The 72,089-nt window shown below is 46.4% G+C and overlaps 1 protein-coding gene across 1 annotated transcript; it reads right to left on the reverse strand.

Moving 5' to 3' along the window:
* Positions 1-7,711: 7,711 nt before the first annotated feature.
* On the reverse strand, positions 7,712-43,556 carry LOXL1 (lysyl oxidase like 1). The gene is made up of 6 exons (XM_065412348.1): positions 42,353-43,556; positions 14,787-14,895; positions 11,677-11,814; positions 10,771-10,927; positions 8,717-8,812; positions 7,712-7,831 (listed from the first exon to the last, which is right to left on the reverse strand). The coding sequence occupies exons 1-6, from the start codon at positions 43,554-43,556 to the stop codon at positions 7,712-7,714; spliced, it is 1,824 nt and encodes a 607-aa protein (XP_065268420.1).
* Between the last annotated feature and the right edge of the window lie 28,533 nt (positions 43,557-72,089).

Raw genomic sequence — 72,089 nt, forward strand, 5'->3', positions numbered from 1 at the left:
GAGTAGAATTCCAATATGACCCACACCAGCCTTGTTTATGAGACAAATCATGCGACTTGGCTGTCCACGGTGGGCCCTGAAGGTTTCTTAGATGGCAGCTAAAGTAACAATAGGCCCCAAGCCTCACCCAGCACTTAGAATCATAGAACATCAGGGTTGGAAGGGACCTCAGGAGGTCATCTAGTCCAACCACCTGCTCAAAGCAGGACCAATTCCCAACTAAATCATCCCAGACAGGGCTTTGTCAAGCCGGGCCTTAAAAACCTCCAAAGAAGGAGACTCCACCATCTCCCTAGGTAACGCATTCCAGTGCTTCACCACCCTCCTAGTGAAAAAGTTTTTCCTAATATCCAACCTAGACCTCCCCGACTGCAACTTGAGACCATTGCTCCTTGTTCTGTCATCTGCCACCACTGAGAACAGCCGAGCTCCATCCTCTTTGGAACCCCCACTCAGGTAGTTGAAAGCCGCTATCAAATCCCCCCTCATTCTTCTCTTCTGGAGACTAAACAATCCCAGTTCCCTCAGCCTCTCCTCATAAGTCATGTGCTCCAGCCCCCTAATCATTTTTGTTGCCCTCCGCTGGACTCTTTCCAATTTTTCCACATCCTTCTTGTAGTGTGGGGCCCAAAACTGGACACAGTATTCCAGATGAGGCCTCACCAATGTTGAATAAAGGGGAACGATCACGTTCCTCAATCTGCTGGCAATGCCCCTACTTATACAGCCCAAAATGCCGTTGGCCTTCTTGGCAACAAGAGCACACTGTTGACTCATATCCAGCTTCTCGTCCACTGTGACCCCTAGGTCCTTTTCTGCAGAACTGCTACCCAGCCATTCGGTCCCTAGTTTGTAGCAGTGCATGGGATTCTTCCATCCTAAGTGCAGGACTCTGCACTTGTCCTTGTTGAACCTCATCAGGTTTTTTTTGGCCCAATCCTCTAATTTGTCTAGGTCCCTCTGTATCTGATCCCTACCCTCTAGTGTATCTACCACTCCTCCCAGTTTAGTGTCATCTGCAAACTTGCTGAGAGTGCAGTCCACACCATCCTCCAGATCATTAATAAAGATATTAAACAAAACCGGCCCCAGGACCGACCCTTGGGGCACTCCGCTTGAAACCGGCTGCCAACTAGACATGGAGACAATGGCAAAAAGCACTTGGTACCTTAATAATAATGTTAATTTCCTGTATCATAGTGATTGAAAAAGGATTTTATTTCATTGGTTGGCTCAAAAATATAGTTGCACTGTATCACCTGTAATAGCTTTAAACCTTTCACTGATCACATATGGGTTCATTGGGCTATTGTGGTGCAAGACCAGAAGCCTTAGTCCTGATCCACAAAGGCTGGGTCCAGATCCAAAGTTCAGAGGGGACAGGGTAGTGTTTGGCTCTGGGGCTTTGTTCTGAGGTCCACCCTCTCCTCCGTTATGGAGCCTGGGGAAATATAATACCATATGCAGCTGCAGCTGTCCCTGCAATAGTATTACTTAGGGTATATTTACACTGCAAAAGCTGTGCACAGCCTAGCAAATCTGACCTAGCTTGAATCCAGCTAGCGCAGGTAACAACAACCAAAAAGACAGTGCAGCGTGGGCTAGTAAGCTGAGTACATACTCAGGGCTTGTACTACCTGCCCTGTGCTGTTTTCATTGCTATTGTTAGCCATTCTAGCTGGATTCATGCTAACCCCAGTAGACTAGCCCTGCACAGCTTTTGTGGTATAGACATACCCAGAGGGTACTTAACACGGTACCTCTTAGCGTAGTCACACTGAATTTACTTTGCATCAGCTTCGTGGAGAGTAAAATTCACTCCTTGTCAGAGAGCCAGCACAAGGGTCTATTCACCACTTAGGTCTTACTTAAGCTCTCCTTGCTGGTTTTCGCCACAAGGGAGAATGTTTCCATTTGTGCCCTTCACTTGGCTAGTCAGTTTGACCCTCTGTTGTTAGTCAATTTCATTTCCAGTTTTCATTCCCTTAATCCCTGTGACACTGCACCCGATATTCTTCACAGTGATATTATGATATGATTATGGCATAATAATGATGCATTTTGTACAAGAGGGATCATGTGAGGTGTCATTGGAAAAGTTATGATTTGCTGAATATAATTATCCTATTTGTATGCATGTATCATTTTGTATCTGAAGTTTTGAAATACAGATCCCTAGTCAATATTCATATGGGCTTACTCTGGAAAACACCCACAGCCAGCCTTTCAGGTACAACAATGAGGAAGTCAGACGGGGCTGATGACCAATCAGCAAAGAAAATGGACTAATGGCATTCAGGGCTGTATAAGTAGGAGCATTGCCAGCAGATCGAGGGATGTGATAATTCCCCTCTATTCGGCATTGGTGAGGCCTCATCTGGAGTAGTGTCCAGTTTTGGGCCCTGCATTACAAGAAGGATGTGGAAAAACTGGAAAGAGTCCAGTGGAGGGCCACAAAAATGATTAGGGGTTGGAGCAGATGACTGATGAGGAGAGGCTGAGGGAACTGGGATTATTTAGTCTGCAGAAGAGAAGAATAAGGGGGGATTTGATAGCTGCTTTCAACTACCTGAAAGGGGGTTCCAAAGAGGATGGATCTAGACTGTTCTCAGTGGTACCAGATGACAGAACAAGGAGTAATGGTCTCAAGTTGCAGTGTGGGAGGTTTAGGTTGCATATAAGGAAAAACTTTTTTACTAGGAGGGTGGTGAAGCACCGGAATGGGTTACCTAGGGAGGTGGTGGAATCTCCTTCCTTAGAGGTTTTTAAGGTCAGGCTTTACAAAGCCCTGTCTGGGTTGATTTAGTTGGGGATTGGTCCTGCTTTGAGCAGGGGGTTGGACTAGATGACCTCATGAGGTCCCTTCCAACTCTGATATTCTATGATTCTATGACTGTGGAATAGTTTAACCTTCCTGTGGGCGTTTTGACTAGCCTGTAAGCAATGGCTGCTATAACACTGCAAGATCATGTGACCAGACCACATGTCTCTGGACTCCAGATGTCAGTATTTTCCCCACAGATTGGGCTGGGAACCAAGTTTTAAAACAAAGGGTTCCTGCCCTATGCTAATGCTATATAAGGCAGGGGAGTGACATCATCTGTTGTTCTTCACTCCCCACATGAGAAGACTCCTGGAAACACCTGAGGAACAAAGACTGAACTGGGAGGAAGTGCTAGACCCAGGCTAAAGGGATTTCTAGCCTGTGTATGAAGTCCTGAGAAACCCAAGCTGTAAAGCTAATGCCGTAAGTGCCTTAAGAATCTACAAGTCTGCCTGTACCATCAGTTAGAGTGAGAATCTGCTATTCTTATCCAATCTGTCTAGTATAATAAACTTAGGTTGCATTTTTGTTTATTTGCTAGGTAATCCACCTTGATCTGTTTGCTATCCCTTATAATCACTTAAAATCTATCTTTTGTAGTTAATAAATTTATGTTTTAATCTAAACCAGTGAGTTTGGAATGAAGTGTGTGGGAACCTTAGCTCAGATAGGCTGTTGCATATTCCTCTCCACATTGAGGGAGGAAGTGGCGAAATCTATGAGCTTACGCTGTAGTTCCCTGTACAGTGCAAGACAGTATAATTTTGGGTTTATGCTCCAGAGGGGCGTGCACGCCTGAGGAGTTGAGAGTTACTTTGGCTTTAGTCAGAGACCCTGCATGTAACTGCAGCTGGGTGTGTTCCTACCTCTGTATATGCTGGTGGAAATGTAAGACCAGGAGCGTGTCTGTAGCTTGTCACAGCAGTACAGTTTGAGAAGGAGCCCAGGCTGATGGGTCAGAGGGCTCACTGGCACCCCAGTTCCAGGTGGCACCCCATGGGGAACCTGTCACAATCCCCCTGCCCTGTTGGTGTTTGGATTTACAACACTGCAGGGAAAAGTTTAACAGTAATTTTAAAAAAAATTATAAAACAACCTGATGTGATTATTATTTTTCTTTTAAATCATAAACTAAAATATTTCCAGTCATATTAGGTATTTTTTAATCCCTTCTGGCTTTTTAAACAAAATATAAATACTCAGTTTACAACATCCCTTTAAACTGAATAAAAATTAAAACTCCACACCAGATTCTGATCTCAGGTTCACCAATGTAAATCAAGAGTAACCCCTCTGACTGTGACGTCAGTACTAAGTGGCGTTACATTGCTTTACTTAAGTTGTCAATTCTTTGGATGGGGACCGGCTTGTTGTTCTGTATCTGAACAGCACTTAGCACAATGGAGCCTGGGTCCATGACTCGGACTGCTAGGCACTATGGCAATACAAATAATAAAATAACTTTGTATTAACATTACAGTTACTGAGAGCAGATTTTAGCCCTAGAGATTTGGCTAAATGTTGGGTGTCCTAAAGCAGAACAATTTGGGCTTGATTTCAGAAGCCCTGAATACCCACTATTCCAGCTGAAGGCAATGGGAACTGCAGGTGCTCAGTACCTCTGACAATCAGACCCAAGAAGTCTTAGACTGAGCACTCAAGAACATAGACAAAACCAGAGGTCGCATTTGAAACTTTTCACCTTAGTTCCTATTTGGGGTGCATTGGTGTCAGATTATAAATAATAAAATACACCCAGATCACAGCTGTATTCTTACTGTGAGGCTGGGGACTAGGATTTGTAATGTCACTAGCAAGCCTGCACAAAAATACAGCCCCATATTGTACAGCTGGGCACAGTTTAGACTATAGAGCTATCTACCAATATAGCATGTAATCTACAGATACTGGTAGTGCCTGGTACAGTAATAACCTTTGTTTTATTTAACCTAAATCATCAGCAAACTCCACTTGGAAACAGAGAAAAGCCCCAAGATTGAAGAAAAGTTAAGTATAAAAATATTTAAAATAATCACTCTCATTTCCCTCATGTTCTTAAAATTGAGAAATACTTTTTTTGTCTCCAGGGGCTGCTGGAATGGAGAAACGTCTTATGCCCCACTGTATCATGCACCCCAGAAGCGGACATCTCAAGCACCATCTTGAAAGCGTTGAATTTGGGTTGGGAGGTGGGGTCAGGTGTCATGCGTCCCTCCCTGTGTGGATCACGACCTACAAGGGGAAAATAAGAGCACTCAGCAAGTGGTTGGAAAATGCTCATTTCCCCCGCCCACCAAAAAATAAAGTCCTGTGTGGCCCTTCCCCTGCCCCTTTTTTTGGCAAAGATGTGTTTAGTAAAAATTTTCAATTTTTGAAAACCAAAAACTAAACTGAAAAACTAATATGTCTACTGGAAATGTGCAAAATGGTCAAAAAGCTAATTTCCACTGAAAAAAAATTTCAATGGAAAAATTTGACTAAATTTATTGTGGCTTGTTATGTGAAGGGAGGGGTAACCCAGCTAAGGTTCAGCTGTCAACTAGCACAGCCATCATGGCCCAGATCCTGAAAGGGAGTTAGGTACCAGAGAGCTACAGAACAATCTGGAAATCCCAGACCCCATAAAATACAGCCTGGTCTTCCCTGGGATCTTGAGGACTTGTGGATGAAGCCCTGGCCCCACTGAAATCAAAGGCTAAGCTCCCACTGATGTTAATGGGGCCAGGATTTCAGCCTGTGAGTTTAATTGAAATCCACAACTCGTAGAATGCCGGCAAGGCATCCTGTCCCACTGCGGCATGGAGCACTGGCGGGGGAAGCAGCTCACAGGACCCCTAGCAGTGCCTGGCAGGAATCCCTCCACCTTCTAAGGCTGTGTGATGTCTGTAGCCTGCACTCCTCCCTGCCAGTGCCTTGGCTGGCCATGGGAGTTGTTTTTTTTCCATTCAGGACCAAGCGTGAGCCAATTGCAAAGTATGTTTTTTATGAGAAAAAGGTAAAGAAAAGTAACTTAATTTCCCCCCCCCCCTCTTGGTTACTGTGTCCAAACCAACTGCTGTCACTTGACAGTCCTGGGAGAGCTTCACTGCAGCAGTCCTGTTTGTGCTGGTTTCCCTAGCTGTGTGCTTATGGTGTTCACAGAGACACCACAGTGCTTCCCAAACACGCACAGAGAGGGCTGCGATGGGACCTGTGTAGGGGCAACCCTGGGCTGAGGAGGGGCAAGGTGGGGGATGGTGGGGCTGGGGACAGCACGCAACGTGTTTCTGTGCTCCTGGCTTGTGAAGCAGGCTGTTTGGGAGCTGCCAGCACTGGTGGAAGTTAGAGCAGCCCTGAGGTTGCTCTAACTTGTCCCAGGGTCAAACTGACCTTCTCCAGTGGAAAGGTAGCATAATTCCCCTACGTGCACCAAGTGCTGCTTTGACTCACTTGGGTAACTAGCACCTTTGGCTCAGGCTCTACGTGTGCTTCACAGACAATCCCTTAATCATCATGCCCCCTGTGCAAAGATTCACCACACCTTACAGGTTGAGACGTAAGGAGGTTAAAGGCCTGATTTCTAGAGGTGGCGAAGTCAATGAGAGCGGCTAGTGCTCAGCACCTCTGAAAACCAAGCCGTAAGTGACTCTCCCATAGTCACCCAGTGGATCAGTGGCAGAGGTGGGACGAGGACCCAGAGCTCCGGGTCCCTAGTCATGTGTTTGAACTACCCTAGGCTGTGCAAAGCAGCAGAGTGTGGGGAACAAGCCTGCACAGGCCTGGCATGGGGGAGCAGGTGGTAGGAGTGGAGGAAATGACCTAAGAGGCACGTGGTGTTTCTTGCTTAAGAATTAATGATGGAGACAACATCTCATGGGAATGGTGTTGATGAGACCACAGCCTAACATTGAGCAAGGGAGCAAAGCAAGGTGTTTTTAGTTCTGTGGCAGAGGGCTGCTTGGGGAGCAGATCATTCTGAAGGTGGCAGCTGGATACAGAACTACTCCATTTCAGGTGGCAACTGTTGCTCCACTAGACCAGGGGGTCTCAAACTGTGGGTTGGGACCCCATTTTAATGGAGTCACCCAGACAGGTGTTGGCCCTGGGCCCCACCACGTCTGAAACCCAAGCCGAATCCCCACCCCCCAGGGCTAAGGTTACATGCCCCCCGCCCAGGGTAGAAGTTGTTGGGTTTCAGCTTTGCCTCTACCCCCCATCCAGGGCAACAGGGCTCAGTCTTTTGTCCCCTCTCCTGGGGCCGTGTAGTAATTTTTGTTGTCAGAAGAGGGTCATGATGCAATGAAGTTTGAGAATTGCTGCACTAGACCCTCATGTCTAGTTCTGGAAAGACCCGTCTCTCCCCCTCCCCCCCATTCAAGTACTATTTCTGCATTTCCCACGCTCCTCCCCAATAGCAACTTCCTGGCAGCTCCATCCTCACATTTCCCTTTTCATCTTTAAGTCCACACCATCAAGAAGTGATGGAGGCAGAAGAAGAAAGAGGTGAGATGCCTGGACACCGCAGCAAAGGGCAGGGCCGCCCAGAGGATTCAGGGGGTCTGGGGCAAAGCGGGGGACCTTGTATTCACCAGGCGGCACTCTGAGTCTGCGGTGGCGGCATTTCGGCAGCGGGGGGCCCTTCAGTCGCTCTGCGTCTTCGGCAGCACTGAAGGGCCCCCCGCCGCCAAAATGTCACTGAAGACCTGGAGCAACTGAAGGGCCCCCCGCTGCTGAAATGCCGCTGAAGACCTGGACCGCCGCCGGGTGAGGAAAGGATTCTCGGCCAGGGCTTGCGGGGCCTGGGGCAAATGGCCCCACTTGCCCCCACCTCTGGGCGGCCCTGGCAATGGGCACCATGGAAGAACCCAGGGAGACAGACAAGGAGTGGGAAGAGTTTCACAAGTGCTCTTACTGGGCAATTTTGCAGTTTGTAGTGGCAACGTAGCGTCCAGTATAGTGAATATTGCACCTCACAACATTGTTAGTGAAGTCTGACTCCAGCACCATGTACTTGGGGTTCACTTGAACCTGAGAAAACAAGACAAAGACCACATCAGGAAACAGTTCCTCTGATAGTGGAGGTGGAGAGAGAGAGAGAGCGAGAGAGCGCGCGAGCTTGTAAGTTAGTCAGGGCAAGGACTAGCTACTACTCTGTGGCTATACAGCACCTAGTGCAACGGGGCCCAGTTCTTGGCAGGTCCCTAGGCTCTACTGTAATGTACATTATCATGTGTAGCTAGAATTTTTTGCAATGAAAAATGCACATTTATGGGGTGTGGGGGGGTAATTCTTTTTAGGGAAATAAACTGTCATGGGCAGTTTTGCTTTTATACTGTCACATTTTTTAGTTTTAGGATTTCTTCTAAAGGTAAAACGCCTCCACTTTCTTCCAAGAAAACAGCTTGTCATCCTGACGCAACCATCTTGCTTCTCTGTAGCAAATGGTAAAAAAAAAAAAAAAAAAAAAAAGTGTAAACAAAGTCAAATTCAGCCCTGGTGTAATTGGGCTTAGCTTCCCTTGAACTGAATGGCATTGTGCCTGCTTGTAGCAGGGCTTAATTTGGTCCTAAAAATGTGTTTGAGTAGGAGTACACAATGGCTCTCTTTCCATCTGTTCTCAGGGGTGACCAGCTATTGTTTCATTTTCATACCCCCCCCCACTGTTGCAAGCTATGCATTGGCAATTAGCAGTGACTAGCCCTCCATGCAGTTGCTTCTGTCCTCAGAAGAATGTCTGATCAGCCATGTTATTCACATGCTGTGTGGATGGATGTTCACAACCAAGGGGACCGGCAATGGGGCCGTGGACACACGCAAACCAAAATCCAGTACCATGGATTTCATGAGTAACTGCCTAGCTCTATTCATGGCAATGGCCCATACAGAGAAGTCCTACATTACAGGGAAACCAACCTTTAGGATGTAATTTCCAGGCTGAACGTCTGTTATGTCAATCCATTGGCAATCGATGTCAGCATTGTAGGTGTCATAGCAACCGGGACTCAAGCCCTGACAGAAGGAAAGAGCAGTGCTCATGCTTCATAAGGCCCAGACAGAACCATCAGTTCATCTAGTCTGACCTGCATAATACAGGGTTTGGACTTTGCTTTTTATCTTCAGCATTTCTCATTTTTCCTTTTCTGTTGTTCCCTCTCTTTCTTTATATAGAAATATGTTCAGGAATTACCCACACTGCTCAATTCTGTGCAGGTGGCCTGTCTAGTCTGCAACTTCTGCTAATGCAAAACACGTTTTCCTCCCAGGAGCAGTGTTGCAGAGTCCATTCCATGTGAGCAAAGGAATCCAGTTCAGGTTCTTCTCTTTCCCAAGGGCTGCATGCAGAGTCCATTCCGGGTGGACACAAGAATCCAGTTCAGGTGTTTTGAATGCAAAGGGACTGAGCAGTCTGAGGACTCTGTCCATTAAATGTGACGCCTGTGATGGCTATATGAAAATACTGGAGTGGATTCCTGTGCCCATCTGGAATAACTATTTTACACCAATTTTTCCTGAAATGAGGTATCTGTGTTTTGCTCACCCCAGCACTCAGAGCATCCTCTGTTGGCTAGTGGCTCACCTGCCTCATGCCCCTTCTGGACCCCAGTGCCCTTTACCTCAGGGTTCTGCCCCAGCAGTACCCCCACACTCTGGGTCTCCCCTCCCAGGGGAACCCCCAACCCTCTACACCCACCTTGCCTCAGTGGCTACTGCTAGTCATCATCTAGCCCCCACTCACTGGGACAAACTGCTGTCTGTCATGGCCACTCACCATTAGCAAGAAGGTTGGACCAGATGCCTCTGCCTAACCCCGGGCTGCACTTCCCAGCCCCAGTACCTGCATAGGCCCTTAACAAGGCCTCAGCCTGGGGAGTTGCCAGGCTGGAGCTCCCCCAACACTGCTCTGTTTCAGGTACCCTATTCCCAGGCAACTAGGTCTTTCTCCCTCCAAGACTCCTCCCTGAGCCCTTATAACAGGGCCAGGTGTGGCCTGATTGGGGTGAGGCCCCAGCTGTGGCTGCTTCCCCAATCAGCCTAGCCTTCTTCCACCAGAGCGGGGTAACTGCCCAGCTACACCTATATAGGTGAGCATCAGAAAGATTCAAGTGTAGAGTGCACATTAGTCCTATATACATATGAAAGCACTACTGAGTGCTCAGCCAAAGATACTGCTGCCTTGGGTGCCTCTCCTTCCCCAGCACTGGGCAAGCCCAGGAAACAGAGGTGCCAGAACGGGGGGCCTTACCAGTCCACTTTTCACCAGGGTGGACTCTGCCCCCTTCTCCTCCTCTCCGGCCTCCCCAACCCCCCAGCCAGGCCAGTGTGGAGGGACCCCACCCGGGGAGCCTGGGCAGCAGCTGTGGGGGAGACTGGGTCCCTCCACCTGCCAGGGGTGTGAGGCGGTTGAGGGCACCCCTGGCCCATGTTCCCCGCCCAGGGCAGATGGAGGGACCCAGGCTCCCCACAGCTGCCCGCCTGGCTCATATCATAGCTGGGCTATGGCTCTGAGGCCCCCTTCCTCCCTGGGGCTGGAGCCAGGTCTGGGAGAGCTGCGCTGGCAGCTATGAGGAGCCTGGGTCCCTCTATGTACCCTGGGCGGGGAGCCCAGGACACAGACAGGGGGCTGCTTTCGCTCCCCAGCCCCACTCTGGCTTGGCGGGGGTGGGATCACCCCCCCCCCTTTGGGAAAGTGCCAGGAAATCAATAGGACATGCCCACCTGAGCCTGCTTGATATTCCAGAGGGAGGTGTAACACCTGCACTGGTATGATGCCATGAGGGAGATTCCTGACCAGGTTTGGACACTCACTAATCCCTTCCCCAGCTCCCAGAGGTGACTGTCCCTGCCCACTCACACAGCTGGGTGTCCTAGTTGACTGGGGCCAGTAGGGGAAGAAAGCCCTGCACTAAATCGCAGTCAGAAGGTGGAGTGGCCCTGGATCTATTGGATACATCTCCCCCTCCTCTCACCTGGGTATGTGAAGTGCAGGCATAGCGCTTCAGGTTCCCAAAGTCGCAGGTGGTATCCTCCAGACAGAAGCTAGCCTTGTGGCCCTCGGCCACCTTCCTCCCCGTGGGCACATCCAGCAGGTCGTAGTGGCTGAACTCGTCCATGCTGTGGTAGTGCCTGGGGAAAACCCAGGGCAGAGGCATGTACCACAGAGCTATTCACAGATGCATGCTGGGTGGGTGCAGGGGCATCAGAGCAGCCCAGGAGTGGGTGGGGGCAGGGAAAGTGGCAGGATCCCAGATCCTCCCCATCCCACATTGGGAAAATGCTATGGCTCTGAGTGATGGAGTGTGCGGCTTCTTGAAAGCCACCCATAACGCATCAATCACAGCATTAGAAGCCCGACCTTCTCTTTGCCCATGGTGCTCAGTTCAGGGGTCTGTGATGATGTGGCCTGACCCTTTGGGACCAGCACGGGACACTCACCCTGAGCAGCATGGGGCTTATGGATACACGAAGGGGAGCTGGCAGGGAAATGGTTTTGGGGTTGGGGGGTGGGATAAATAAATTTTGCAGAGAAAGGAAGAAAGAAAAGAGGAGCAGAGGAAAAAAGAAAGAAGAAAAGGGTTGGAGTGAGGGAACAAGAAAATGGAGAGAGGAAGGCAAGGTGGGTGCAGGAATGGAGGAGGCCAGTTCATTGATCTATAGCCAGGGGTGGCTCTCACCCTCAGCATATTGACGTAGGCCCCAATTCAGCAAAACGCTGAAGCATGTGCTCAAGCTACTTTACTGAACCAGAGCCTGGGTGGCTCCCCATGGCTGGATACCAGCCTCTGCCCACCAACGGAAGGTCCCAGTGGCAAGGCCCTGTCACCCAGAGATGGACTAGTAAGGTGCTGAAGAGTGCCAAGTTCTCCTCAACTTACTGGTGGCAGCTGTGCCACTCCCAGTTGTGGCGGGGGCGGTTGGGCAGGAAGTCTGCTGTGCCCTGGTTCTTCACCCGCTGCGGGAACCTCAGCAGCACCCGGATGTCATAGTCGGTGGCCTCGGGGGTGTAGGCGGTGCTGAAGGGGTTAAAAGGAAGGAAATGGGGGAGATGGGTGAAAGTCACTTCAACCTGAAAGCAGCTGGGGACAGCTGAGCACTGGACGGGCTGAGGGATTGGGCTGGGTGAGCTTCTACTTGGAGCGGAGGGAATTTTTTTCAGTGAATAGATTTTTTTGCTGAAAAATGCATTTTTTTTTTGGCTCAGAAACTGTTCCTGAATTTGGGTTAAAGCTGATGTATCCCTTTTGGATTTGATTTTAAGTCAAAACTTTTCGTTTCAGCTTTTCAGTTTGAAGCAGCATTTTCTTTTCCAATGTGGCTAGTTAAAAAAAACAAATGGGTGGTGGTGGTGAAAACACATGAAGATGGCTGAATCAGAACAAAAAACTTGAAAGCAGATTAATTTCAAAATGAATGCAACATTCCAAAATTAGATTTTCCAAGTTTTCAATTTAATGAACTGTTTTGAAAAAACATGGTTTTCGTTCGAATTGAACCGGCCTTTTCTTCAGCCAAACCGAAAAATCCATTATTTGCTCAATTCAGCTTGTTATAACCTGCCCCTGGGGGTGGGAGGTGGGGGTGAAATGCTTAGTCCTATTTCCAGGCAATTTGGGCTTATTCTAACATTTATTCAGTTGATGAGAACTTTTCTATTGATTTCAATAGCTGTTGCGGCAGACCAGATTTTCAAAGGAGCTCAGGGTCAGATTCCCAGATGCTCATCATCCAAGTTCAGCATTAGATTTTGCCAATGGACTCCACTCCCAGTAGTAGGGTGACCATATTTCCCAAAGGGAAAATGGGACACCACACGGGGCTGGCCTGAGGCGCCCCCCTCCCTCCCCGCTCCCCGCCGCCTCCGCGTGGGGCTGGGGCGGGCATTGCTGCTTGCTTGAGCCCTGCTTCCCGCCCGACCAGGGCTGGCACTACTGCTTCCCCCCCCCCGATAGGTTCCTATGCACCCCACTTTTCTGACAAAACTGGGCATTTGTCCTGTTTGCTCTTGCCAACTGATCAAGTCAGCAAGAGCAAATGGGACAAATGCCCACTTTTGCCAAAAAAGTCGGGATGGCCGGGACAGGGCTTAAAAAAGGGACGGTCCCAGCCAAATAAGGGCCAAATTTTCACCAGGGCTCATCCCTCAATGACGCTGATGGGCAGATTGTCAAAAGAGCTCAGCGCACAATGTGCACCCAGTGCTCTGGGTTCTGGTGAAAATCTGGCCCCTTATTTTGGTGTCTAGAGCGCTGAGTTCTTCTGAGCATTCTGGCTGTAGCAACTGGCTCTTTGAAGCTTTGCTCAGCAGTATGGGAGCTAGAGCAGATTTGAAAAATAACAGCAAATAAATCTGTATTAAGATTCTCCTTAGTGGAAAAACGATATTTTTTTTTAAAAAAAGGACAGAGCCTCCCCACCTTGCAACTTGCAAAGTTTCCCCCCCCCAAACACTCTCACATTTCCCCCTTTTATTACCATCATGGCATACCCTGTTAAAGAAGATCAGAAGCTGCTCCACATTGGCCAGGAGATCTCACTTCTTCTACCAGGAAAAGGCTCTGCTACCCCATTGGAGGAAAAGGTTTATACAGAGTGTGACAAGGCTGAGGCATCAATTGCTAAATTGTTGGGTTTAAGTGGTGCTAAATTTGCTGTCCCCCATTGTAGAGTCCAGCTGAGAACAGCTGCCCAGCTCCGAGTGGGCTCCTCACACAAAGTTCATTTTGAGCACAAGAACTGATTGCAATTCTATGTGTGCTCTCAACTTTACAGTGCGGAGAAGCTGAGATGAGTCATTGCAAGGGGAACAAAAATACATCAAGTAAAATAACTCAGTCCCTCATTAAGATCACTACGAGCCACATCTGCTAATACTGTGCATTCCAAGGCACATCTGCTTAATTAAGGCCAGATTCTGATACTCTTACTTCTGTCAAACAACACCTTACTACACTGTTGTTAATGGCACTATGTGCAGAGTAATATACTACCCAATGTGTGCAGCAATATCAGAATCTGGTCCTTACCAAGCAAAGGCAATGTTTCATTATATTTAGCACAGCACTGCCTTAAGCAGCTACAGAATTGCCAAGTAAATTCCAGAGACTATTATTGCTGTTGGCATCTATCTATCTATCTATCTATCTATCTATCTATCTATCTATCTATCTATCTATCTATCTATCTATCTATCTAATTTAATAGAACATAATCACCAATATATTCAGTGTATGAACTAGAAAGAACAGTTACACTAATCTTCAAATTCCACTGTATCCACAGTGAATGAGGGTAGATTTTCATAAGCACAAATTATTTTTTCTAATTAAAAAAAAGTTTTCATTGAAATATTTTGACCCTTCTCGGAAATCTGGACATGTGCCGAAAAGGGCTGTACAATAGTAAAACAACAATCCTCAGATTCATTCTCTCCTAGACTTCCTGTTTAGTGCCTTTGCTGGCCACATGTTTGCACACCTCTGAATTCACAGCTGGCACCGGAAGCGGAAATGTTATTGCAATATCTCTATCCTGTTCAACCAGAACCAAGCAGTTCTTGGGACTACCCACATGATCTATGGGCCCCAAAAGCTTTCCAAATTCAACCAGATTTTTGGCTGGCCCATCATTAATACCAAGGTAGCGACAACAGTATTACGAACTCCAAACATTCAAAAATCATGAGTTGGTCATTCAAAAATCACGAGATCATTCAAAATCATTCAAAAATCATTGTCTTAAAAAATCATGAGATTGAAAAAAATTGGATTCTTTTTCTTTGTCTTCAGGTTTCTGGGCCTTTAAGTTTCATGTTTTTAAGCTTTTCTCTGCAACCACGAGGGTTAGAAACTTCTTTTATAAAGGAAAGTTCAGATTCTCCCCTAATCTCCTGACTCCAGGAGCTGGGGATTCAGGGAGAACCCCAAATAGCACAAAACTCATGATATAATCACAAGAGTTGGCAACATGGGATCACCCATCTCCTTACCTGGCGAGGCACTTTTCCTCAGCAGCACAGCGGAGAGAATAGAGGTGAGCTCTCTGGATGTAGGTGGAGGCCTGGACATAGTTTGGATCAGGTACTAAGTCAGGGAGGCCTGTAAAAGATGGAGACGCAGCCTGAGAAAAACCTGAAAATACACCAGCCACTTAAAGACTAACGGGAGCTGCTCGCTGTGTGCATCTGACACAGCAGTATTCTCAGACTTGGAGGCAGCTGCTCCTAACCTTGTTGGGAAGGCTTGCCTTGGTGATTGCCATGTTTTTTTAATTTCAGCTAAAGATGGAAAATCCTCCTTGCTTCCCCCCTCCAACTCCCGTTTCATTGGCAAATCAAACTCTTACATTTCCAAAGGCTGGCTGCTCCATCCAGCCTCCTGGAACTGATTAAATGAAAGATTCCATTGGCTGGGTTACCCATCAGATTTGCAATGGATTGTGGCTTCTTTTTCCTTCCAAACCAGCAGCGATAGCAATTACCTTAGTACCAACCTGGCTGGGGATACAGCACCTGAAATGAGTTCTTCCTATTTAATGATTTATTTTTAAGTGAATTTAGTGGGCATGAAAGGTGTTAGATTAACAGCCTTGGTAACATGCCAGGGAATCCACAGACAAGTGATAGCACAGAAATCAGTAAAGGAAGCTTTTGATCTCTTCACTCCTTTTGGCAAGACCACACCACCTCTCCGGGTGATTTACTAGGAATCTGAAAAGGAAAAGAGCAGGGCCGGCGCAACCCATTAGGCGACCTAGGCGGTCGCCTAGGGCACTAACATTTGGGGGGCGGCGACCGCGGCGGCCGGATCTTCGGCCGTGCTGGTCGTCGGTGGTATTTTGGGGGCGGGACCTTCCGCCGCCTCTGTCGGGGGCGGCATTTTGGGGGCAGGACCTTCCGCCGCCTAGGGCGGCAAAAAAGCTGGCGGCGCTCCTGGAAAAGAGGCTGCCAAGATGCTGTGCATTCTAGTTCTGGGTGCTGTGATGGTTACAAATGGTACTGACAGGGCTTTTCCAGGGAACTAATGCCCTCTGCATTAGACAAATCTGATTGCTTAAATTCTCTCTCTCTCTCGATGTTCCACTGAACTCAGAATGTGTCATACTCAGAAAGGGGAGGGCATAATCTTGGCCCCAGTGAAGTCAATGGGAGTTTTGTGTTTGGCCTCAATGGGGTCAAGATTTCACCCCGAATGTTCATCCTTTCCTCTGAATTCATTGACTGGTGCTTGGTCCTGTTTTAATGTTGTTCCACTTCAGCATTGCTTGCATGTTAAATACATGTGGTATTTTCATTTTTATAAAAAATCCAAGTTACTTCCAGATATCTCCATTTCTGTGCTACTGCAGTATTTCCAGTGTGCGATGGTGCAGGGAGGGAAGGAGATCTACTGCTTTTTCATGTTTATTTTGTGTGTCAAAATGAAAAGCACAGCATTTTGAGGGAGGATGGGGATATGCGATGGTTAGAGCTGGGGAACTGAGTGTCTAGGCTATTACCTTCTATTCCCAGCTCTACTACTGTGTGCTGTTAGCCAGATCTCTTAGCCTGTCTGTGCCAAGTTTCCCCATCTCTAAATGGGAGAAACAGAATGGCTCTGTCTCTTTGGAATGTTGTGAGGCTTAAATACCGAGTGGTTGTAAAGTACTTTGAGATCCTTTGATGAAATGTGCTATCAAAGGCAAACATTTTTATTATTCACTTATGTGGAAATGTTTGATAGATAGATAGATAGATAGATAGATAGATAGATAGATAGATAGATAGATAGATAGATAGATAGATAGATAGATAGAGTTCACTAAGGGCCCAATCCAACTCATGGTAAAGTCAATGGAAAAAAACTATCATTGGGGATTGGATTGAATTATTATTCAGTGGGTTAGATTGAGCCCTAAACTCCCGAAGTCCTGTCCCAGCAAGCACAGGGATCCACAGAAAGGTGTGTGTGTGAGGGGGGGAAGGATTCTCTGGGGACAGACAGTCTCCCCTTCGGTTATTCCCAAGGCCTGGTCAGGAATGTGGCAGGGATATCACCAGGACATTACAAACACAAGTTTCAGGAATTCTGACCAGGCAAAGGATCTGGGGATGGGCTTGTGGTGAAATACACTTGGACTATATACAAAAGTTGGCGGCAGAATGCTAACGTAACTTAAATTGATCAAACCTAATAGTATAGACATAGTCTGTGAAACCAACAAGCTGGATACTGGGACTTAGTGAGAGGAGAATGATCATTACAACACTACAAAAGGGCTAGTCCAGGCTGTTGCTGCCTTGCTGGAGTATGGGGCACCGTAACTCTGGTTGAGATATAACAGGAGAGAGATTAATATTTGGCAAAAGTATAGAAGGTGGCAAATAGGGAGCTAATCTAGTTATGAGAAGAGGTGAAGGGCCAAGATTTACTTTCCTTCGCACTGAAAGGGATGTATGATGCAGATGTTTCCACAGCTAAACAGGAAAGGGAACCCCAGCCAGGGTTCAGTGCCATAGGCGCTGACTCCGTGGGTGCTGCAGGGCTGGAGCACCCACGAAAAAAAATTAGTGGATGCTTAGCACCCACCGGCAGCTAGCTCCTCCCCCTTCCCCTCCCACCCAGTGCCTCCCACCTGCCGGCAGCCCTGCTGATCAACTCCTCCCCCTCCCTCCCAGTGCCTCCTGCCTGCTGAAGATCAGCTGTTCCATGGCATGCAGGAGGTGGTGGGCAGAGGGGGAGGAGCAGTGATGGGAAGAGGCAGGGCAGCGGTCGGGCAGGGGTGGGGGGAAGGGGTGGAGTGGAGGTGGGACTTGGGGTGGAGTGGGGGTTGAGCACCTCCAGGGAAAGGAAGAAGCCGGAGCCTGTGGGTGGTGCCATCAAAAGGTCAATTGCAGAAATCAGAGCTGCAAAGTCTGTAGGTGGCCAGCCGATGCAGGCTTCTCCTGCATTTTTAAGTACATCAGAAGCAGGAAGCCAGCTAAACAACCAGTGGGGCCACTGGACGATTGAGATGCTAATGGAGCATTCAAGGACGATAAGGTCATTGCGGAGAAACTAAATGAATTCTTTGCATTGGTCTTCACGGCTGAGAATGTGAGGGAGATTCCCAAACCTGAGCCATTCTTTTTAGGTGACAAATCTGAGGAACTGTTCCATATTGAGGTGTCATTAGAGGAGATTTTGGAACAAATTGATAAATTAAACAGTAATAAGTCACCAGGACCAGATGACATTCACCCAAGAGTTCTGAAGGAACTCATATGTGAAATTGCAGAACTTCTAACTGTGGTATGCAACCTTTAAATCATTTAAATCACCTTCTGTACCAAATGACTGGAGGATAGATAATGTGACACCAATTTTTTTAAAGGGCTCCAGAGGTGATCCCGGCAATTACAGCCTGACATCAGTACCGGGCAAACTGTTTGAAACTATAGTAAAGAACAGAATTGTCAGTCACATAGATGAACATAATTTTTGGGGAAAAGTCAACATGGTTTTTGTAAAGGGAATTCACGCCTCATCAATCTACTAGAATTCTTTGAGGGGCTCAACAAGCATGTGGACAAGGGGGATCCAGTGGATATAGTGTACTTAGATTTTCAGAAAGTCTTTGACAAGGTCCCTCACCAAAGGCTCTTAAGCAAAGTAAGCTGTCATGTCACTCAGGCCAGGGCTTTATAAAGCCGCGCACAAGCGACCAGGGAGCTTTGCGACCAGGGGCTGCTAACAGGGAGTTTCGCAAGGGAGTTTAGAAGGGGAGTGGGAAGGGAGTGGGAGTCCCTCGCCAGCCGTAACCCCATCCCCGTGCCCCCCCCCTAAAACCTATAAACCAAACCACATTCCAAAACTTCCTTCTGTAAACCACCCTTTCACTAACTAGGATACAATGCAGGCAGAAGCCCAGCAGCAGAGTGGGGGCTATCCAGTTTATTGCACCGACTGTTGCATGTATGATTACCTGCCCTGTGGGCGGGTGGCGTATGTGTGCAGTCGGTGCAAGGAGCTCCTGGCCCTCAGAGACCATGTACGGACTTTGGAGGCCAGGGTGGCGGAACTGGAGGAGCTGAGAGAGGCAGAGAGGTATGTTGATGAGGCTTTCCGGGACACTGTAGAATTGTCCCACCTCCGCTTAGACAGCACCTTTGCTGTTAAGGAGGAAGAAGGGCCCAGGGAAGTAGAGCAGTCAATGGGAGCAGAGGGAAACTTTCCCGTAGTTGGGACCCTCCTTCCAGATGGTTCTGGGGTTGCCTCTCGCACTGAGGTTGCCTCTCCGGGGGAGGGAACTCCAGTTTCTAGGAAAAGGCAGGTGTTAGTAATGGGAGATTCGATTATTAGAAATGTAGATAGCTGGGTCTGTGATGACCGGGAGAACCGTATGGTGACTTGCCTGCCTGTTGCGAAGGTTGCGGATCTCTCGAGGCATCTAGATAGACTTATGTGTAGTGCTGGGGAGGAGCCGGTGGTCGTGGTACATGTAGGTACCAATGACATAGGGAAGGGTAGGAGAGATGTCCTGGAAGCCAAATTTAGGCTGCTAGGGAAGAGACTGAAATCCAGGACCTCTATGGTGGCATTTTCAGAAATGCTCCCAGTTCCACGCGCAGGGCCAGGTAGGCAGGCAGAGCTTCAGAGTCTCAATGCGTGGATGAGACGATGGTGTAGAGAGGAGGGGTTCACGTTCATTAGGAACTGGGGAAACTTCTGGGATGGGAGGAGCCTATACAGGAGAGATGGGCTCCACCTAAACCAAAGTGGAACCAGACTGCTGGCACTAAACATTAAAAAGGTTGTAGAGCAGTTTTTAAACTAGGAGATGGGGGAAAGCCGACTGCTGCAGAGGAGCGTGTGGATCGGACACAGACTTCCCTTAGGCGAGAGTCTGATGATAGAGAATCTCCAGGTTATAGTCAGGAGCAGAGGACTGAAAAGTATAATGTAAGGGCCGGATCAGATGATAAACAGCCACATAAAAAAGAATCTGGCACATCAGAAAAAGACAGGCTAATAAACAGGGACAAGTTTTTAAAGTGCTTGTACACAAATGCCAGAAGTCTAAATAATAAGATGGGTGAACTAGAGTGCCTTGTGATAAAGGAGGATATAGATATAATAGGCATCACAGAAACCTGGTGGACTGAGAGCAATCAATGGGACACAATCATTCCGGGGTACAAAATATATCGGAAGGACAGAACAGGCCGTGCAGGGGGAGGAGTGGCACTATATGTTAAAGAAAGTGTAGATTCAAATGAAGTAAAAATCTTAAGCGAATCCACAGGTTCCATAGAGTCTCTATGGATAGAAATTTCATGCTCTAGTAAAAATATAACATTAGGGATCTATTATCGACCACCTGACCAGGACAGTAATAGTGATGATGAAATGCTAAGGGAAATTAGAGAGGCTATCAAAATTAAGAACCCAATAATAGTGGGGGATTTCAATTATCCCCATATTGACTGGGAACATTTCACTTCAGGACGAAATGCAGAGATAAAATTTCTCGATACTTTAAATGACTGCTTCATGGAGCAGCTGGTACGGGAACCCACAAGGGGAGAGGTGACTCTAGATTTAATCCTGAGTGGAGCGCAGGAGCTGGTCCAAGAGGTAACTATAGCGGGACCGCTTGGAAATAGTGACCATAATACAATAGCATTCAACATCCCTGTGGTGGGAAGAACACCTCAACTGCCCAACACTGTGGCCTTTAATTTCAAAAGGGGGAACTATACAAAAATGAGGGGGTTAGTTAGACAAAAGTTAAAAGGTTCAGTGACTAAAGTGAAATCCCTGCAAGTTGCGTGGGCCCTTTTTAAAGACACCATAATAGAGGCTCAACTTCAATGTATACCCCAAATTAAGAAAAACAGTAAAAGAACTAAAAAAGAGCCACCGTGGCTTAACAACCATGTAAAAGAAGCAGTGAGAGATAAAAAGACTTCCTTTAAAAAGTGGAAGTCAAATCCTAGTGAGGCAAATAGAAAGGAGCACAAACACTGCCAACTTAAGTGCAAGAGTGTAATAAGAAAAGCCAAAGAGGAGTTTGAAGAACGGCTAGCCAAAAACTCCAAAGGTAATAACAAAATGTTTTTTAAGTACATCAGAAGCAGGAAGCCTGCTAAACAACCAGTGGGGCCCCTTGACGATGAAAATACAAAAGGAGCGCTTAAAGATGATAAAGTCATTGCGGAGAAACTAAATGGATTCTTTGCTTCAGTCTTCACGGCTGAGGATGTTAGGGAGATTCCCAAACCTGAGCTGGCTTTTGTAGGTGACAAATCTGAGGAACTGTCACAGATTGAAGTAACACTAGAGGAGGTTTTGGAATTAATTGATAAACTCAACATTAACAAGTCACCGGGACCAGATGGCATTCACCCAAGAGTTCTGAAAGAACTCAAATGTGAAGTTGCGGAACTATTAACTAAGGTTTGTAACCTGTCCTTTAAATCGGCTTCGGTACCCAATGACTGGAAGTTAGCTAATGTAACGCCAATATTTAAAAAGGGCTCTAGGGGTGATCCCGGCAATTACAGACCGGTAAGTCTAACGTCGGTACCGGGCAAATTAGTTGAAACAATAGTAAAGAACAAAATTGTCAGACACATAGAAAAACATAAACTCTTGAGCAATAGTCAACATGGTTTCTGTAAAGGGAAATCGTGTCTTACTAATCTATTAGAGTTCTTTGAAGGGGTCAACAAACATGTGGACAAGGGGGATCCGGTGGACATAGTGTACTTAGATTTCCAGAAAGCCTTTGACAAGGTCCCTCACCAAAGGCTCTTACGTAAATTAAGCTGTCATGGGATAAAAGGGAAGGTCCTTTCATGGATTGAGAACTGGTTAAAGGACAGGGAACAAAGGGTAGGAATTAATGGTAAATTCTCAGAATGGAGAGGGGTAACTAGTGGTGTTCCCCAAGGGTCAGTCCTAGGACCTATCCTATTCAATTTATTCATAAATGATCTGGAGAAAGGGGTAAACAGTGAGGTGGCAAAGTTTGCAGATGATACTAAACTACTCAAGATAGTTAAGACCAAAGCAGATTGTGAAGAACTTCAAAAAGATCTCACAAAACTAAGTGATTGGGCAACAAAATGGCAAATGAAATTTAATGTGGATAAATGTAAAGTAATGCACATTGGAAAAAATAACCCCAACTATACATACAACATGATGGGGGCTAATTTAGCTACAACGAGTCAGGAAAAAGATCTTGGCGTCATCGTGGATAGTTCTCTAAAGATGTCCACGCAGTGTGCAGAGGCGGTCAAAAAAGCAAACAGGATGTTAGGAATCATTAAAAAGGGGATAGAGAATAAGACTGAGAATATATTATTGCCCTTATATAAATCCATGGTTCGCCCACATCTCGAATACTGTGTACAGATGTGGTCTCCTCACCTCAAAAAAGATATTCTAGCACTAGAAAAGGTTCAGAAAAGAGCAACTAAAATGATTAAGGGTTTAGAGAGGGTCCCATATGAGGAAAGATTAAAGAGGCTAGGACTCTTCAGTTTGGAAAAGAGAAGACTAAGGGGGGACATGATAGAGGTATATAAAATCATGAGTGATGTTGAGAAAGTGGATAAGGAAAAGTTATTTACTTATTCCCATAATACAAGAACTAGGGGTCACCAAAAGAAATTAATAGGCAGCAGGTTTAAAACAAATAAAAGGAAGTTCTTCTTCACGCAGCGCACAGTCAACTTGTGGAACTCCTTACCTGAGGAGGTTGTGAAGGCTAGGACTATAACAATGTTTAAAAGGGGACTGGATAAATTCATGGTGGCTAAGTCCATAAATGGCTATTAGCCAGGATGGGTAAGAATGGTGTCCCTAGCCTCTGTTCGTCAGAGGATGGAGATGGATGGCAGGAGAGAGATCACTTGATCATTGCCTGTTAGGTTCACTCCCTCTGGGGCACCTGGCATTGGCCACTGTCGGTAGACAGATACTGGGCTAGATGGACCTTTGGTCTGACCCAGTACGGCCTTTCTTATGTTCTTATGTTCTTATGAGATAAGAGGGAAGGTCCTCTCATGTATCAGTAACTGGTTAAAAGATAGGAAACAAAGGATAGGAATAAATAGTCAGTTTTCAGAATGGAGAGAGGTAAATAGTAGTGTCTGCCAGGGGTCTGTACTGGGACTAGTACTATTCAACATATTCATAAATGATCTGGAAAAAGGGGTAAACATTGAAGTGGCAAAATTTGCAGATGATACAAAACTACTTAAGTTACGTCCAAAGCAGACTGCAAAGAGTTACAAAAGGATCTCACAAAACTAGGTGACTGGGCAACAAAATGACAGATGAAATTCAATGTTGATAAGTGCAAAGTATTTCACACTGGAAAACATAATCCCAACTATACATATAAAATGATGGGGTCTAAATTAGCTGTTACCATTCAAGAAAGAGATCTTGGAGTCATTGTGGATAGTTCTCTGAAAACCTCCGCTCAACATGCAGTGGCAGACAAAAAAGCTAACAGAATGTTGGGAATCATTAAGAAAAGGATAGATAATAAGACAGAAAGTATCATATTGCCTCTATATAAATCCATGATGTGCCCACATTTTGAACACTGCATGCAGATGTGGTCGTTCCATCTCAAAAAGGATATATTGGAATTGGAAAAGGTTCAGAAAAAGGCAACAAAAATGATTGGGGTATGGAACAGCTTCCATGTGAGGAGAGATTAATAAGACTGGGACTTTTCAGCTTGGAAAAGAGACGACTAAGGGGGAATATGACAGAGGTCTATCAAATCATGACTGGTATGGAGAAAGTAAATAAGGAAGTGTTATTTACTTCTTCTCATAACACAAGAACTAGGGGTCACCAAATGAAATTAATAGGCAGCAGGTTTAAAACAAATAAAAGGAAGTATTTCTTCACACAATGCACAGTCAACCTGTGGAACTCTTTGCCAGAGGATGTTGTGAAGGCCAAGGCTATAACAGGGTTCAAAAAAGAACTAGATAAATTCATGGAGGACAGGTCCATCAATGACTAATAGCCAGGATGGGCAGGGATGGTATCCCTAGCCTGTTTGCCAGAAGCTGGGAATGGGCGACAAGGAATGGATCACTTGATGATTACCTACTCTATTCATTCCCTCTGGGGAACCTGGCATTGGCCACTGTCGGAAGACAGGATACTGAGCTAGATGGACCTTTGGTCTGACATGGTATGGCTGTTCTTATGTTCCTCTAACATAGTCTCCAGTGCGTTGTGCAGCCCCCTTTGTACAGTCCAAGGGCTGGGGCTCCCGTTCCTTCCCTTGGGACATTACATCCCAGCCAAAGAGTCTAAAGCAAGGGGATGCAGCTGAAGGGGAGAAAGGCTCCTTTGGGAGAATTGCTTTTACAGAGGGGGCAATTATCCCAGGGAATGGACTTCAACCAGGAGCACAACCAGGGAAAAGGCTCAGAAGATAGTGGGAGAGACATCGAGAGCAGGGCCAAGTTCAGACCATGGGGCGCCCTAGACAAACCCCACATGGTGCCCCTGTGGCCCTATCCCTGAGTCATGACCCTCCTCCCACTCCTTTGGGAGGCTGCAGGGATCAGAATTAAGATGAAAGGGGCAATCCACAACTCTTGAAACTATGGTTTTGGGCTGCCTGTAGACTCAGGCAGGCATCGGTTACACCCAGTTCACCTTGTCAAGCTTTCTTCGCGTCTATGAGGGCCAAACACAATGTTTGTGTTAGCTGAGGCTCTGCTCTCAGGTTGTGACTCCAGGAGCCAGGGCGCTAGGCACGGGCGATAGTGCCCTGAGCCAGGCATCAAAACACGTTGCACATTGCACACACCTGGCAGCTAGTGAGGCAAGTGTTCAGAGCAGGAATGGGATGCCTGGGCTGCTTTCCATCCTGGATTGTTGTTATTTTGTCTCCTGGCCCTTCATGCTCCTCCAGCACATTCCCATCAGACTCTCCTGTTTCCAGGCTCCAAAGCAAGGCAAAGTAAGTACTCAGCGCCAGCCTTCCCGACGTTGCCAAGGGATGTCTTCCCATCTCGCTTTAGAAGAGTAGATTAGCTCGCAGTGGCTTAGCATCAGCTTATCCTCGTTCTTGTGCCGTATCCCCAGACCAGCCTCACGCCCCAGGAAGGAGGCCCATGCTGGAAGATGAAGCCTCATAGCAGAAGCAGAGGGAGGCAAGATGTTGGCAATGGCCGGGAGAGGGCTGGGTTAGGAGATAGGGCTGGGCGGAGGCCAAGTCATTACAGAGCTCAGCTGGAAGTAGAGCCTCAGTCTTCAGAGTCCCTGAAGGGCAGTGGCAAGAAAATGACGTGATCCCATTACTATGAATGGGGGAGTGAGTTTGGCCTGATGGTTGGACCTGGGGGGAGCTGGGACCCTTCCATTTGCACCTCTGCCCTCAGTCCCAGTGTGACAATGACTGGGGAAATTGCTTCACCTTGCTGTGCTGCAGTTCCGCTAACCTCCCTCATGGGGACTCATGAGGCTGGACAAGTTTGCACTTATAAAAGGCTTTTAGAACTGCTGCAGAGTGACTATGGTCTAGAGGGCTAGACTTCAGGGGATCTGGGTGCTATTCCTCAGCTCTGCCATTGACTCCCTGTGGGATCTTGGGCAAGTCTCTTCTATGTGCTGTGCCTCAGTTTCCCTCTCTGTTGAATGGGGATAATGCTGCACACCCCTGTTTGCGAACCACCATCACCTCTATGGGTGACAAGCTCTAGCTGTTATTTAAATACCTGGATACACTGTGCTGTACAAGTTGAAAGATTACCACATATCCCCAGCATCAGCGCTGCTGCCCCAGCAGACCAATCCCCAAATTCTATAGCCCCCATCTCCCCCTTTCTTCTGTATTTCAGAGTGCATTCAGACCTCACTGTTATGGCATAGTCCTCCTCCTTTGACTGCAATTTCTAATGGATCTGCAGCCCAGCTTCCCACAGCAGAGCAGCTCAGGTGAGCTTCAGACAATCTGGGATGCTTGTGCAGAGTGAGCTTTACGGGGCTCACCCTTTGCCAGTGTTGCAACAAGCCTTCCTCTGTGCTGCAATGGGTTTGCTGAATTCCAGAGACTTCAGCTCTGCTCCAGCTCCTGCTAGAGTCAGTGGGAACCTTTCCATCGGTTTCAACGGGAACTGGATCAGGTCCTGAGTGTTTTTGGTTTTTTTCAGAGAACAATGCCTTCTTGTTTCTTGGACTGCTTTCCCTGGAGAAATCACGTCACTAGATTGGATCTTGTTTCCTGCCTCTATGCTTGGTCATTTCTGGTGATGTAATGCACAGGGGGATTTGAACACAAAGACAAGGAGAAGGCATCAGGGGAAGCAACTGTTTTTTCAAAAGAAACTGTTCCCTAAAAAGAAAAGAAAAAAAGAACACCCCAGGCTGATCAGCCATGCTTCGGGGAACGAATTCAGAACTGGGCCCCATCCTTCTTGCTTGATGATTTGTGCCTACATTATAGAAAGGAACATTGCCAGGGGATTGGTCATTATTTATAAAAATGTTTCCTTTTCACTGATGTTTATAATAAATCTTGGGAACTTGAGACAGCAATCAGATTCCTTTACCAGCATGGATCCTCCCTCCCCCCAAGTTTCTGCACTGCCTTGTTATTGTAGGGCTGCTCAAAAGCACTGGGCAGAGCACAGTGGTTTGTTACTGTACGGTTGCTTATGAGTGCAGGGCTGCACTCCCTGATTTGTTATTCTAATCACTCAATAGTGCTGGACTGTGCATGCTGGTTGACAATCAAAGGGGGCTCACTAATCCTGGGTTGCACATACTGGTTTGTTCAAGCGCTGGGCTGCATGACCTGCTCAATCAATGGGAGTTCTGTCTGAGGAAGCACTGAGAAAGAATGGCAAGATTTGGTCTTTATGTCAAGAATCTTCAACATATTTGAATAATAACTGAATATAAAACTTTCTTGATTGTGGCTTAAGCAACTGTCAAGTGTACCTGTTAAAGAACTACAAGTGTGCTTGAGGACAGCATTAATGGATGTACAAGTCTTACAAGGATAATTTAACTAAGTTCTTCTGTTCCTTTCCAATCAAGATGCTAGTCTTTCTTTCTTTGTTTCTTTCTTTGTTTCTTTCTTTGTTTCTTTCTTTCTTTGTTTCTTTCTTTCTTTCTTAATTCAGTGCTGGTAAAAGGAGGCAGATTGGCAGCCTCACTACACATGGTAGCTCAAAGAAAGGGGAAACATTTCATGAAAATTTCATCAACATTTCCCCACACTTTTTTGAAAATTGAAATTTTGAAAATTCCTCAAAAAACAAACAAAAACAATCAAACAGGCCTCCACTGCCAACCAAACCCAATCTGACCAGCCCCCTAGTTAGTTGAAAAATTGTTCATCAACATTATCCAGATTTTTTTTGTTTTGAAATTTCACGTCAACATCCAAAAAATGTTGATTAAAAAAACTTGTTTGTTGCCTTTTTTTCTATGGCTTCACTACAACAAGAGGTGGGGGTTTACATCGAGATAGTGATGGAAGTGCTGTTTGGGGCACAGAACAGAGGGCTGGGAGTCAGAACTCCTGGGTTATGTTTCTGGCTCTTGCCACTGACTTGCTGTATGATAAGTTCCTTTCTTATAGTTTATCCTTCCATAAAATGGGTATGGTGGTTACCTGCACAATGTTAGGAAAGGAGCTATACAAGTGTAGAGTGTTATTGCAAGATACCTCCAACAAGTGATGTGTTTGACATGAAACCTGGCAGAGGCCGGAGGGAGGAGACAGCAGGATATGGAACCATTTGCTTTAGATCACCAGTTCAAACCCATTTGTTAGAGGGCAAGTGACTCCATCATCAAACCACCCCTGCAATATGTGCAGATTATCGCCTTTGTCTCAGAGGAAGGCCAAGAACTGATTAGGCCACGCATGTTGAACTGTACTCTCCCACCTTGAGCCCCAGGTCAGGCCTGAGGCACACAAGGCTGAAGGCAAAGTGAGCTGAGCTTTGCATTTCTGCTACTGGGGCTGTGGCCAAGGAGAGCCTTCTGTCCCCAGAGGGATCCAAGTGAACTTGAGTAAAACTGAGATCTTGTTGGCAATGCTCAAAAACAAAACTATGTAAAACTTTAGAGCCTACAAGTCCACTCAGTCCTACTTCTTGTTCAGCCATTTACTAAGAGAAACAAGTTTGGTTACATTTTTAGGAGATAATGCTGCCCTCTTCTTATTTACAATGTCACCAAAAAGTGGCACTTTTGTAGCTGGCATTGAAAGGTATTTACGTGCCAGATATGCTAAATAGTCATATGCCCCTTCATGCTTCATCCACCATTCCAGAGGACATGCTTCCATGCTGATGACGCTCATTAAAAAAATAATGCATTAATTACATTTGTGACTGAACTCCTTGGGAGAGAACAGTATGTCCCCTGCTCTGTTTTACCTGCATTCTGCCATATATTTCATGTTATAGCAGTCTTGGATGATGACACAGCACATGTTGTTCATTTTAAGAACACTTTCACTGCACATTTGACAAAACGCAAAGAAGGTTTTGACAGGGTCTACAGATGGCTACAAGAGAGTGGTCGAAGGTAGATACATTAGTTCCAGATTAAGCAGGTCCCTTTTCCCTGGGTAAGATAACAGGGACTATTCCAGAACACTCAGGAACTTTCTAGAACTAATTAAGGCAGGCAGGCTAATTAGGACACCTGTAGCCAATTGGGAAGCTGCTAGAATTAATTAAGGCTAATCAGGACACCTGGTTTAAAAAGGCTCTCACTCCAGTTAGTGAGGTGTGCGTAAGGAGCTGGGAGTGAGAGGATGTGCTGGAGGACTGCGGAGTACAAGCTGTTCCAGAAGGCACGCTAGACAGCTACAGTGCACAGGGCCCTGGGCTGGAACCCGGGGTAGAGGGCGAGCCCGGGTTCCCCGCAAACCTTCCAACTCCTGATCCAACACAGGAGATTCCACCAGAGGGGAAAGTCTCTGGGCTTTTCCCCGACCCACATGGTGGATCAGCAGAAACTGCGGGGATTGTTCTTACTCTTTTTCCCCATACTGGCCAGTGATGAGGTTATCTGAGTGAACAGCAGATTTGAGCCACGAAAGTGGCCAAACTGAGGGCTACTGTGAATCTCTGAGGCAAGCAAAATCCGCCAATAAGCGCAGGACTCACCAAGGTAGAGGAGGAACTTTATCACAGTACCAATGTGAGATTTCTAAAGATAGCTACAGCACTCGACTCAAGGTTTAAGAATCTGAAGTGCCTTCCAAAATCTGAGAGGGAAGAGGTGTGAAGCATGTTTTCAGAAGTCTTAAAAAAGCAACACTCCAAGGCGGAAACTACAGAACCTGAACCACCAAAAAGGAAAATCAACCTTCTGCTGGTGGCATCTGACTCAGGTAATGAAAATAAACATGCATCAGTTAGGGTGACCAGATGTACCAATTTTATAGGGACAGTCCCGATATTTGGGGCTTTTTCTTAGATAGGCATGTATTACTCCCCACCCCGTCCCGATTTTTCACACTTTCTATATGGTCACCCTAGTGTCAGTCCGCACTGCTTTGGATTGTTATCGAGCAGAACCCATCATCAGCATGGACACATGTCCTCTGGAATGCTGGTTGAAGGTTCATATAAAGAGACATATGAATCTTTAGCGCATCTGGCACATAAATATCTTGCAATGCCAGCTACAACAGTGCCATGAGAATGCCTGTTCTCACTTTCAGGTGACATTGTAAACAAGAAGCGGGCAGCATTATCTCCTGCAAATGTAAACAAACTTGTTTGTCTGAGCGATTGACTGAACAAGAAGTAGGACTGAGTGGACTTGCAGGCTCTAAAATTTTACATTGCTTTATTTTTGAATGCAAGTTTTTTTGTACATAATCCTACATTTGTAAGTTCAACTTTCATGATAAAGAGATTGCACTACAGTACTTGTATTGGGTGAATTGAAAAATACTATTGCTTTTGTTTTTTTTACAGTGCAAGTACTTGTAATCAAAAATGAATATAAAGTGAGCCCTGTACACTTTGTATTTTGTGTTGTAATTGAAATCAATATATTTGAAAATGTAGAAAACATCCAAAAATATTTAAATAAATGGTATTCTATTATTGTTTAACAGTGTGATTAATCGTGATTAATTTTTCACTTGACAGCCCTAATATATATAAAAGGCTCCAGAGGCAATGATGGAATTACAGGCCGGTAAACCTAACTTCAGAACCAGGGAAATTGGTCGAAACTATAGTAAAGGACACAATTATCAGACACCTAGATTAACACAATTAGTTGGGGAAGAGTCAACACAGCTTGTGTAAAAGGAAATCATACCTCACCATGTATTAGAATTCTTTGAGAGTGTCAACAATCATGTGGACAAGAGGGATCCAGTGGATATAGTGTACTTGGACTTTGAGAAAGTACAACAAAGGCTCTTAAGCAAAGTAAGCAGCCAAGGGATAAGAGGAAAGGTCTCTCATGGATCAGTAACTTGTTAAAAGATAGGAAACAAAGGGTAGGAATATAAAGTCCGTTTTTACCATGGAGACAGGTAAATAGTGGATACACCCAAGCAGGGGTGCCGGAACAGTGGGGGACCAATAGGCCAGGCCCATCCACTTTTTGCCACAAGCCTGACCCCTGCCCATCCTCTTCCTCCCAAGATCCCGCCCCCCAGCCAGGCCAGAAGCTGGAGCCTGGCTCAGGTCAGAGCATGCCATCTGAGTCCCCCGCCCAGGGCAGATGGAGGGTCCGTGGCTCCCCACAGCTGCCCGGGTGGCTCTTACCATGGCCTGGCTGCAGCTCTTCGGCCCCCAAGGCCCCACCCCCAGGCTGTAAGCCAGAGCTGGGTTGGAGTAAGAGTTGTGCAAGCAGCTGTAGGAAGCCGTGGACCCTCCACCAGCCCTGGGCAGGATACCCCGGGGTCTGGGACATGGGCCAGGGGCTGCTGTCAGGTCCCCCACCCCAGGCAGGTGAAGGGGCCTGGGCTCCCCGTCCCGGCTCCCGGTTGGGCAGGGGGCGGGGTCTCAGGGGAAAAAGGAGGAGCAGGGTGGGGCCACGGAGGGGGAGGGGCCTTGTGGACCCCACTTTTAGAAAGAATCCATCGCCCCTGCTCTCAAGGATCTGTACTGCAACCAGTGCTGTTCAACATATTCATAAATGATCTGGAAAACGGGGTAAACAGCGAGGCGGCAAAATTTGCAGATGATACAAAAATTATTGAAAATAGTTAAGTTCAAAGCTGGTTGTGAAGAGTTACAAAGGTATCTCACCAAACCACAGAACTGTGCAACAAAATGGCAGATGAAATTCAATATTGATAAGTGTAAAGTCATGCACAGTGGAAAAAATAATTCCAACTATACATACAAAATGATGGAGTCTAAATTAGCTGTTACCAGTCAAGAAAGATCGTGGAGTCATTATAGACAGTTCTCTGAAAATATTTGCTCAATGTGCATCTGCAGTCAAAAAAGCTAAGAGAATGTTAGGAACCACTAGGAAAGGTATAGATTATAGGACAGAAAATATCATGCCACTATATTAATCCATGCTGTGCCCACACACAGAATAATGTGTGCAGTTCTAGTTGCACCATCTTAAAAAAGATAGAATTGGAAAAGGTACAGAGAAGGGCAACAAAAATGGTTGGGGTATGGAACAGCTTCTGTACAAGGAGAGAACAGGACTACTCCATTTAGAAAAGAGATGACTAAGATTGGATATGACAAAGGACTATAAAATCGTGAATGCAGTGGAGAATGCACAGTCAATCTGTGGAAGTCGTTCTCAGAGGATGTTGTGAGGGCAAAAGGTGTAATCCGATTCCAAAAAGAACTAGATAATTTCATAGTCAGAACCTTGCACAAAAGTGTTAGCTCCCTCTGGACAGTGAGGGTCCCCACAAGACCCACGCACAGCAAGTGCAACTATCACACTGCAGACACCAATCATGCAGGAGGCCTGCTGTGAAACCTGACCACCAGCTGGCAGACACAGCATGTGGGGAATCAATCTTATCTCTTGTGCCCATAGCACACATGCACCAGTGTATTGGTGGGCAGAGTGAGAGTATGTCATGTGTGGCTGGGGAGCAGCGTGCAAGGAGGCAGCCAGCCATGGGAGGGGTCTCACAGGGCAGCTTGCTGAGCCACATGGACTGTGCTCACTGTGGACCAATAACAGCAGTCCCTTCAGACAGGCACAATTGCCAGAGGCTTCAACTGAGTTGTGCCTGAATGAGGGCTGCAGGATTGAGCTGCCCTACTGATAACTACACATGTCTAGAGCTAGAGACCAGGAAGACCAGGGTTCAGTTCCCAGTTCTGCCAGTGACCCATGTGGGATGTTGGGCAAGTCCCTTCACCTCCTTGTGCCTCAGTTTCCCCACCTGTAAAAGGGGGATAGTGGCAGGGTCGGCCTTAGGGGTGGACCACCCAGGCAACTGCCCAGGAGTGTGATGCACAGATATTGCTCAAACCCCTCCCCCACAATGTTCCTCCATGCTTCCCCTAGGGGGCTGTGAGTGGGGAAGCAAGGAGCAACACCAAGCACTTACGCAGCCTAGGTGGGAAAAGTGAACCTGGATGTAGGGGGCCCTGATGTCGGTCCTCACTCCCCCCCACAGCTCCCTAGGGGTGTGCGGAGGAGCAGTGTTGGGGGGTGGGGAGAGCAAGCAGCAATGCCAACTGCTTCATGCATCTAGGTCAGTTTCCCCACATGGGTGCAGGAGAAGGGTGCAGGGCTTAAGGGGCAAAGGGGGCACAATGCAGGGGTTGGGACACAAGAAAGAGGCAGGGGTTGGGGATGCAGGTGGGGAGCCATGGGGGTCAGGGCAATGGGAGGCACTGCACCCACAGAGGTCAGGAGCGCCAAAATGCTAGTTCACACAGGGTGCCATTTTCCCTGAAGCCGGCCCTGTTAGCAGTACTGAGCTCCTTTGTAAATTGATTTGAGATTACTGATGAAAAGAGCTAGGTATTATTATTACTGACTGTTTCCAAAGAGGGAGGGGTTTCAAGGGTTTGGAGCGAGGGACCCCAGGATTCTATTTCCAGCACTGCTGCCATTTTACTGGGTGACCTTGGGCATGTTACTTACTCTGTCAGTGCCTCAGTTTCCCCACCTATAAAATGGGAATAGTAACATGGACCTACCTCACACATGGTTCATTCGTCAATTTTGCAAACTGCTTTGAGACACACACACACACACACACACACACACACACACACACACACACACACACACACACACACACACACACACACACACACACAGGAACCTCTGGACTGGAACATGGCCACTCTTCTCTACTAGCAACACTACCCAACAGTTTATAGGAGGAGACTAACTTCTCTAACTGAAGCTGCTCAGGGACTTGCAGCTCAGCCAGAATGTAATTACTCAGCCTGGAAGCTGGCCAGGACACTGGGGCTAACACCTTCTGTGAAAAGTGTCACAGGAACTTTAATGCCCACAAGCGGTCAGGCCCTGGAGTTTATGGCTCAGCGGAAGGACACAGGAGCCCCACCTGTGAGTGCTGAGAGAGCAGAGGAGGGAGGGGGTCTGTTATTCCACTGGTACCCTGAACTCATATGTGCTAGTAAATGTGAAGAAAAATCCCAGCCCTCCAAACCAAGCCGCCTACAGAGTGAACACAAATCCCTGTGGGAAACCAAGACAGCTATGCTGGGTTGAGCGGTTGCTAGGTGACCTGAGTACATATATGGAAAGAAACATGAAAATAAATCTAATCAGAGACATGTGGAGGCAAGGGGAGGCAAGATGTTCTGATGCAGAAACTGCTCAGAGCAGAATGGCCAGGCCTCTTGGAAACAGCCCTCTCCTTGACGGGAGCTGAGGAGGCCAGGCAATGGGATGACCCCTTCAGTACCCCGCCAGGCAAAAGATCACATCTTCTTTAGATGTTTTATAAGGGGTGGTTGCTCCTTGCCCTATTCTGTTCCCTAACTCGGATGGAGAGATTGGCCAGAGACACAAAGTTCAGACCCAAACATTTCAAGCTAGCTTTACTCCAGTTACCATGGTACTGCAGCAGCGAAGCGGCATCAGTGCGCACTTCATGAGGGTTTGAGATGGGCTGGTAACACCCAAGTGCTGCCACAGCTTCGCTACTCCAGTGCCTGACCTAGCTAGCTCAAAACTAGCTCTGGTACATCCACATGAGCTGCAATCACACCCCAGAATCGCACTGCTGATGTACCCTTAGAAGTTGAAATTTAATGGCCCTGGAGCGCTCTGGTCCCAGGTCCCATTTGGGAGCAGCTGCCAGGCACCCTGCAAGAACCACAGGTTTTGTCTACCTGGTTTTGGGGGCAGGAGAAGGGAACTGAGGGAAGATTGGGATGGTGTTTGGTTCATGGAACAATCCTGTCACCAGTACAGTCCCCTTGGTTCTCCTGGCCAACCAGTCCACTGACAGAGAGAGCTTTCCTGGGATGACTGGTCACTTATGAAAAATACCCTTGAGAGAGGGGGCAGTGTTGCCAATTCTCACAATTTAATCCCAAGTTTCATGATAGATTCATAGATTCATAGATTCTAGGACTGGAAGGGACCTCGAGAGGTCATCGAGTCCAGTCCCCTGCCCGCATGGCAGGACCAAATACTGTCTAGACCATCCCTGATAGACATTTATCTAACCTACTCTTAAATAGCTCCAGAGATGGAGATTCCACAACCTCCCTAGGCAATTTATTCCAGTGTTTAACCACCCTGACAGTCAGGAACTTTTTCCTAATGTCCAGCCTAGACCTCCCTTGCTGCAGTTTAAGCCCATTGCTTCTTGTTCCATCCTTAGAGGCTAAGGTGAACAAATTTTCTCCCTCCTCCTTATGACACCCTTTTAGATACCTGAAAACTGCTATCATGTCCCCTCTCAGTCTTCTCTTTTCCAAACTAAACAAACCCAATTCTTTCAGCCTTCCTTCATAGGTCATGTTCTCAAGACCTTTAATCATTCTTGTTGCTCTTCTCTGGACTTTTTCCAATTTCTCCACATCTTTCTTGAAATGCGGTGCCCAGAACTGGACACAATACTCCAGCTGAGGCCTAACCAGAGCAGAGTAGAGCGGAAGAATGACTTCTCGTGTCTTGCTCACAACACACCTGTTAATACATCCCAGAATCATGTTTGCTTTTTTTGCAACAGCATCACACTGTTGACTCATATTTAGCTTGTGGTCCACTATAACCCCTAGATCCCTTTCTGCCGTACTCCTTCCTAGACAGTCTCTTCCCATTCTGTATGTGTGAAACTGATTTTTTCTTCCTAAGTGGAGCACTTTGCATTTGTCTTTGTTAAACTTCATCCTGTTTAACTCAGACCATTTCTCCAATTTGTCCAGATCATTTTGAATTATGACCCTGTCCTCCAAAGCAGTTGCAATCCCTCCCAGTTTGGTATCATCCGCAAACTTAATAAGCGTACTTTCTATGCCAATATCTAAGTCGTTAATGAAGATATTGAACAGAGCCGGTCCCAAAAACAGACCCCTGCGGAACCCCACTCGTTATGCCTTTCCAGCAGGATTGGGAACCATTAATAACAACTCTCTGAGTACGGTTATCCAGCCAGTTATGCACCCACCTTATAGTAGCCCCATCTAAATTGTATTTGCCTAGTTTATCGATAAGAATATCATGCGAGACCGTATCAAATGCCTTACTAAAGTCTAGGTATACCACATCCACAGCTTCTCCCTTATCCACAAGACTCGTTATCCGATCGAAGAAAGCTATCAGATTGGTTTGACATGATTTGTTCTTTACAAATCCATGCTGGCTGTTCCCTATCACCTTACCACCTAATTGGTGTTTGTTTTAAATCTCCAGCTTCTGGAATCATGTGATGATGATGATGCTTTAATTTTTTTAAAGTAAGTTTCTAGTCCTTGTGGTTGGAGAGAGAAGCCTGAGGACAACCAGAAAACAAAGCAAAAGAACCTCAGATTTATCAAGAATTTTTTTAATCTCACAAGTTTTAGGGCCTGACTCGCAATTTTTGAACTTTCTGGATTGACCAATGAGGATTCTCGTTATTGTTTCAATTCCCCAAGTCACACATTCCCTGTGGATCTTTGTCTGGATTGCTTAAGGACAGACAAGCAAAACATGTAAGTGGGTTTCCAATGAAAAGGTGTTAAACTAGATCAAGAGGAGAGAAGGACAGAAGGAGACAAGAGACAGAGACAAATGGCAGCAGATGGAGCGAAAGAGAGAGAAAGAGAAATAGAAGACTTAAATATAACAAAAGATGCAATGGAGAAAGTGTAGCAAGTGCTGGAAATAAATATTAAGGTAAAAGGAAGGAGAAAGAGAATGGATGGGGAAGAGGAAAGAATTGACACCAGAGAGCATGTTAACAGCAGAGAAAGAGAGAAAAATAAATGGTAGTGTAAATGGAGGAAAGAGCATGGGGGTTGCGTTTATTTTAAAAAGTTCACATGTGTTTAGTATTGCAAGTTGACAAGAATATATACACACTCAGCTGCCCTTTGCCTCTGCAGCCCCTTGAGCCAGGCCAGAAGGAAATGAGGTCAAGCTCATAAAATTAGCCCTTTGTTCAGTGCTGCTTGCATGAAACATGGACTTGGAGGGATCTGATCACAAGCACATGCTCAATGCCAGCCATGCCCGTGAATGCCCTGGAATTTTCCAGGCACAGAATCTCAGCAGAGGCTGGGTTTCTTTCTGAGCTGAAGACACCCGCTCAAGGTGGAGTTCCACCCAGACAGTCCCACTCCTGCCACCCAGTGAGTTCATGGCATTTTGGGAGGGAGGGAGGGAAAGGTACAGTGGAAATACTTGCTAGGTCTCCATCACTGATATCCAAGTTCGAGTGGTTGGACACCGCAGAGGTGCCTAGAAGATTTCTCAAACATCCATCCAATTGTTTGCTGGTTGCATTGGGGTCCTTGAGTTAAATGTGCTTTGCATCAGGTCCACAGCATTGCAGTATCATCACCTGACATTTGGGCCACATGGCTCCTACTGTTGCATCATGCTGCTGGGCCCCATAGCTCTGCCCACAGGCAGAAGGAGATCAGGCTGAAGTTTAGATTCTATAACTTCAGTGAACTTTGTAGCCAACAGCAGAAGCCAGGCCTGAGCTTCTCAAGTTCAACTCCTCCTGGAGCCTCTCATCTCTGTCCCAATCCTGCCTTCTCCCTCTGCCCAGAACTGACCACCCAGCTGGACTTTTAGAAGTTTACAGTAGGCCCCTGTGGAGATTTTTGGACAACATGATCAGTTCGGGCCTCCTGTGACCCTTTTCCTCAGCAGTAGATCACAGGTATGTTTACTCGTCATTGACTTTTGCCTTGAGTGTCATGTCCTGATCACTAGAGCTGGACACAATTTATCAGCTGAAACTTCTTTTTTTGGCTGAAAAACACGTTTGTGTTGACCAAAACATTTTCCAAATTCCAGTTGAATTTGCCAAGCTGCTTGTTGTTGTTGTTGTGTGTGTGTGTGTGTGTGTGGGTGGGGGGGGGGGGGGGGGGGGAGAGAACAGAAAAAAATGCTGAAAAATCCTAAATGTTTTGTTTTGATATTTTTGAAATGAAACATTTTGATTTTTCCACTTGAAATTCTGTTTTGTTTAGGATTTCACTGCATTTTTATTAATAGGTTAAAAAACCCCAAACCAAAACAAAATGTTTCAGCTCAAATTCAGTCTTTTGTCTGATCTAAATTAAGTTTTTATTTTTTTATTTTTTTGTTTCACCGAAAATAATTATTTTGGGTTGACCCACAATGATTTCCCCCCCGATTTTTTGGTTTGGCCACTGAACCGAAAATTCAGTTATTCACACAACTCTACCCTGAAGGGTCAGAGTGAATCTCAGTGACTCAGAGAGATTCACTTGTTTTATAGCTGAACCATATGCTGGCCTGGGCTCACTTGAAAACCAGATTGCATTGACTCCAAAGGTTTTTTAAACTCTCAGTGAATCTGAATGCAGTCATTGCTGTGGGAATGAAACCACAGATTTGCCCCAGTTTCACCTGGTTTCAGAATTCCTTGTGAACATTTTGGACATCTCTGGCAATTTGTCTGATCTAAATTACGTTTTTATTTTTTAATTTTTTTGTTTCACCGAAAATAATTATTTTGGGTTGACCCACAATGATTTCCCCCCCGATTTTTTGGTTTGGCCACTGAACCGAAAATTCAGTTATTCACACAACTCTACCCTGAAGGGTCAGAGTGAATCTCAGTGACTCAGAGAGATTCACTTGTTTTATAGCTGAACCATATGCTGGCCTGGGCTCACTTGAAAACCAGATTGCATTGACTCCAAAGGTTTTTTAAACTCTCAGTGAATCTGAATGCAGTCATTGCTGTGGGAATGAAACCACAGATTTGCCCCAGTTTCACCTGGTTTCAGAATTCCTTGTGAACATTTTGGACATCTCTTGCAATCATGAGTAGGAACCTTTCCTGAAACTCTGAAGTTTCACCCCTTCTCTTTGAGAGACCCTTGTGTTGACTAATATATGCTGGCTAGCATATAAATATATATCATATTAATAACATCTATTATCCACACCATATATATTAGTATCCATTAAGCACTAGTAACATTAAGCACAGTGATATAACCTAAACTGGACTATACTATAAGCTTGTTCACTTATAAGTATACTAAGTATCCCATAACTCCTTGTATTTGCTGAAGTAAACGTATGGCATAAGCAGATAGAAAACTTGTCAAAATCAAGAGACATTCGTTCTATATCTTAGTACATGCTAGGAAGTTCCTTCATGGACCAGTACCTGGAATGCTAGTATCCACAACAAAGATAAGGACGGAGCAGAAGAACAAATTAGGGAACTGGGACAAACTAATGGGTTGGATTTTAGTGATGTGTAAAGAGATGGTCTGAAGTAAATAGGATGAAATTCAATAAGGACAAATGCAAAATACTCCATTTAGGAAGGAACAATCATTTGCACACATACAAAATGGGAAATGACTGCCTAGGAAGGAGTACTGCGGAAAGGGATCTAGGGTCATAAGCTAAATATGAGTCAGCAGTGTAACACTGTTGCAAAAAAAGCTAACATCATTCTGGGATGTATTAGTAGGAGTGTTGTAAGCAAGACACGAGAAGTAAATCTTCTGCTTTACTCCATGCTGATTATGCCTCAACTGGAGTATTGTGTCCAGTTCTGGGCACCACATTTCAGGAAAGACGTGGACAAATTGGAGAAAGTCCAGCAACAAAAATGATTAAAGGTCTAGAAAACATGACCTATGAGGGAAGATTGAAAAAAATGGATTTGTTTAGTCTGGAAAAGAGAAGACTGAGAGAGAATATGATAACAGTTTTCAAGTACATAAAAGGTTGTTCCAAGGAGGAGGGAGAAGAATTGTTTTTCTTAACCTCTGAGGATAGGACAAGAAGCAATGGGCTTAAATTGCAGCAAGGCCGATTTAGGTTGGACATTAGGAAAAACTTCCTAACAGTCAGGGTGGTTAAGCACTGGAATAAATTGCCGAGAGAGGTTGTGAAATCTCCATCATTGGAGATTTTTAAGAGCAGGTTAGACAAACACCTGTCAGGAATGGTCTAGATAATACTTAGTCCTGTCATGAGTGCAGGGGACTGGACTAGATGACCTCACGAGGTCCCTTCCAGTTCTATGATTCTATGTGTAAATTGTAAAATCATATAAATAATACCAGCTGAAACATGTAACTTGGGGAGCACACCTTCTGTGTTAGGTGACATCACTGCATGGGGCAGCTTGGAGACTGGTATTATATAGAAAGAACCTTTTTCTCATACCATATTAATAAACCTCACTGACATTGGTTATTTGGTCTTTGTATATACTTCATAATGAACCAAATCATGGTCAAGCCATTGACTACACAACTGATCAGCACTTGTCACCCTACCTTCTTTAACTTCTCAGATAAAACTATTTAGATAAGCTCCTACTTCCTTTGTGACTCTAGGCCAATCACTTTGCCTCCCTATGTCTCAATTTCCATGTCTGTAGGATGGGGCTAGAAAGATAGGATGTCCATATAGTGCACAAAACCAAGCTCACACAATCCAGTGATCTGGCTGCTTGACTAAAAGGCGATGTAACCAGCTCAGTTATTGGGTTGGAATTTTGTAAATTCCTTTCAGGCCATGAGCTGTGACTTGGGTGGATTGACTGAATGTTTAAAGAGATTAGAAACAGCAATTAACATTCTAAAGGTGATTTTACCAATTAAGAAACCTGCCTGAAACCGCCACCAAGGGAGGCCATCAGGAAGCCAGAGCAGATCACAGAGTACAGGAGTGAAAAATGAAGCCCTGGGGGCCTCCAGTGGGAGTTCGAATAGTCACCCAAATCCCTCTTGGGGAGTGCTCAGCGAGGAAAGAACAGACACCAAGAGCAGCCCCCTCCTCTCTTGCTAGAGCTTCCAAATGAATCAGCAACACCTCGTGATCAACAGCACTGATGGCAGCTGAGTTGACAGATCGATTGATCTTAGCATGGACACTGATTCCCATACAATCTTTGGCCACTCTGCTGAGAATGTCAATGAGAGGGCCAATTAATGCCAATTGTGAGACCAGTTTTCATGATGTGAGACCCATATTGATTAGGAACTGGACTGAGACCCACCAATTAATCACATATAGTCCCCCAAACCACTACTGATGGCTACAGTTCTTGGTCTCTACCATCCATGGCTGGCTCCAAACAGGTGTCCTCGGTTTCTGTAGCCCATTACTCCTAGATTGTCTGCACTGAGACATCCCAGCCACACCTTGCTGCACTGCCAGCATGGAACCTGTAGCCTTGTGCTGAGCAGCAGCAGCACACACAGGGCCATCATACTCATCCAGTCTACACCAGCATGTAGGGCTTCCCCAGGGGAACTGAGCGTGGAGCTTGGAGAGGTGTCTTGGTTCTTGCGTACCAGCCAGCCCATTCTGGATGTGATTATCTCACTAACCACTAGCAAGCTGGCTAAAGGAATCACAGGGATCAGAGGGGTCTGGTGAGCTGGGGTTTCCATGGGTTCATCCAAATTATTTGGGGGGGAGGAGGGAGTTAAATTCCACGGGTTTCCTGTCACACACGCTAGCCTTTGTTTTAAGTTCCAACTTAAAACAAAATATGCAAAGCAAACCTCAGCCAAAAGCTACAACACTGGCCTATTTTGGGGTCAAAATCATGTGAAACCACTGAGTGTCCCTGTTCTGACCTTGACGATGCTCATCACAGCAGACCCTCCTGCACAATGCAGTGCTAAACAGTGCCTGTATCCTATCCCCTGTACAACTGCAGAGCAGTCCATGGTGCAGAATACAGGCAAGAAACAGGGCATAATTACAAATCGGTTCATAGCTGGAGTGCACTGCAATTGAGATCTCACGATGCAGTGCTTCTGAGCCAAGGAGCACAGCACACATCACCCCCACAATGCAGTGCTTCTGGGCCCCAGGAGTACAGCGCAGCTCAGCCCCCACGATACAGTGATGCTGGGGCCCAGGAGCACAGTGCAGTTCATAGAATATCAGGGTTGGAAGGGACCTCAGGAGGTCATCTAGTCCAACCCCCTGCTCAAAGCAGGACCAAACCCCAGACAGATTTTTGCCCCAGATCCCTAAATGGCCCCCTCAAGGATGGAACTCACAACCCTGGGTTTAGCAGGCCAATGCTCAAACCACTGAGCTATCCTTCCCCATGATGCAGTGCTGCTGGGCCCAGGAGTACAGCGCAGCTCAGGCCCTGCGATGCAGTGCTGCTGGGCCCAGGAGTACAGCGCAGCTCAGGCCCTGCGATGCAGTGCTGCTGGGCCCAGGAGTACAGCGCAGCTCAGGCCCTGCGATGCAGTGCTGCTGGGCCCAGGAGTACAGCGCAGCTCAGGCCCTGCGATGCAGTGCTGCTGGGCCCAGGAGTACAGCGCAGCTCAGGCCCTGCGATGCAGTGCTGCTGGGCCCAGGAGTACAGCGCAGCTCAGGCCCTGCGATGCAGTGCTGCTGGGCCCAGGAGTACAGCGCAGCTCAGGCCCTGCGATGCAGTGATGCTGGGCCCAGGAGTACAGCCCAGCTCAGGCCCTGCGATGCAGTGCTGCAAGGCCCCATTCTCAGGTTCGCCACCCAGTTCACCCTGATCTATATAAGGTGTTAACAGGGTGTTGATCACCCTAGTGTATAATGGCACCTTCCCCACATATGCCCCCACCCACTACCTGAATATACAGGAATGCCTCCCTCTGTCCACCACTGGCTCTGCTCAGACCCTGGGGTCCCATCCTCATTACTCAGGCAGCCGAACTGCAGTAGATGCCTTGGGCTGCTGTGAGCAGCTGGGCTGCTTGTGATTCAGGTAGACCCTCCCGCGCACAGTGTCCCGGGGAGCGGAAGGGAGTTGATGCAGGTGTAGGGGAGTCTCTGCTCCCACAGGGCTCTGCCCTCTGGCGTGTCCCTGAAAAGGCTGTGGGTGAACAGGACATAGTGTGTGTCTAGCTCAGGTACCATGCAGCATTCCTGCCCCCCCCACACGCACACATAGCCCTCAGGGCCAAGGACTCACCCCGTCCATTCTGAGGGGGTCTGTAAACGCTGCCCACGCTGACCCGGGCTTGGTTGTCAGATATCACTTGTGGGGCTTCCGGGCTCCTCACAGGAAGGTAGGGTTCGGGTCGCGGAGACCCATAGGGATCCAAGCTCCGGAAAGGTGGCTGGGGTTCCACGTTGTGGGGCGGGACATAGGGCTCCAGTGGCACGTTACCATAAGGGGGGTATTGCCCCAATCGTGGGTCAGTTCCATACCCAGGGCTGGCCCCCAAAGGGGACCCTGGGCTGAGCTGTAAGTTGTCCATAGCGGGGACCCCTTGTCCCGTTGACTGCTGGTTCTGAGCTGCCGAATAAGGATCTTGGAAGCCTTGCTCTGCGGTGGCACCAGTGTCATGATACAAGCTGTGGGAGTACCTCCTATCCAGCCCATCAGCGGGCTGGGGCTGGGGGGGCACTGCCACATAGGGCCTCTCTGGAGCAGGATAGTAGCCTTGGGTTCGGTAGGGATTCTGGTCCTCCCCATACTCCTCATACTGTGCCCTGGACTGGAAGGGGTACAGGACACCGACACCAGCAGCAGCTGATGCAACAGCACCCCCTCCGTTTCCTGTGCTGCGGTAGTATAGGTAGCCTTCGTCATAGCCCCGAGACACCTGGGCATCATAGGGCTCATGCTGGTTCCCAAAAGGGGGATGGGGGAAGGGGAACTGTGAGTAGGAGGGCTGCCCAAAGGAGGAGTGTGAGAACGAAGAAGAGGCGGCGACGGCGGCAGCGGAGGAGCTGGTCTGTCGTTGCCGGCTGGTGGATGGCCTGATCCGTTGGGAGCTGGTGCTGTCTCCGACGGGCCCTTCACGCCAGTTCTCTGGGACTTGGCCAAAGCCGAATGGATGCCGCGTCTGGCCCCGGATGGTGTCAGAGCCCGCCCTGACTGGCAAGGTGGGCGCTTGCCTCCTGAGGTTCCCCTGTCCCCTTCTGCTTTGGCTCCTGGGGGTGTCGGCTAGCAGGACCCTGGTGCTGCCATCCGCTGGCTCCTGGCCAGCGGGCACATACTCAGACCCTGTGTTCAAGAGGCTGTACACCCTGCCATTGTTCTCCCACTGGATCATCTGCCTCCACCGGTTGCCGTCTGTGTTGCTGCTCTGTGGCTGCTGCCCGTGGACCAGCAGAAAAACCCCGCAGCCCAACACAGCCCACCAGTCCCATAAGCCACAGGCCGTCATTGTGGCCAAAGAGGAGCAGATGCTTTAATGGCTAGTATTTGCAAAACCAAACCAAAGAGGCAGCCTGGATGGCCTCTGCCAGCTGTTCCTCTCTCCAGAGCCTCTACCGCTGCTTCTTGATGTGAACAGCTCTAACTCTGTCCATTCCTGGCCTGTTCTAAACTGCACAGCTCTCCCGCAGGCTGCATGGCCAGGCCAACATATGTGGAATTGACTTGGGAGATGAAAGGAGGAAAAGAGCCGCTTTTGGTCTCAAGGCTTCAGTAAAGTTTGCAGGGCTTCTCCGTGAGTGGTTTTCACATTGCTGCTATGTCCCGAGCAGGGATGTTCCTCTCTCTCTCTCTCTGGGCTGGATGGATTTACTCCTCCTGATCTCAATGAATAAGCCTCCACTGGGTCCTAGAGCCCATCAGTTTTCAGTAATTCAGCAGCACTACACAATTTCCCCAACACTATTTTATATATGGTGTTTGAGTAAAACAGCCTCAAGATGGAACACTATTTATGAGCAACAAGTGTCCGTGCAGTTCAGTGCAATCGTCGTTCCTTCCTGAAACAGCCAGCTTGAATAAAGCTGACTGTTTTAAACAGCAATGGGCACTTTTTGCCCAGAGATCTCAAAGCTCTTTACATCAGAATCCTCCTGTTACTGATGGAGTCAGTGAGATGCTCAGTCAGGTAGAGTGACCTGAAGGTCACAAGAATGAGTTAGTGACAGATTTGGAGGCAGACCCCCACCTTTCCTATCTCGCAGGACCCCATTTCAGACTGCAAAATTCAGACCTGGCTACTGATACCCCGCAAGTCTGGGGCTGTATAGATCCAGAGCCCATCTCAAAATGAAATGCATTCCTGGATTTCAGAGGTCTTAAGGCCAGAAAGGAACATTCTGATCTAGTCCAACCTCCTGTATAGCCCAGGCCAGAAAACCTCACTCAGTGATTCCCATATTGAGCCTAGTTGACCTTGAGAGTATATTTTAAGAAGACATCCAATCTTGATTTAATATACACTATACATCCCTAATATAGATGGAGAACTTACCACAGCCCTTGATAGTATGTTCCAATGGTTAGATTCACTGGGAATTTTTTACTCCAATCCTTTCCATAGCTTTGACCCTTCAGTTTGACGTTTAATTAATGGAGATATCCCATCCCATCTCCTAGAACTGGAAGGGACCTTGACAGGTCATCGAGTCCAGCCCCCTGCCTTCACTAGCAGGACCAAGTACTGATTTTGCCCCAGATCCCCAAGTGGCCCCCTCAAGGATTGAACTCACAATCCGGGGTTTACCAGGCCAATGCTCAAACCACTGAGCTATCCCTGCCAGAATGCTGCCAGAAGCCAGAGAGAGCAAGAAGGAGCCCTGAGCTGGTTGTGGGGATTCCATCAGGACAAGGCCCTGAGGTAAGGGTGAAGATGGCACAGGGCTGCGGGGAAGTGGCCCTGGGAATTGTAGCAGCAATGCAGTATATTTAAAGGAACATTGTGGATAGCTGCTATCTATAGGGTCTCTGGGCTGGGACCTGGAGTAGAGGGTGGGCCCAGGTCCCCCCTACCAGCCACTGGGAAAATGGCATGGTCTTTGAGGCACCCCAGAAGGGGAACTGAACTGTAGCGGCCTAGCTGATGAGGTGGGGCCAGAAAGGCCCTGAGAGGGTGAAGACACTGCCTCCAGAGAAGGAGCCCTGGGGAACTGCTCAATTCCGGAGCAGGGACAAACTGAGAGAGACATCACAGAGGGCACTGAGAGAGGCCCCTGTTGGACTTGTACCCCAAAAGAGATTTGCTTTGCTTTTATCTCACAGACAGACTGTGTATGACTTGGCTGGAGAGCTGAGTCAGTGAAGACCCACCACAAACAGGTAGAAAGCGTGCAGGCACAGGCACTCGGCCAGGGGCGCTTGCGAGAGGTGAGTGTGACCCCGTTACGGTCCTAAATCAGGATAAAAAGTTGAAATCTCAGACTTTTGTTGTGACATTAAATATTCCCAAAATATTTCATTTCAATTTTATTGAAATATTTAGTTTTGACTTTATCATTTCCACCCTTGTATCACACCTCTACCTCGATATAACGCGACCTGATATAACACAGTTTCACCTATAACGCGTTAAGATTTTTTGGCTCCCGAGGACAGCGTTATATTGAGGTAGAGGTGTATTTGTAACAAGGTGTTTCAAGCTAATTTTCTCTAATTTGCCATGAAACATTCAAAGAAATTAATATGTTCTCAACATTTTGATTGCATTGAATCACCATTTTCCATTGGAAAACTAGAGCTCATTTGGAGGTTTTCCAATGAAACTTTTTTTGGTCAGAAAATACCAATTCATTGAAATTAAAACCATTTGTGGAAAATTGTTGGCTTACTCAAATTTTGGAAACACTAGTTTTGACATTGTCCTGTTTCAGCATTTTCTAAGTTTTGCTTTTTGTGTCAAAACAACATTTTGTTTAGAAATTTAAGATTATTTATAGTAAAAAATGTAAATACAATTTTAAAAGATCAAAACTGAAACATAACATTTTGAAATTATTGAAACAAAATGTTTCAGTGGATCCAATGCTATTTCTTCACAGATTTTCGATTTGCAAAAACTCAAGATTTTGATGATTATTTTGTCCCAATTCAGGACAGGAAAAAAATGCTGAAATATCAAATTCTCACAGGAGAGGAAAAAAATTTCCCACCTAGCTCTAAGTAAAACGGTTCCATCAGAACATACTTAACCCAACCCCACCCTCCCACTCCACTGTGGGTTTTTTTATGTTTTTGTTTGTTTTTTCAAAAAGGAAACGTCACCAAAAATTGCTGGCATAATCGGAAATGTTCAGTACAAAACTAGGGTTTCAGGAAATGGAAAAAGTAGAAAACAATTTAGCAATGGATATGGATAAAAATGTAGCAAAAATATTGATTAAACATCACGCGAAATGGAAAATGGATGTTTGGAACACTGAGAAATGGGAACAACTTTGAAATTTAAAAATTTGTATCAAGGTCATTTTCTCATTTTTCATCCAGCTCTGTTCACTAAATACTCCACTTCTGAGGGTGGGCTCAAAAATGTTGTCAGAACCAACTCTGTGGGTTGGTTATGGGGAGGCAGTGGACACCAACACACAGGAACCCTCCGTGATGAATTCATGGCCACCTTCCCTAGTCTGAAGCTACTAGTCTATTCCAATGTTCTCAATACTTTTGCCTTTCTCTGTCATGCCTCTCAACTGCCAACTCTTTTGGGACCCTCTGAAAGGTCTGGCAGCTTCAAGGCTTGTTTAATTTTTGAGGAAATAACCTGAGGCCTTTGGAAACGAAATTTGAAGGCATCTGTCATGGAATCACATGCCCTTCCAAATGGGCTTGTTTATTGGAAGCTCGTGTGTAGTAACGGGCATCAGCAGGCCAGTCTCTTGCTGGCAGGCTAATCACAAGGCAGGAAACCATCTGAGTATGCTTGCTAGGTCTCAAAGAACTTCTCCCTGTTATGTGTGTTTCTAGTTGCTCCTTGAGGGCCTTCAACCAGGTGTGCAATGGACGCCATTAATATCTCAGAGTGTATTGGTCTTGGTGCAACCACGAAGTCTCCTAGATTTCCACTGGACTCAATGGAATTTAAACACTTCTGTGATGAGCTTTGTGGGGGGAAAACAGAAAAGCAAATTTGAAGAATGCCCTTCTACTGTACAGGCCAAAGAAACACAGTAGGCTTTCCTCAGCCAGTGCCCCAGTCAAAGGGATAAGGTAGGGCCTGCTGCAGCCAAAGTCCGAAGCAAAGGTCTAAGTTGGCACTAGCTTTGGCTGAGTTCCAAAAAGGAGGGGGAAATCCCTTGATCCCTGCTTAGCTCCAGCCTTCTACTTAGCAACCCTGATTCTTACTGCTGGATTCAGTCCCCTTGTTCTTACTGTGGTGGTGGGGGGTGAACTACCAACCCAGCTCCCTGGTAAATCCTTGCACCCAAGATAGGCACCTGTGCTCCCTTCAGCCAGCCCAAGAGAGTTAATCCCTTCCCTGCCAAACTGTGGAGAGGGTCTGTGCTCCCTGACACAAGAAAGAATGTGGCTTAGTTTTCAGAGACTCAATCAGAGCTGGCAAGACCAGCAGTTAAGGGAATCTTGGTTTGTCATTGACATGAGCAAATCTGATCTAGCAGTCGCTGATGGAGAATGAATGCAAGACAGACTGAAGTCATTTTTCTCACTACCTCTGAGAACGTGGCAAGGATTCAAAATTCCTCCATTAATTAGCTCTTTAGGTCTTTTTGTTCTGTGTTTGTACAGCACCTAGCACAATGGGGTGCTAGGCCATGCCCGGGGCTGCTGGGCACCACCATATTTCAAATAGTAAATAGAATAATAATACCATTTGTTCTCCTTTCACTTGGCTTGGCCATTACTGGCCAGCAGTTCCCAGTGTGATCTTAAACTCTGCAAAACTATGCCCAGTGGCAAAAGGCCAGGAAGGGACCATTAGATCATTTAGTCTGACCTCCAGCATAGCACGGATCATTGAATTTCACACAACTACCCGTATTGAGCCCAAAGACTAAAGCAGTTCAGTCCTCAAGAGACTAAACTGTACTACAGGCAGAGAACAGGACTGAGGTACCACCAAGACCCCTGCCATGGCAGGGAATTGATTAGGAGGAACATGCCAAGATGATGCCAGCAGGCAATCTGGCCCCAATGCTGCAGAGGAAGGGGAACCCCCCCCCCAAATATCCCTGTCAATTCCTTCCCAACCCAAAATCTAGTGTCCAGTGTCACCCTGAGTATGTGAGCAAGATGCATCGGCCAGGCACCTAGAGAGAGGATTTTCTGTACTGCCTCAGAGCACCACTCCACCCTCTCTGGTACTTAGGCCTGGTCTGCACTTAAAAGTTAGCTCAGCATAGCTAAAATAACAGGAGTACTTGTGGCACCTTAGAGACTAACAAGTCTCTAAGGTGCCACAAGTACTCCTGTTATTTTTGCGGATACAGACTGACACGGCTGCTACTCTGAAACTCAGCATAGCTATGCACTCAGGTGTAGGGTTGCCAATTTTGGAACAAATTTTTATGTCACATGACAATCTTTAATTAAAGATTAATTTTTAATTCCTGGAGACTCCATTCCAATCTTGGAGGGTTGGCAACCCTAGGGGTGTGAAAGTGCTGTAGTTATGCCAACCTAACCCCCGGTGTAGACACGGTTAGATTGAAGGAAGAATGCTTCTGTCAACCTAGCTACTGCTGCTTGGGGAGGTGGATTACCTATCAGTATGGTTCCGTGACTGTCACGGAGGTTGTGGAAGTCACAGATTCCGTGACTTCCTGTGACCTCCATGACTTCTCCAGTGGCCCGTGTGGCTGACCCCAGAGCCCCACAAGCAGCTGGTCCCAGAGCCAGCTACTCAGCCATCCCTGGGGACAGCCGCACCGGCCACTGCTCTGGGGCCCTGGCCAGCTGACCTTGGGGACTGCCCAAGCAGTGGCCGATGCAGCTGGTCCAGGGACTCAGCGGTCATGGGGTGGCCAGAGCGGCCGCTGGTCCCCCGGGGCTCCCTCCCCTTGCAGCGGCTGGCATGCCAGCAGGTTCCCCAGGACTTCCCCCTCCCGGTGGCAGCCGGAAAGGCAGCAGGCCCCCTGGGGCTCCTCTCTCCTGATGGCGGCAGGCCCCCTGGGACTCCTTTCCCCTCTCCACTCTGGCATAGCTACAGTGCAGAGCTGGAGGTGTGCCGCCATTGTGCCCACAGTGTTGTAGACAGGGCCTGATGCACACAAGTATCTTACACAGGTAACCAGTTCCACGGCGCTCCCTAAGTACAGATCCTGCACGGAGAACACCGCAGGCAGGCCCCTGAGATTGTATGGAGCCCTGTAGACTGTTGTATCGTAAACCACAGACACAGCAGCTTCTTTAAGTATTAACCATCTTAGTTAGGCAACACACATAGATCTGCAGTGGTTCTCTGGTCCTGCACGGTGTGCAGTTGCCAACACGCAACAAGCCAATACTAGACAGCCACACATTTCCTTGTTTAACAATCTGCCCACTCCACCTAGTGGATGGTTTATTGAACACATAACATCGCCCCCCTTTTAGGTATTCACTATACAATGTACAAAACCCAGCAATAGTAATTAGCAATGCATTTCAAATTGCAAATAATAAAATAAATAAAACAGGCACTCAGCCCCTATTACACTGTATAATGGTTCAAATATCTAGACGGACATTTCTCCTGTATGGAATGCCGCAATTCAACCTTTGCAAAAGGAAATTCCATAAGAACGGCCACATTGGGTCAGACCAAAGGTCAATCTAGCCCACACCGGTGCACATCAGTTTCCAGCAATGATTCAACCCTTCATGTCAAACTCTTTAAACTTGCCTACAGCCAAGTTACCTGTCCAGTACAAGGGCTGGTCAGGAATGTGGACTTTTGCAGTCTATGATGATTATCCCATTCCCATGCTGCTGGGGGAAGACTTGGCCAACCATGTGAAGCAAGCCAAGAGGGTGGGAATGGTCACCCGCTGCCAGGCTAAGCCAGCCTTCACACCTATCCCTGTTCCTGAGCCTTCTACCAGGGCCCTGTCTGTGTTACCAGAGCCCCAAACTCAGGTGGTAGAACCAGATCCCCTGCCAATGACTGCAACAGCCATAGTGGATCCAGTCCCAGAGACCCAACCAGAACTAGTCCCAGAACTGGAATGGGCAGAGCAACCAGCACCAAAACTGTTGCCAGCACTGAATCCAGTGCTTGCAACCCCGTCTACAACTCCAACGCCAGAGGGCACCACCGAGCCTGCACTGGCAGCAGCAGATAAACCTACACAAGAGGCTCAGCCGGAGCCTGAAATACAACATCGTGCACCAGCAGAGAGCGGTTCACAATCAACAGAAACAATCCCATCATCTACATCGCTTCCAGAGGGACCAAGCCCAAGTCCACAATCCAGTGAGGAAATGATGTCTCCAGCATCAAGGGAACAGTTCCAGGCCGAGTAGGAAGCAGGTGAAAGCCTCCAGGGAGCTTGGATGGTGGCATGGAGCAACCCACCACCTCTCATCTCTTCTAATCGATCCCAGTTTGTTGTAGAAAGAGGACTTTTATACAAGGAAACTCTTTCTGGTGGGCACCAGGAAGACTGGCATCCTCAAAGACAGTTGGTAGTTCCAACTAAGTACTGGGTAAAGCTCTTGAGCTTAGCCCACGATCATCCTAGTGGCCATGCTGGGGAGAACAGGACCAAAGACCGTTTGGGGAAGTTCTTCCACTGGGAGGGAATGGGCAAGGACATTTCTACTTATGTCCAGTCTTGTGAGGTGTGCCAAAGAGTGGGAAAACCCCAAGACCAGGTCAAAGCCCCTCTCCAGCCACTCCCCATAATTGAGGTTCCATTTCAGTGAGTAGCTGTGGATATTCTGGGTCCTTTCCCGAAAAAGACACTCAGGCCTGGTCTACACTACCTGCCTGAATCGGCGGGTAGAAATTGACCTCTCGGGGATCGATTTATCGCGTCCCGTCAGGACGCGACAATCGATCCCCGAATCGACGCTCTTACTCCACCAGCGAAGGTGGGAGTAAGAGCCGTCGACGGGAAGCCGTGGAGGTCGATTTTGCCGCCGTCCTCACAGCGGGGTAAGTCGGCTGCGATACGTCGAATTCAGCTACGCTATTCGCGTAGCTGAATTTGCGTATCTTAAATCGACCCCCCCCCCTGTAGTGTAGATGTAGCCTCAGAGGAAAGCAGTACATACTGACTTTCATGGATTTTGCCACCTGATGGCCGGAAGCAGTAGCTCTAAGCAACACCAGGGCAAAAAGTGTGTGCTAGGCATTAACAGACATTTTTGCCAGGGTAGGTTGGCCCTCTGACATCCTTATGGATTCAGGAACTAATTTCCTGGCAGGGACCATAAAAAGCCTGTGGGAAGCTCATGGGGTGAACCACTTGGTTGCCACCCCTTACCACCATCAAACAAATGGCCTGGTGGAGAAGTTTAATGGAACTTTGGGGGCCATGATACGTGAATTCATAAATGAGCACTCCAATGATTGGGACCTAGTGTCGCAGCAGTTGCTGTTTGCCTACGGGGCTGTACCACATCCCAGTTTGGGGTTTTCACCATTTGAACTTGTGTATGGCCACGAGGTTAAGGGGCCATTACAGTTGGTGAAGCAGCAGTGAGACAGGTTTACGCCTTCTCCAGGAACTAACATTCTGGACTTTGTAAACAACCTAGAAAACACCCTCTCTTTAGCCCTTGCTAGAGAAAACCTAAAAGATGCTCAGGAAGAGCAAAAAGCCTGGTATGATAAACATGCCAGAGAGTGTTCCTTCAAAGTAGGGGACCAGGTCATGGTCTTGAAGGCGCTCCTGGCCCATAAGATGGAAGCGTCGTGGGACAGGCCATTTAACTATCTCATAGCATCTCCCACCTCAAACGTAAAGCCTAAACAAGGGTACCATGTTAATTCTCTAAAGCCCTTTTATTCCAGAGAATTAAAGAACAGGAGTACTTGTGGCACCTTAGAGACTAACAAATTTATTAGAGCATAAGCTTTCGTGGGCTACAGCCCACTTCTTCGGATGCATTTGTTAGTCTCTAAGGTGCCACAAGTACTCCTGTTCTTTTTGCAGATACAGACTAACACGGCTGCTACTCTGAAACCAGAGAATTAAAGGTTTGTCAGTTTACAGCCCAGGGAGGAGAGGACGCTGAGTGGCCTAAAGGTGTCTACTATGGAGGAAAACGTGACGGTTGTGTGGAAGAGGTGAACCTCTCAATGACCCTCGGACGTATGCGGCGACAACAGATCAAGGAGCTGTGCACTAGCTTCACACCGATGTTCTCAGCCACCCCAGGACGAATGGGCATACCACTCCATTGACACAGGTAATGCTCGCCCAATTAGAGCCCAACCTTACTGGGTGGCTCCTCAAGCCAAAATTGCTATAGAACGAGAGATACAGGACATGCTACAGATGGGGGTAATCTGCCCCTCTAAAAGTGCATGGGCATCTCCAGTGGTTCTAGTTCCCAAACCAGATGGGGAAATATGCTTTTGCGTGAACTACCGTAAGCTAAATGCTGTGACTCACTCAGACAACTATCCAATGCCACGCACAGATGAGCTATTGGAGAAACTGGGACGTGCCTAGTTCATCTGTACCTTACACTTAACCAAGGGGTACTGGCAAGTACTGCTAGATGAATCCGCCAAGGAAAGGTCAGCCTTCATCACCCATGTAGGGCTGTATGAATTGAATGTGCTCCATTTTGGGCTGAGAAATGCACCCGCCACCTTCCAGAAACTTGTAGATAGTTTCCTAGTGGGATTAGGAGACTCTGCAGTCACCTACCTTGACGATGTGGCCATCTTTTCTGATTCACGGAGCATCTACAAAAAGTCTTCGAGCGCATAAGGGAGGCAGGACTAACTGTTAAGGCTAAAAAGTGTCAAATAGGCTTAAACAGAGTGACCTACCTTGGACACCAGGTGGGTCAAGGAACTATCCTACAGGCCAAAGTGAATGCTATCCAAAAGTGGCCTGTCCCAAAGTCAAAGAAACAGGTCCAATCCTTCTTAGGCTTGGCCGGATATTACAGGCGATTTGTACCGCACTACAGCCAAATTGCCTCCCCACTGACAGACCTAACCAAAAAGAAACAGCCAAATGCAATTCAGTGGACTGAAGAGTGTCAGAAGGCCTTTAACCAGCTTAAAGCAACACTCATGTCTGACCCTGTGCTAAGGGTCCCAGACTTTGACAAACCTTTCCTAGTAACCACAGATGCATCCGAGCGTGGTGTGGGAGCAGTTTTAATGCAGGAAGGACCAGATCAAGAATTCCAACCTGTTGTGTTCCTCAGCAAAAAAACTGTCTGAGAGGGAAAGCCACTGGTCAATCACCGAAAAGGAATATTACGCCATTGTGTACGTTCTGGAAAAGCTACGCCCATACGTTTGGGGGCAGCGTTTCCACCTGCAAACCGACCATGCTGCGCCGAAGTGGCTTCATACTGTCAAGGAAAATAACAAAAAACTTCTTCAATGGAGTTTAGCTCTCCAAGATTTTAATTTTGAAATACAACACATTTCAAGAGCTTCTAACAAAGTGGCTAATGCACTCTCCCATGAAAATTTCCCAGAATGAACTGGTTAAAGTCGTCCTTGAAACGTGAGAAATATTGTTAGTTTTTATATAATCAGTAGTATATCTAAAGGTGCATGTGTCTTATTAACTCTGTTTTCTCCTAGAGCTCCAGGAAGAAATCACAGCCAGTGTGTAACAGTCTGTCCAGCACCATCTGTGATTTGGGGGGCGTGTCATAAATATAAAGGGAAGGGTAACAACCTTTATGTATGCAGTAACATAAAATCCCTCCTGGCCAGAGGTACAGAATCCCTTTACCTGTAAGGGGTTAAGAAGCTCAAATAACCTGGCTGGCACCTGATCAAAATGACCAATAAGGAAAGAAGATACTTTCAAATCTGGGGGAGGAGGGAGAGATTTTGTTTGTGTTCTCTTTGTTTGTTCCCTCGCTGGACAGAGGAAGGGACCAGGCAGGAAAAAAACATCTCCTAAAAACATACCTGAAATGAGCATCTAAAATTACAGAAATTGTAAGTAAGGCAAGAAAATGCGTTAGATTATCTTTTGTTTTAGCTTGTGAATTTTCCCTATGCTAAAAGGGAGTTTTATTCCTGTTTTTTATAACTGTAAAGTAAAGCCTAGAGGGGAATCCTCTGTGTTTTAAATCTTTTTATTTACCATGTAAAGTTACCTTCCATCCTGATTTTACAGGTGTGATTCTTTTACCTTTTTTTATTTAAATAAAAATTCTCTTTTAAGAATCGAATTGATTTTCAGTGCCCTAAAAACCCAGGGGTTTGGTCTGTGCTCACTTTGTAACCAACTGGTTAGTATATTATTCTCAAGCCCCCCCAGAAAAGGGGGTGAAGGGGCTTGGGGGGATATTTTGGGGAAACAGGGACTCCAAGTGGCCCTTTTTCCTGGATTTTTTGTCTAAATCACTTGGTAAGGGCAGCAATACTGTCGAAGGACAAGGAAAGGATTTGTGCCTTGGGAAAGGTTTAGCCTAAGCTGGTAGAAATAAGCTTAGGGGGTCTTTCATGAGGGTCTCCACATCTGTACCCCAGAGTTCAGAGTGGGGAGGGAACCCTGACAGGGGCGACCACAGCTGCACTCAATATTCAAGATGTGGGCGTACCATGAACATAAGAATGGCCCTACTGGGTCAGACCAAAGGTCCATCTAGCCCAATATCCTGTCTTCTGACAGTGGCCAGTGCCAGGTGACCCAGAGGGAATGAACAGAACAGGTAATCATAGAATATCAGGGTTGGAAGGGACCTCAGGAGGTCATCTAGTCCAACCCCCTGCTCAAAGCAGGACCAATTCCCAACTAAATCATCCCAGCCAGGGCTTTGTCAAGCCGGGCCTTAAAAACCTCCAAGGAAGGAGACTCCACCACCTCCCTAGGTAACGCATTCCAGTGCTTCACCACCCTCCTAGTGAAATAGTGTTTCCTAATATCCAACCGAGACATCCCCCACTGCAACTTGAGACCATTGCTCCTTGTTCTGTCATCTGCCACCACTGAGAACAGCCGAGTTCCATCCTCTTTGGAACCCCCCTTCAGGTAGTTGTAGGCTGCTATCAAATCCCCCCTCATTCTTCTCTTCTGGAGACTAAACAATCCCAATTCCCTCAGCCTCTCCTCATAAGTCATGCACTCCAGACCCCTAATCATTTTTGTTGCCCTCCGCTGGACTCTTTCCAATTTTTCCATATCCTTCTTGTAGTGTGGGGCCCAAAACTGGACACAGTACTCCAGATGAGGCCTCACCAATGTCGAATAAAGGGGAACAATCACGTCCCTCAATCTGCTGGCAATGCCCCTACTTATACAGCCCAAAATGCCGTTAGCCTTCTTGGCAACAAGAGCACACTGTTGACTCATATCCAGCTTCTCGTCCACTGTGACCCCTAGGTCCTTTTCTGCAGAACTGCTACCTAGCCATTCGGTCCCTAGTCTGTAGCTGTGCATGGGATTCTTCCGTCCTAAGTGCAGGACTCTGCACTTGTCCTTGTTGAACCTCATCAGGTTTCTTTTGGCCCAATCCTCTAATTTGTCTAGGTCCCTCTGTATCCGATCCCTACCCTCTAGTGTATCTACCACGCCTCCTAGTTTAGTGTCATCGGCAAACTTGCTGAGAGTGCAGTCCACTCCATCCTCCAGATCATTAATAAAGATATTAAACAAAACCGGCCCCAGGACCGACCCTTGGGGCACTCCGCTTGAAACTGGCTGCCAACTAGACATGGAGCCATTGATCACTACCCGTTGAGCCCGACGATCTAGCCAGCTTTCTATCCACCTTACAGTCCATTGATCCAGCCCATACTTCTTTAACTTGGCAGCAAGAATACTGTGGGAGACCGTGATCCATCCCTTGTTGCTCATTCCCAGCTTCTGACAAACAGAGGCTAGGGACACCATTCCTGCCCATCCTGGCTAATGGGCATTGATGGACCCATTGTCCATGAATTTATCTAGTTCTTTTTTAAACCCTGTCAAGGCTCCTTCCCCACTCTGAACTTTAGGGTACAGATGTGGGGGCCTGCATGAAAACTTCTAAGCTTAACTACCAGCTTAGATCTGGTCCTCTGCCACCACTCCCAATGTGCTACCCTTCCCTGGGTAGCCTTGAGAGACTCTTCACCAATTCCCTGGTGAATACAGATCCTAACCCCTTGGATCTTAAAACAAGGAGAAATTAACCATCCCCCCTCCTCTCTCCCACCAACTCCTGGTGGATCAAGATCCAACCCCCTTGGATCTAAAAAAAAGGAAAAATCAATCAGGTTCTTAAAAAGAAGGCTTTTAATTAAAGAAAAAGGTAAAAATCATCTCTGTAAAATCAGGATGGAAAATAACTTTACAGGGTAATCAAACTTAAAGAGCCCAGAGGACCCCCCTCTAGCCTTAGGTTCAAAGTTACAGCAAACAGAGGTAAACACCCTAGTAAAAGGTACATTTACAAGTTGAGAAAACAAAGATAAAACTACCACGCCTTGCCTGGCTGTACTTACAAGTTTGAAATATGAGAGACTTGTTCAGAAAGATTTGGAGAGCCTGGATTGATGTCTGGTCCCTCTTAGTCCCAAGAGCGAACTATCCTAAAACAAAGAGCACAAACAAAAGCCTTCCCCCCACCAAGATTTGAAAGTATCTTGTCCCCTTATTGGTCCTTTGGGTCAGGTGTCCGCCAGGTTACCTGAGCTTCTTAACCCTTTACAGGTAAAAAGATTTTGGAGTCTCTGGCCAGGAGGGATTTTATAGTATTGTACACAGGAGGGCTGTTACCCTTCCCTTTATAGTTATGACAAACCCTGTTATGGTCTTGGCCTTCACAACCTCCTCTGGCAAGGAGTTCCACGGGTTGACTGTGCATTGTGTGAAGACGACATGGATTTATATAGAGGCAATATGATATTTTCTGTCTTATTATCTATCCCTTTCTTAATGACTCCCAATATGCTGTTTGCTTTTTTGACTGTCGCTGCACAATGAGTGGATGTTTTCAGAGAACTATCCACAATGACTCCAAGATCTCTTTCTTGAGTGGTAACAGCGAATTTAGACCCCATCATTTTATATATATAGTTGGGATTATGTTTTCCAATGTGAATTACTTTGCATGGACACAAGTCAGATATCAGGAATGGCAATATACAAAAACCTGTAGGAGAACACTTCAACCTCCCTGGCCACACAATAGCAGATGTAAAGGTAGCCATCTTACAGCAAAAAAACTTCAGGACCAGACTCCAAAGAGAAACTGCTGAGCTCCAGTTCATTTGCAAATTTGACACCATCAGATCAGGATTAAACAAAGACTGTGAATGGCTATCCAACTACAGAAGCAGTTTCTCCTCCCTTGGTGTTCACACCTCAACTGCTGGCAGAGCACCTCACCCTCCCTGATTTAACTAACCTCGTTATCTCCATACTGATTTATACCTGCCTCTGGAGATTTCCATTACTTGCATCTGAAGAAGTGAGGTTCTTACCCACGAAAGCTTATGCTCCCAATACTTCTGTTAGTCTTAAAGGTGCCACAGGACCCTCTGTTACTTTGCATTTATCAACATTGAATTTCATCTGCTATTTTGTTGCCCAGTCACCCAGTTTTGAGAGATCCTTTTGTAGCTCTTGGTAGTCTGCCTGGGACTTAACTATCTTGAGTAGTTTTGTATCATGTGCAAATTTTGCCACCTCACTGTTTACCCCTTTTTCCAGATCATTTATGAATATGTTAAATAGTACTGGTTTCAGTACAGACCCCTAGGGGACACCACTATTTACCTCTCTCCATTCTGAAAACTGACTATTTATTCCTACCCTTTGTTCCCTACCTTTTAACCAGTTACCAATCCATGAGAGGACCTTCCCTCTTATCCCATGCCTGCTTACTTTGCTTAAGAGCCTTTGGTGAGGGATCTTGTCAAAGACTTAAAAAATCTAAATACACTATATTCACTGGATCTTCCTTGTCCACATGCTTGCTGACCTCCTTAAAGAATTCTAGTAGATTAGTGAGGCATGATTTCCCTTTACAAAAACCATGTTGACTATTCCCCAACACATTATGTTCATCTATGTGTCTGACAATTTTGTTCATTACTATAGTTTCAACCAGTTTGCCCAGTACTGAAGTCAGGCTTACCGGCCTGTAATTGCCGGGGTCAGCTCTGGAGCCCTTTTTAAAAATTGGCATCACATTAGCTATCCTCCAGTCATTTGGTACAGAAGCTGATTTAAATGATAGGTTACAGTCTACAGTTAGTAGTCCTACAATTTCACATTTGAGTTCCTTCAGAACTCTTGGGTGAATACCATCTGGTCCTGGTGACTTATTACTGTTTAATTTATCAATTTGTTCCAAAACCGCCTCTAATGACACCTTAATCTGGGACAGTTCCTCAAATTTGTCACCTAAAAAGAATGGCTCAGGTTTGTGAATCTCACTCACATCCTCAGCCAGGAACACCGATGCAAAGAATTCATTTAGTTTCTCCGCAATGGCCTTATCATCCTTGAGTGCTCCTTTAGCATCTCGATCGTCCAGTGGCCCCACTGGTTGTTTTAGCAGGCTTCCTGATTCTGATGTACTTAAAAAAAAATTTGCTATTACTTTTTGAGTCTTTGGCTAGCTGTTCTTCAAATGCTTTTTTGGCCTTCCTAATTATATTTTTACACTTCATTTGCCAGAGTTTATGCTCCTTTCTATTTTCCTCACTAGGATTTAACTTCCACTTTTTAAAGGATGCCTTTTTGCCTCTCACTGCTTCTTTTACTTTGTTGTTTTGCCATGGTGGCTCTTTTTTCTCTTACTATTCCACTGTTGCTGTTGCATTTTCTAGAACAGCTTTTGGTTCAAACCTGTCATTCTGCGATGTGGTAACTTGAGCATCTGTCCACAAGGTTTTTCCATAGTAGCTGATCTTGTGTCAGGCTGTTGCCTCCAGACTTCCAGAAACTAGCACTGAATCTAATTGGGCATTCTCCAGTGGCAATTCCATTCTTGCTGTATTAACATCTCCATTGTTCATCACAATCCTTTTTCTTGGTTGATTCACATGACCCTGTCATCATAGAATCATAGATTATTAGGACTGGAAGGGACCTCAGGAGATTATCTAGTCTAACCCCCTGCTCAAAGGATCAATCCCCAACTAAATCCCCAAATGGCCCCCTCAAGGATTGAACTCACAACCCTGGGTTTAGCAGGCCAATGCTCAAACCACTGAGCTATCCCTCCCCCCCTGGCCACTCCCATCCCTGTCATCCCCCAGAATTACCATGTTGGAGAATAGCATCCAGTTGGGACTAGACCCAGAGTTTTTAGTATAGACAGCTTCTCCAATGTAAAACTATTTTCTTTAGCATGTTTGTCATATTGCTGCTATTGCTTCTGTTGTTTGTTTCAGAATTTTTCTCATTAAGTATTGATGCATAAGGTCTAACCTTGGTTTCCTTCCCATTAACATCTCTGCTGGGGACAGGATTGTGCTTGACTGCAGGTAACAAGAGACTTTTGTATCTATAGTACCTCCGGGTATTCTTTTAATAACCTCTTTAAATGACTCAGTTGCCCATTCAGAAAACCCATTTGATGTGGATAGTAAGGTGCTAATGTAACATGTTGAATGCTCTTTCGTGTCATAAATCTTTGGAATGACATGCTAGGGAAAGAACTTCCATTCTCTGATACAAGCATTTCAGGTAAACCATGGATACTAAAACCGGTCCTTAGTTTTTCTATGGTGTCTTCACTAGTGGATGAATTCATGGGATAGATATCTACTTTGGAACGTGCATACATTAGTACTGAATACATTGTTCCTGTTGATGATCCAGCATAATCACTATGTACTCTTGTCCCGGGCCTATCTGGCCACTCCCAAGATGGAGCAGAGTCACAGTGAGAGGTTTTTGACTCTCTTGACAGATAGAACAGGATGGTACCTTACTCTCAATATCAGTATCCCTCTTTGGCCACTGCAAGTAACTCTGGGCCGACGCTTGCATTTTAGTAGCACCTGGGTGTGTCTGATGCAGTTCATCCATTATTAATTCGTGTCCTTGCTTTGGGATGGTGACCCATGCTCCCCATAATACACACCCACCTTGCACACTAAGTTTATTGCATCACTTATAATAAGGGCTGCTTTGGTCAGGGACTATCCCCTTAGCACACATTTGTGAGTACTGGATCATTATCAATCCATGATTTTACCTGTAATGCTGTCACTGGAGGTGCATCGAGAGAGTCCATTTTTGTTGTTTTTGTGCATCTCTGGTAAAGGCAACTGGCTTAAAGCATCTGCATTTTCCATCGTCTTACCAGCTTTGTATACAATGGTATATTCATAGGCTGTTAATGTCACTGCCTATCTCTGGATCCTGGATGATGTTATCTGTGGCACAGCTTTCATCACATTAAACAATGACATCAGGGCTTGTGATTGATTAACATTTTAAACCTACACCTGTATATATTTGTGAAACCTCTGCACCCCAGAGATAACAGCTAATCCTTCTTGATCTAGCTGTGAATAATTATGCTCAGCAGAAGACAGAGCCTGGGATACAAATCCAGTTGGTTTCTCTGACCCATGTTCCATCTGATTAGCTAAAATGGCTCCAATTTCATAAGGAGAGGCATCACAAGTCAATATCAGTTCTTTGTCAGCTTAATGGGGGAGGGATAGCTCAGTGGTTTGAGCGTTGGCCTGCTAAACCCAGGGTTGTGAGTTCAATCCTTGAGCGGGCCACTTAAGAATCTGGGGCAAAAATCAGTACTTGGTCCTGCTAGTGAAGGCAGGGGGCTGGACTCAATGACCTTTTAGGGTCCCTTCGAGTTCTATGAGATAGATATATCTCTATATATTAATAGACCAGGACTTCTGAGGATTGCAGAAATAGTTTTAGAATCCTAAAACTCTTGTTCCTTTGCTGATTTCCAATACCATTTACCCCCTTTTAAATAAAATATACAGAGGCATTAGGAGTGTTGACCAGCTGGCAAAAATGTATCATAATAATTCAATAAGCCTTCAGCTCTGAAATATTCCTAGGTTCTGGGGCATCTCTCATTGCTTTTACTTCATCTCTCAATAAATGTAATCACTGAGCATCCCCACTTGATATCACTTCATGTGGCACAAAGGAATGCTGACCCCTTTTTAGGTGTAGACCTGGTTCCTTTAGCCTGTTTTGTAAAGGTTCTGTGTCTGTGGTAGCTGTGATTAGTATATCATCTAGATATACTGCCACATGTGAAATTCCTTGAATCAGTCCCTTAGTCGTTCTTTGGAAAATAGCAGGGGCTGAGGACACACCAAAAGGTAACTGATTTATATTTAAACAGCCCTTTGTAAGTATTACAGTGACATACCGCTTGGACTCTTCTTCTAGGATGATCTGTTGGTAGGCATAGCTCATGTCTAACCTTGTGAACAATTGCCATCCTGCTAAAACTGCAAACAGAGCCTCAATTTTTGGAATTGGGTACTGTTCTAATTGTGATAGTCTATTTACAGGCAACTTATAGTCACCACATAGGTATACAGAGCCATCTGCCTTCAACACTGGTGCTATCGGTGCAGCCCAATGAGAAAATTTTACAGATTCAATAATACCAGTTGTCTATAGTCTTTTTAACTCAATTTCATTCTCTTTGTTTCATGGCAAAGGGTACAGATCTGGGTTTGAAATAACAAAGTATGACATTTGAGTTTATGTAAATTTTAGCAGTAGCACCTTTTAAAGTGCCCAGTTCATCTTTAAGTACTTCCTTATGTTTATTTAAAACAGTTTCCTGAACTAGATCATCTTCTGATTTCAAGTGATGTACTTTTCCTTTCCAATCCAGTGAAAGGTCAGCCAATCACCTCTACTGAGCAAGTTAGAGACCATGCCTGCAACTTTTAGCAACAGTAGATGTCTAATATGGCTCTGGTGGGAAACATTCATATTGGTGTCTTTCAGTAGCTTTACTACTTTACTGGTGTATGTTTTTAATCTTACCCTACATTTCAGCTGTTCACTATCCTTCCACAAAGTCTCTCATGCTTCTGGGCTCATAATAGTGTGACAAAGTTCCTCCTCTATCTTGGTGGGTCCTGCGCTTATTGGCGGATTTACTTGCCGCAGAGATTCACCATGTGGGTTGGGGAACAGCCCAGAGACCTTCCCCTCTGGAAGAACCCACAGTCCAGGTCAATTGGGAGGTTTGGGGGGAACCCAGGCCCGCCCTCTACTCCGGGTTCCAGCCCAGGGCCCTGTGGACTGCAGCTGTATATAGTGCCTCCTGTAACAGCTGCATGACAGCTACAACCCCCTGGGCTACTTCCCCATGGCCTCCTCCAAACACCTTCCTTATTCTCACCACAGGACCTTCCTCCTGGTGTCTGATAATGCTTGTGCTCCTCAGTCCTCCAGCAGCACACCCTCTCACTCTCAGCTCCTTGTGCCTCTTGCTCCCAGGTCCTCACACTCGCACCACAAACTGAAGTGAGCTCCTTTTAAAACCCAGGTGCCTTGATTAGCCTGCCTTAATTGATTCTAGCAGCTTCTTCTTAATTGGCTCCAGGTGTCCTAATTAGCCTGCCTGCCTTAACTGGTTCTAGCAGGTTCCTGATTACTCTAGTGCAGCCCCTTCTCTGGTCACTCAGGGAACAGAAAACTACTCATCCAGTGACCAGTATATTTGCCCTTTACCAGACTCCTGTATCCCACTGGTCTGGGTCTGTCACATATCCCTCCCCCCTGCTCAACGCCAAGGGGTTGGGCAGCTTGGGACGCCAGACAGTGCACACGTGACAAGCCATCGGCGTTGCCATGACGGCTCCCTGCTCTGTGTTGCACACGGAACTGGAAAGGTTGGAGGGTTAAGAACCATCTGGTCACCCTTGTGGTGTTCTCCTTGTTCCACTGCATCCATTGAAGAGGGGCATGGTCGGTCACGAGGACAAATCTGCGCCCGAGCAGGTAGTAGCGCAATGTTTCCATGGCCCATTTTACAGCGCGGCATTCTTTTGTTCCCTTGGAAGGAGTTTCCGACTGAGGTATAGAATTGTGTGTTCCTCCTCCCCGACCATCTGTGATAGAACGGCCCCCAACCCTACTTCCGATGCATCCATCTGCAGGATAAACTCCTTGGTGAAATCAGGGGCTATCAGTACGGGGTTACTGCAGAGGGCAGTCCGTAGGTCTGTGAATGCTTCCTCTGTTGCGTCAGACCATCTCTCCAGATCAGGTCCACGGGCTTTCACTAGGTCTATCAGGGGGCTTGCCCTTGTGGCAAAGTGGGGGATAAATCGTCGGTAATACCCCACCACACCTAGGAACGCCCGGACTTGTTTCTTGCGACTTGGTCGGGGCCAATTTTGGATGGCCTCTAACTTGTTCACTTGGGGTTTTACCAAACCTTTTCCCACAATGTAGCCAAGATATCTGGCCTCTGTAAACTCTACAGCGCACTTGGCAGGGTTTGCTGTAAGGCCAGCTCGCCTGAAGGTATCGAGGACTGCCTCCACCTTCTCCAGGTGGGTTTCCCAGTCTGGGGTATGAATGACCACATCGTCCAAGTAGGCAGCAGCATAACTGTTATGCGGGCGTAATAGCTTGTCCATGAGGCACTGGAAGGTAGCTGGGGCCCCATGTAGTCCAAAAGGGAGGACAGTATATTGAAAAAGACCCTCTGGTGTAGAGAACGCAGTCTTTTCCTTTGCGCCTTCTGCAAGGGGAATCTGCCAGTACCCCTTTGTGAAGTCTAGGGTAGTCAAGTACCGGGCATTACCCAGACGGTCCACTAGCTCATCTATGCGAGGTATGGGCTACGCGTCGAACTGGGATACTTCGTTTAGTCGCCGGAAGTCGTTGCAAAATCTTGTGGTGCCATCAGGTTTGGGCACCAGCTCGATTGGGCTGGACCACTGACTGTGGGATTCTTCGATGATCCCCAACTCCAGCATTTTTTTTTACTTCTGCTTTTATTTCCTCCCTTTTTGCCGCTGGCACCCGATAGGGCCTCATTGTTACTCTGGCCCCAGGGTTCGTGACGATGTGGTGATATGTCTCGGTTGTTCGACCTGGTTTTGTCGAGAACACATCTTGGTTCCGGAAGATGCTCTCAGACACCTCATTCTTCTGGTCTGGTGTTAAATCGGGAGATACTCTCACCTGTTTGGAAGGCTTGTTTTCCCAGGTTAGGTCTTTTTGGACCGTTGTGCATACCTCTTGTGCATGCCAGGGTTTCAGAAGGTTAACGTGATAAATCTGTTCTTGTTTTCTGTGTCCTGGCTGCCGCACCTTGTAGGTTACTTCCCCCACGGGTTCAACCACCTCATAGGGCCCCTGCCATTGGGCCAGAAGCTTGCTTTCTGCCGTGGGTACCAACACCATAACCCGATCCCCTGGTTGGAACTGTCGCACTTTTGCCTGGTGATTGTAATGGGTTCGCTGGGCCTCCTGTGCCTTTTCCAAATGTTCCCGTACAATAGGGGTAACCCGGGCTATCCGGTCTCGCATCTGCATTACATGCTCTGTTATATTTCTCCCCTCATTGGGTTCCTCTTCCCAGATCTCTTTGGCGATATGTAGTATGCCACGGGGGTGACGCCTGTATAATAACTCGAAGGGGGAAAACCCAGTTGAGGCCTGAGGTACCTCCCGGATAGCGAACATAAGGTAGGGTAGTAGGGTGTCCCAATCCTTCCCGTCCCGACTTACCACCTTCCTTATCATAGCCTTGAGGGTTCGGTTAAACCTTTCTACCAACCCATCAGTCTGCGGATGGTAGACCGAAGTTCTCAGGGTATGTATATGGAGCAGCGTACAGAGGTCCTTCATTAGCTTCAACATAAATGGGGTTCCTTGGTCAGTTAATATCTCCTTCGGTAGCCCCATTCGGGCAAAGATCCCCACCAGCTCTTTGGCTATAGTTTTAGAGGCCGTGTTCCGCAGGGGGACAGCTTCTGGGTAGCGAGTAGCATAGTCCAAAACAACAAAATCATCCAAAGCCCAAGATTTGGTGTTGATGGGGGACTTCAACTATCCGGATATATGTTGGGAAAATAACACAGCGGGGCACAGACTATCCAACAAATTCTTGGACTGCATTGCAGACAACTTTTTATTTCAGAAGGTTGAAAAAGCTACTAGGGGGGAAGCTGTTCTAGACTTGATTTTAACAAATAGGGAGGAACTCGTTGAGAATTTGGAAGTAGAAGGCAGCCTGGGTGAAAGTGATCATGAAATCATAGAGTTTGCAATTCTAAGGAAGGGTAGAAGGGAGAACAGCAAAATAGAGACAATGGATTTCAGGAAGGCAGATTTTGGTAAGCTCAGAGAGCTGATAGGTAAGGTCCCATGGGAATCAAGACTGAGGGGAAAAACAACTGAGGAGAGTTGGCAGTTTTTCAAAGGGACACTATTAAGGGCCCAAAAGCAAGCTATTCCGCTGGTTAGGAAAGATAGAAAATGTGGCAAAAGACCACCTTGGCTTAACCACGAGATCTTGCATGATCTAAAAAATAAAAAGGAGTCATATAAAAAATGGAAACTAGGACAGATTACAAAGGATGAATATAGGCAAACAACACAGGAATGCAGGGGCAAGATTAGAAAGGCAAAGGCACAAAATGAGCTCAAACTAGCTACGGGAATAAAGGGAAACAAGAAGACTTTTTATCAATACATTAGAAGCAAGAGGAAGACCAAAGACAGGGTAGGCCCACTGCTTAGTGAAGAGGGAGAAACAGTAACAGGAAACTTGGAAATGGCAGAGATGCTTAATGACTTCTTTGTTTCGGTCTTCACCGAGAAGTCTGAAGGAATGCCTAACATAGTGAATGCTAATGGGAAGGGGGTAGGTTTAGCAGATAAAATAAAAAAGAACAAGTTAAAAATCACTTAGAAAAGTTAGATGCCTGCAAGTCACCAGGGCCTGATGAAATGCATCCTAGAATACTCAAGGAGCTAATAGAGGAGGTATCTGAGCCTCTAGCTATTATCTTTGTAAAATCATGGGAGACGGGAGAGATTCCAGAAGACTGGAAAAGGGCAAATATAGTGCCCATCTATAAAAAGGGAAATAAAAACAACCCAGGGAACTACAGACCAGTTAGTTTAACTTCTGTACCAGGGAAGATAATGGAGCAAGTAATTAAGGAAATCATCTGCAAACACTTGGAAGGTGGTAAGGTGATAGGGAACAGCCAGCATGGATTTGTAAAGAACAAATCATGTCAAACCAATCTGATAGCTTTCTTTGATAGGATAACGAGCCTTGTGGATAAGGGTGAAGCTGTGGAGGTGGTATACCTAGACTTTAGTAAGGCATTTGATACGGTCTCGCATGATATTCTTATCGATAAACTAGGCAAATACAATTTAGATGGGGCTTCTATAAGGTGGGTGCATAACTGGCTGGATAACCGTACTCAGAGAGTTGTTATTAATGGTTCCCAATCCTGCTGGAAAGGTATAACGAGTGGGGTTCCGCAGGGGTCTGTTTTGGGACCGGCTCTGTTCAATATCTTCATCAGCGACTTAGATATTGGCATAGAAAGTACGCTTATTAAGTTTGCGGATGATACCAAACTGGGAGGGATTGCAACTGCTTTGGAGGACAGGGTCATAATTCAAAATGATCTGGACAAATTGCAGAAATGGTCTGAGTTAAACAGGATGAAGTTTAACAAAGACAAATGCAAAGTGCTCCACTTAGGAAGAAAAAATCAGTTTCACACATACAGAATGGGAAGAGACTGTCTAGGAAGGAGTACGGCAGAAAGGGATCTAGGGGTTATAGTGGACCACAAGCTAAATATGAGTCAACAGTGTGATGCTGTTGCAAAAAAAGCAAACATGATTCTGGGATGTATTAACAGGTGTGTTGTGAGCAAGACACGAGAAGTCATTCTTCCGCTCTACTCTGCTCTGGTTAGGCCTCAGCTGGAGTATTGTGTCCAGTTCTGGGCACCGCATTTCAAAAAAGATGTGGAGAAATTGGAAAGGGTCCAGAGAAGAGCAACAAGAATGATTAAAGGTCTTGAGAACATGACCTATGAAGGAAGGCTGAAAGAATTGGGTTTGTTTAGTTTGGAAAAGAGAAGACTGAGAGGGGACATGATAGCAGTTTTCAGGTATTTAAAAGGGTGTCATAAGGAGGAGGGAGAAAACTTGTTCACCTTAGCCTCTAAGGATAGAACAAGAAGCAATGGGTTTAAACTGCAGCAAGGGAGGTCTAGGTTGGACATTAGGAAAAAGTTCCTAACTGTCAGGGTGGTTAAACACTGGAATAGATTGCCTAGGGAGGTTGTGGAATCTCCATCTCTGGAGCTATTTAAGAGTAGGTTAGATAAATGTCTATCAGGGATGGTCTAGACAGTATTTGGTCCTGCCATGCAGGCAGGGGACTGGACTCGATGACCTCTCGAGGTCCCTTCCAGTCCTAGAATCTATGAATCTATGAAAGAATATATTGGTGGCCCCGAGCCATCTTCCCAGGGGTCCCACTAGGTCCATGGCTATTCGCTTGAAGGGGACCTCTATGATGGGAAGGGGTACTAAAGGTGCCCTCAAGTGGGGACGGGGACTGTGCAGCTGACACTCCTGTATCCCACTGGTCTGGGTCTGTCACAATAGTTACATTACATCCCATGTCAAGCTCAAATGGACTTTTTTTTTCACTTACAGACAGCCCAATATGAATGGGACCTACTTTAGGAATATTTGTTTCAATTATATTATAGACGGTATAAGCTACTTCCTGAGCTGCTTTTTCACTACTTTCCTCCTCAAGTACATGAAAAGTACTATGACTATGTGGCTGTTTTTTATCATGGTTTTGTGGTTTTTTTATCATGGTTTTATCATGATTTTTATCCTAGTTTTATTTTGACACACTCTTCGAATGTGCCCTGTCAAACCACAGATGTGACATTTCTCATTTTAAAATCTGCAGCCCATTGGAGTGTGTTTGCCTCCCCAATTATACCACTCTTTGCTAGCTAATTGGATCTGTTTCCGATGTTGCCATGCAATTTTGTACACCACTCTTTGTGTTTCCTGTCTGCTATTTCCATCTCCCCAGGTTCCTGTAGCTTGTATTTGTAACTCCTGTACGTTTTTGTATTTGCAGATTCCATTGACTGGGCCAATTTCAGAGCTGTTTCAAATGTTAACTGCGGTTCAGATAGTGCTCTCCTTAACATTTTGTCATCGTTAATGCCACAAACTAATCTGTCTCTTAGATTTGTGTCAGTCACACCATAATTACAATCTTGAGAGAGCTTCCTCAGTCCTGCCTCAAATTCCCCCCCACTGTCTTTCCAGATTTCCTCGACTGAGAGTTAAACTTAAATTGTTCTATTATTTCATTGGATGATGGGTTGAAATGGTTTTTTACTAGCTCATCAAAAGTTTCATCTCCCGGCTTTTCAGGGGTTAGCAGGTCTCTCATTAAACTGTAAGTCTTGGCCCCTACACTGCTAAGTATGATAACTTTCTTCTTACCCTCAGTTTCCTTTTTTGACCCAGCTCCAGTGTCCTTTCATAACAGCGTGACCCATCATAGAATCATAGATCACTCTGCTCTCACAGGTGGTTCAGATTCCAAGGACCAAAAGGGCTCCTGACCCTTGTCTCTGACCATGCTGATGTCTGCAAAGGTCATGGAGAGCTGGGTTCAGGATGAGAGCTCACAGGAAGAGTCAAACCCAATACCTTCAGAGGAAGGAATTACCTGCTCCTGTATTTTTCACTTCACTCATCTGATTAAGTGGGTTCTAGCCCACGAAAGCTTATGCCCAAATAAATTTGTTAGTCTCTAAGGTGCCACAAGGACTCCTCATTATAAGCCACACTGGCACTCTTTTCCTTGTTCTTATTAGTAGTCATAGAGTTGTAAAGTTTAAGGGTAGAAGGGACCACCAGATCATCTAGACTGACCTCCTGTATCTCACAGGCCGCCAACACCAGCCAGCACCCACACACTAAATCCCGCAACCAAGCTGAGACCAAAGTATCTCAGCCCACAGGAGACTAGACTGTTATGTGCCACAGGCAAAGAACAGGAGGGACGAGGTGCACCCAGGCAAGAGACCCCCGCAGTGCATGCAAATGATTAAGTGAAAAATACCCAGATAACCCAGGCGAGTGATCCTCACCTACATGCTGCAGGCGAAGGTGAATCCCACCCCCCAGGGTCACTGCTAATCTGAACTGGGGGAAAATTCTTTTCTGATCCCACATATGGTGATCAGTTAGCCTTGAGCATGTGGGCAAGAACCAGCCTGCCAAGCACTTGAGAGAGAGAGAATGCAGGATAGCCTAGAGATCCAAACTGAGATCATCCAGTGGGAGAGCAAGGAATAGAGTCCAGGTGTCCAGAGTCCCATTCCAATGCCCTATCCACTAGAGCGATGTTTCTCAATGACTGGTCTAATGCCTGGCACTTGTCCCTGAGATCTCCCTGACAGTTTAGGAAGACATCAAGCCAGTCCCTGGTATAAAGAAGGATGAGAAACATTGGACTAGACCATGCTGCCTTTGTCTGCTTTAGTGATTTTTTAAAAATCTTATAAAAACAAACAAAAAATAAAAACAAAACCCAAGAAAACTCTATGCCAAAAAACTAGCATTAATGCAACATTATAGGTGACAAATCAGTCCCTCAAAGGGCAGGAAATGCAGCTAACCCCAACAGCCCACTATTAACATTAACAAAGCCTCCAACACAAACTGGACTTTCTTATGCAGCCTCCCATGTAGTATGTTACCACATGGGGGTATGCAGGCTTCAGACTGCTTGATTGTTAAATATGAATCAACTCTGCAAATCGTTTGTTTGGTAGCAACCTTTTTTCATGGGAAGGGGATCCTGGCAAGATGGGGGGTGAATCCTGGTATGGTAAAAGTTGAGAGACAGCGGGGAAAAGGGTCAGAAAGGTCTGTAATCTCTAGAGCACACTCCTGTTGCTTGCCTGGAGTGGAACCCACGATTCCAGAGTCTCACCGTCCTTCTGTTGTCAGCAAATATCTGTGAAACCCACTGGCAAACCATCTCTCAACCCCATCTAGTGGTAGCTTCACATAGAGATAATTGCCTACTACTGCTACTGGTTATTCCATTAGAGCAAGTGGTCAAGGACTGTGTGGAGGATCATAAAAATCCCAGCCCCACTGATGATACTTGTGAGGGGATCAATATGGTTCCACGTAGTGAAATTTTTGTTTTTTAAATTTGTGAAAAACTTAGGAAATTATATCTACCAAAACAACATTAAAAGAACATGGAACCTACAAAATCAAGCACCCAGAAGGTTACCTGTGTCACCTGGTGCACATGCATTATGATAGTCTTTAATTACATGATCACATACTAGTTTTTCCTCAGCATTCAATGTATGCCCCCTGCCTTATTCACGGTACACTATTCAAAACCTGCTATGAATACAGAGTTGCTAATCTTCTCATAGGATTTTCTAAGGCGTTCTCATTGTAGTATCATTAATCCTGTACAGATATTAATGAATGTATCTTTAGAACACTCCTTTGAGGTGCGGGGATGGTTTTATCCCCATTTTACACACAGGGATAAATAAATAAGTTCATGGAGGATAGGTCCATCAGTGGCTATTAGCCAGGATGGGCAGGGATGGTGTCCCTAGCCTCTGTTTGCCAGAAGCTGGGAATGGACAACGGGGAATGGATCACTTGATGATTACCTATTCGGTTCATTCCCTCTGGGGCACCTAGCATTGGCCACTGTTGGAAAGACAGGATACTGGGCTAGATGGACCATCGGTCTGACCCAGCCTGGCCATTCTGATGTTCTTATGGGAATCGAGGCACAGAAATTAAAGCCACAATTGCCAAAAGCAGCAGCTAATTTTGGGTGCCTTCCATTCAGAGCAGAGCTGCCACTGATGTCAGCTGCAAGGGTGAGTTCTCTACCCATCAGCAAATCAGATCTCAGGTGTTTCCAGTTGGGCACCCAGAAAACAAAGACCAAACAGTGGCCACCAGTGAAAAGTCTGGTTGAAGTGACTTGCCCAGCATCACACAGGAACTCTGTGGCAGAGGCAGGAATAGAATCCAGTTCTTCAGGGCAGCATTCAACTGTTGTAACCATGACACCAACCTTTCTCTTCCTACAGCCTCCTGCCTCAGTCACTCCACACTTAGGCATCTATCTGACATGCACACAAACACACATATCTATATATGTATCACCCTTCATATCCTTCTTTCTCTCTCCGTGCCTCTGTTTCTCTCAGAAATCTGTCTGTGCTCTTTCCAAGAGCAAAGGCAACAGCTGTCTTAGCTCTCACCCATTCTCCCTGAGACTTGCTATTTCCCTGATATGCAATTTAAGAGATTATGGGCAGCTCAGAGAACACCAATCAATCTGTCTCCATTGCCATTTATTCCAGCCTTAGTTTTTAACCACTCAGAGTTGTTTTTATTTTTAATACCATTTGAGGTTACCTGGGATGGGAACCACCTTATCAAATGCAAGGGGACAATCAGAGGCAGGTTTCTGGTGCTTTATGCTCTTGGGAGGACTCCCTGATCATATCAGATGCAAGAAAAGTTTACCTTTGCAGAGCATTTGACTGTAACCTGAGCCCTAGTCAAGGATCTGACAACCTTAGCTTGTTAATCAGCGTGTTTCAAATGTTTGCACTGAAAGAGAAAGCAGATGGCCCTCCCCAAATGTCCCTTATTTTGCAAGGCCATCTCTTCAATTGCACCCAGCTGATCTGTATCTGTCCCACCTGTGTGCTCTAGCACACCTTTATGCTGGTAAAGTAGGGATCTAATACTACGCTTGAATTGGGGTGTCCTAGCAAAGGGGTGGCATGTTACTCAGGGTGACCTGAGCAAGACAGGAGTTGATTCCAGGCCAATTGGGCTGCTGCAGA

Source organism: Emys orbicularis, chromosome 10 (assembly GCF_028017835.1).
Source record: "Emys orbicularis isolate rEmyOrb1 chromosome 10, rEmyOrb1.hap1, whole genome shotgun sequence".
In the NCBI taxonomy this organism is placed as follows: domain Eukaryota; kingdom Metazoa; phylum Chordata; order Testudines; family Emydidae; genus Emys; species Emys orbicularis.

Coding starts and splice junctions, on each gene's coding strand:
- LOXL1 (XM_065412348.1), bottom strand. CDS start 43,556: ATGACGGCCTGTGGCTTATGGGACTGGTGGGCTGTGTTGGGCTGCGGG. Junction 14,896..42,352: donor ACCCCCTCAGAATGGACGGG/GTGAGTCCTTGG, acceptor CATCTTTTACAG/GCCTCCCTGACTTAGTACCT. Junction 7,832..8,716: donor CTGGAAATTACATCCTAAAG/GTTGGTTTCCCT, acceptor TTGTTTTCTCAG/GTTCAAGTGAACCCCAAGTA.